The sequence below is a fragment of the Zophobas morio genome, unplaced genomic scaffold (genome assembly GCF_036711695.1).
Source record: "Zophobas morio isolate AGI-343-1 ecotype UQ-CSIRO unplaced genomic scaffold, CSIRO_AGI_Zmor_V1 ptg000021l, whole genome shotgun sequence".
Taxonomy (NCBI): domain Eukaryota; kingdom Metazoa; phylum Arthropoda; class Insecta; order Coleoptera; family Tenebrionidae; genus Zophobas; species Zophobas morio.
In genome coordinates this window covers 1,233,854-1,305,942 of record NW_026972126.1, presented here as the reverse complement: position 1 = coordinate 1,305,942, position 72,089 = coordinate 1,233,854, and the positions used below count along the sequence as shown (strand labels likewise).

Genomic DNA, 72,089 nt, shown 5'->3' with positions numbered 1-72,089 from the left:
TAATTAAACACTATGTTATTGGAACATTTCTGCGGAGGAAAGGGGGCTAAAATGGACAAGATTAGTTGATGTCAAAGGCAGTTATATTGAAGTATCTATAAACATTTACGTTTTATAAAATTTTTGTTAAACACACATTATTTCCACGTACACTACAAAATACATAATTATTAATTACAATTTACTGGTTGTTTTCGTAATCACTTTGAACCCCGTGACTGATGCAGTGTCTTACCATTAACATGAAAAGCAACAATAAAGAATCCTTACGGAGTATAGTTTAAAATTTCTTATTTTGTTCACATCTAAATGAGTTAATATAATTAAATGTAAAAAAATGTAAAATACCTGAAGTACTAGCATTTTTGAAAAATTTTTAAAAGTTCTCATTTTTTTTCTAAAAATCTGGACGTCTAGGGTGAAATATCAAATTTACTATTGTAAATCGTGGAGATGACGGCATCCCATTCGTGGTGGGGATAATTATTTAAATGGTTAGTGTTTTACCATTTACACGATATTCATAAAATATATAGAAAATTTTAATTTGGTGCAGCAGTTTTCGAGATTATCTGTTTAATAAAAATTGGTACAGACCGCAGGACAACAGACAACAGACGACAGACGACAGAAACGGGAAACCTACTTTTTCCTACTCAAGGGGTCATGAAACGTCGAGAAAACCTAAAACTAGCGATTCGTCGGATGTACATTATTACAGTAGTTTCTTAGCTTCCGCTCGAGAAATAAAAATTGGTCTAAAGTCATTTGGACAGAACTTTCCTCACCCCTGAAGTACACACGAACAAATACAAATTTTTCGGAAAATTATAGCAATAAATTTTGCAAATTTTTATTTTACTTATGCTACGTGTATATATCAAGCGAGTTTTTCTATAAAAAATGTTATGACGTCGTCAACATTTTAGCAAAAACACCTGTAATGTAGTACTATCAATAATAATACTCTATACTCAAATTATCGGGAAAATGGGGTAAGCGATTCTTGATTTGACCAATAAAATAAATATTTACATTTATTAATTTTTTTGGATCAGCCAGTAGGTAGTCAGAAATTCTACTCAGTAAAAATTTTTGCTAAATGTGCAATCAATGTTAATGGGTTACCACAGTTTTAAGATATTTCATTCTTTAAATACTCGTTTCCGCGTAGTCCAAATTTTTCAGAAAGAAACTGTTTCTGCCCCAGACCGTTTTATAATCTATTGTTCAAACTGCAGAACCTAATGAAAGCTTACAGACGTTTTAGAGTTATCATAAGCATGGAAAATGTCTAACCAAAATTTATGTGTTTACCCTACCCAAAAAATTGATGACGTCATTTCAAAATTTTTTCGAATAAATCTTATCTAAAATCTGCAAAATATGATGATGAGTCTGCTTGTGATTTATCATTGAGATTCATATTTTTTAGAATTGCTTATACAGGGTGACAAAAAATTAATGAAAGAGTCAATTTTTTCTATTGATTAAATCAGGAACGACTCACTCCATTTTCCCGAAAATTTTAGATTACAATGCAGTTACTATTAGTAGCTGGATTTGTTTTATTGAAGGATGTTCTGCCGGAGTAAACTTGGACCATTTTTTTAAATTAGATAATAATCTGTGTTTAAATAGATAGTGTAAATTGCCTAAAATTTTATAATTTATATTTTTCTAAATAAGTCTGCTAGAATAAGAAATAAATCTTTAATAAAGTACATTTTCCATTCAGATGTTACACACATCCAAGAATTGTATTTTATATTCCATTATGGTTACGCAAACATTATATGATTCTAAGCTGTGCAGTATTTATTTAAGGTTATACACTAATTTATTATTAATCTAAAAGTTAACCGCTTTAATTTCCGCTGTATTAATTACTAGCTTAAATATAAACACGTTTAGTGTGCAGCTTAGCGGGAGAAGAGAGATGTAAATTATTCAATATATGGTTCAGCGGTTTAAATATCCATTATCCAAAAGAAAGTTTAGTACAAGTAAAATAAATATTTTATTTACAAGGAAGTTACTGGTATTCGCAACTTCCACATTTGGGAAATACTAAATACGAAAAAGTAGGATCAGTTTTCAGCTGAATCTCCAAATGAAAATTAATCACCCCGTTTTCTGTCGTAATTATAATATCAAGCGTATTGTGCACAACTCAGGGACAAATTGCTTAAATATATAATCGTAGAATTGGAGCAAGCGGAGCCACTTTGTATAAGGTGGTTGGGACATTAACTGTAAAGCTCTGATTTTATCCTATGTAATGAAGAATGATGGATTCCTTTCTATTTCGCCTTGAAAGTAGCTGCAGTCACAGCAATGAGTCCTGTCAACGACCTTAATCAAGATAGATTGATCGCCAAGCTTCACGCACATCACATTACATCATAATATCTGACTAATGCTTACCTTGACATACGGTGCATATTGGCAAGAAAAAGTACGTCTCCACGAATTGAAATAAGTTAAATAACTTAAGTAAAACTTAGGGGATTGCCTTGGTGGAGCAAAATAATAATATGTACAATCTTATGAATTATGATACATTGATAGGGACTAACACAACACAGGCAAAAAAGTTCAACACTGGAAAGAGTGGAACGATGTCCTGAAACTTTACTGAAGTGTCTGTTGTAAGTCAACAAATCGATAATTTAGTTTTTAGACATAAATGAGTTCAGATGTCGAGATAATACCTATTCCCTAACTAAAACTGTTAACAGCTGACGGTGGCTTGATCTTTATCGTTTCATCTACTCATCGTATTTCCACCAGTTTAAATCGAATGACAACATTTGCTTATTCGATAACAAATTCCCACGTGTAGTGGTCCTATATCGTAGTTATGATTTACAACGCTAACCCTTCCGTCGTGGTCAAAGGAAAAAACAATTAAACAAGAGCGTTATAGAAATTCAAGCTTATACATAAGTATTACACTTAAGGAAATAAGGAACTAGACTTGTGTTAATTGACATTTCCGTATTGTCAGTTGTAATCGATTAAATTTTAGGTCAATTGTATTAGCGATACTTCGCAACAAATATAAAAAATCAAAGCCGACTTGATGACTTTTTGTACAGAACGCCCGATACATTGCTATGCAGACTATACACGAATTTACTTTCCATTCACTATTATCAGAGAGAGAAATGAAAGTCAACAAAATTAATCTAAACCGTCTTATTGTGTTAACAAACTTAATTATTCTAAAAGGGTTATTTTAGAATTTGGCCCACAGAAGTAAAAAAATTCAAATGCTCTTGTATTCAAAATGATTTTAGATGGAGACACTTTTAACAGGGCTACAGAATGTAAGAATTTGGGCATAGTTATAAATAGTGACTTCCGTTTTTCTAGCATAATACAGACTTTCTGTTTATACGTAATCGTTTTAACTAACCTTATATTGAGAACACTATTCTATCCCACAATATTGAACCCAAACTTTGTGAAGAAAATCTATACTTTCGCAAATATTCTACTGTGATTATGTCTCTCGGTTTGTTTCACAAAAAACTGCAAAATGCTTAAAATTAAATTACTACCATTAGATAATGCAGATGCATTTTGTTATGCTTTTACAGTAGAATTAACTGGTAGAAATCTCAGTATTTTTTATGAGAAATATTAATTAAAAATTAACACATTCCTGGATTTGCCATTGTCGGTTTTATGCTGCTTCGGCATGCATGTCGCATATTTGAGCATTCTACTGTCTAAAAACTTTTAAGACAAGTAGTAAGCACTCACATAAACTGAACTTTAATTACTTTAAAACGTCAGTAAATGCAATGGATATAATGGAAAATGATTACTTTTTATCACAAATTACAAGGCAAGTGAAGAGGATAAGAGGGTATCATGGAACAATTTTGCATCTAAATGTTTTTAGGTATTTTCCGTGGTTCAGTAAATATTTCCTTAATTTAGCAAGAAAATCTAAAGTTGCTGTAACTTTAAAATAGGCTCTGGCTTATTTTATTTAAAAAAGACTATATATGTATTTTATGGCATAAAAAATGCACAAGTAAGATGCACCGTATCAGGGGCGGCTGGTCAGGGGCGGCAGGGTCGGCCACGCCGTACCAGTCATTTTAAAATACTTAGTAAGCGTTGAAATTAGAAAATAAAAAAAGAAATAAAGTTTGAATGTACGTTAGGATAGATCATATATATTAAAAATATATTTTATTATATTGTAGGTACAAAATAAAGCATTTGTTGCTAATTTTAAATGCTGATAAACACGCTTTGCCGGCGAGATTTCGGCAAGCCGTACCCAGGAATGCATTATGCTCGATGTTTCGACTTCGTAGCAGCTTACGGTTTCATCGTTCTCTTTGTCTAGTACACTGTAGTAGACAAAGACCTGGCGGAACGTATGTTGTGCCAGGTCCGGCGAAATCCTCCTTCGCCGTACCCAGCAACGCGAATTTAGTTTTTAAAACGCTTAATATTTAAGATAGCTAACCAAATTACAAAACAATAACGGCTTCGATGTTCTTCAGTGCATACTATTTTTTTTTAAATAATAATTGTCGATTTAATACATTTTTCTGTGTATGAATAATAAACGAAAAAAATTACATTAAATTATCTAAAATTTTATTTTTCGTACATAACTTAGCTACAACATAAATGCGCTTTTTCTGTATTTTTAGCATCTAAGCGTTTTCAGATATTTCAGAAACGAATTTAAAGTTTTAAATCATTTTAATTTTTCAATTATTCAATTAATTTATTTGACAATTTGTCATATACATTAAAAATAAATAAATGTAAATGAAGATAGTTAACAGTTGGTACTTTTATTATTACTTTTTTTATATTTTTTAACTGCATGTCATTATTTAATTATTATTATTTAATTGTGGATGTCCGGGGTCGGCAAGCCGTATAGCCGCCGGTCGACGCGGAACTCAGTAAAAATAATGTTTTCGGTGGTTCTCAATTAATGATAAAGCAGAACAAGTAGAATTAAGGATTAATAGTATTTGGAATCAAACTGACATTGTCAATTTCCTATAAAAAATTATTTTAGCAGGTCGAAACATTTGAGATGTTTTGTACATCCTGGCACGTAAAATGTCAGTGGTTAATGAGTAGCAGCCATACATTACGAAAATATATAACACCAAGGTGTAGACTCAAAATATTTGGCCGACCCGAAATTTTGACCCACCAGCCGCCACTGCACCGTATCTTTATTTTTCATTAAGAAATTATCTAAAATTTTTCACATAATATAAATTACTAGTTATTGGTTATTATATTACTTTCATGCTATAAGTGTATTCCCTAACCTCTCTAACTTATATTATCCTGGCAGAAGAACACAAATCACGTTGACTAACAGGTATTCATTAAAACAAAACTTTCTTTATGTTTAAATATATTTTTAAGCTGCTGTGAAATAACTTCAGGTAAAGATTACTACAGTTTGTTATTGGAATTTAATTTAATAACTTTTCAACAAGACAAAACACAGTTATCAAAATAAAACTCCTTTGGAAATGTGACATTTTATTTGTCAGTTATAACATTTGATGCAGAACGTCTAAAAGAATCTTTTTAGAAAAAAATAATAAGTATTAAATAGAATGCAACTTTTGAGACGTTTTTTCGATATAATGTACCAAATTTGTGTGTAGTTCGTTATTCACTTGTTACCAGTTTTTTCGAAAAAATTCTACCAAATATAGAGCAGACGAATTCAACAAAAATTTGTTGAGTACAATAAAATCCACAAACACATTAAATACTAATAACTATTTCTCAGTTTCAAGCTTTGCTGTGGAAACACAGAAGATAAAAGGAATTTTTAATACAGTCACCTTCGAGTTATAAAATGATTTAAGGAATTACAGTTCTTTATTTGCTTACATCTGAATAACACTATTTTGTTTTGTTCAGCTGAACATTTCAAATTCTCTCTGGCTTACTGTAACGTATGCAAAGTGATTCCAATATTCCGGGAAGAAGAGCAAAATGTCCCAGCCTCCTTCTCCCTAAAACCGTGAACCAGAGAAAAGTCATTCGCTTAGCAGGCCATTTTTCCTACGTCATGTAGGATAGCAACCAGTGCAAATATTCTGTTAAAGACACAAACTTCTATTCAGGAAACATAACATAGGCAAATTCTTTTTTCCAGTGTTCGCAGAGAGCGATAAAATTTGTGATTTTAAGCTGAAATGCATCCTTATTTCACGGCAATATGTCTTTAAAAAACTTATTTTGAAAATGTGTCATTTTTACTTATTATTTTGAACAGTCCTGAAATAACATGAATATTCAACTAACGTCATACGTTTTAAAGTACTTACGGATACAATATGAAATTCTGTTGCATAGATTTAAACTTGCAAGTTTCCATGAGCTGTGGGCATTTATATTTTCATTTTATTAATTTTTTTGAATGTTGAACTGAAATGGTGATTAACCATGGTCATGGGCGAGAGAATTATGAACTAAAAATCTGATTACTAGTCATTGTGATAATGCATGTGTTATTTAGTTGTTTTAAACGTAGCAAAAGAACCAATTTTAAAATCATTATAACTCCATGAAAATGTGAGAAGGATTTTTTTTACAATTTTTCCCAGACTCACCAGCTGATTGTTAAGAAAGCAGCGGAAAGGTAATCCGCCAATTTCCTGACACTCGGTGTAGTAAGGATAAAATACGAATTATAATATTTAGAACATTTTGTTCGATTGTGCTTTAATTAATAATAATTTTAGTCATCTGTTTTGAAAAGACAAACTCATTCAAATCAAACTAATTTCTACCTGACATTCACTTCAGCTTCAGATTGCTATTACTTAGTGCTGATCGGCATTTTATCCCGTTAGTTATGTGCTTTGAAGATATTTTACATTGTTCGTAAATTGCAGTCTCTAATTAAGCTTTGCCCCTCAAGCTGAAAACAACGGTGTTTGCAGAATTTTTATATCTCTATCCATTTTCACGATATAAGGCCGCGGAGTTTAAACTTATACGGTGTGATTTTTTAAATTTCAGCTCTAGTTGGCCATGACGCATATGTCAGCAGTGCAATGAAACTATTGAGGTAGCGCATAGCCAACTAGAGCTGAAATATAAAAAAATCACCCGATGTTATTTCCTCCACAGTAGGTGTTGATAGACTTAAATATGATCTATGTAAGTGCCATTGCAAACAATATTCATCCTGCAAGTCTTTTGCGACGATTAAATCAAGCACACTAAAAATATTGTATTCAATTAAATTACTGAGTTATCGAAATCTCTGATTGATAGCCAACGTTACAAAAATAAATTACACGGTTTTTAGTTGTACAACTCTTGCAGCACGGGATTTGTCTCTTGCGATACGCTTTTGCGTATCATTCTAGCCTCAGTACGAGTAGAAACCATAAATTAAACTCAAATAGGGCGTTAATTGCTACCCCTATTTATTTTGATGGAGTTTGGACAAGTATTTTATCTTAGGTATGAGGAAGTAGTTTTGTTGCCTTTTAATCTGAAACACGTTTTTTTTTTATTTTTCAATGAAATGCTTTAATCTTTATTTGGTTTAATAAATAACTATATAAAAAAAGCTATAATATGCTTTTAGCTACTGATTTAATATAATAATACGTTTTAATTAATTACGTGGATTAGGTGGTTTAAGTGGTTCTGGTTTCGATTTATGATATATTTTTCTTCATTCTTGCGAAGTGCCTCAAACTATTTACTAACACACGGTAGGAAAAGATTACAGTTTCTTGTTTAGCCCAATGTAGCTAAGAGGAAAGTATCCTTTCGTGATGAAAATGCTGACGTTCAAAATTCAAAATATGATAAAGAAAACAATGTTGGTTAAAACTTTATACAAAGATTCACATTTTTAGTATTTGGAGTTAAATATCTTTTTAACAAATCCTTATTTTTGCTCGCTTACCTAAGCTATTAAACATTTTAAAAAAATTACATATAACTTATTCGTAATACATAACATGTTAAAATTTTAAATAAACAATGAACATAACAAAACGTTCTATCGACGGTTGTTTTAAAATGAGATTATTGTTACCAGTTCAACAAGCACAAAATTCTCAAAATTATATTGAAATTTAAATTCGAAATATGTAAGTCCATAGAAATGAAATACATTTTTTTTTAAACTCTATATAAATTACCAGCAATTTTAAACAGGATCACTTAACAAATTTGTGTGGTGACGATATCAAAATTCTGGTGGATATATGTTGCTTATCGATCTATTAGGCCGATATTAACCTCAAGACGCGTACTAAATTACAGAAAAATTGGTTTAGTAGTTTCTAAAAGAAATTCTAGTTTTATTGCATACAGTTTTAAATTTTTTACAAAGCACGACATGTAGGGTTAAAATGGGTGTACTCATGAACCATATCAATATTTACTACTACAATAATTAAGGTTCTTTAGATTTCAAAAACAAAACATCTAGTGCCTCAACATTGCCAGAAATAAAAAAAGACACCAGACACCCGAAAATCATTTTAAATTAAAAAAATTCGAGTCCTGTTATTGGATAGACCTTTCCTAGCCTCTCGAGTAGTATCAAAGAAATCCAGTTTTTTAGAAGGATTTGAAGCCGCGACATTCGCATTATTAGCACTGGCTCCAATAAACTGAGCTATGTTTCGCTGAATATTCCTCTTATATTACTATGAAACGTTATTATACAATTTAGATTTTTTGTGGGTAAATCTGGATGCAAAGAGTAAAAAATTCAAGGGGGATTCATAAAGCAGAATTACAGGAGTATGTTATTTTATAAAATTTAAATAGTATTTATTATGGAAAATTTTGAGGTGACGTCAAATTGTTAGTGGAGATAATTAAACAAATTTTGGTTAGCGTGTTACCATCTACATTGTATTCTGAACTAACACACTCTAATAATCCAAACATTCCGCCAAAATTGAGACATACGCACAAAATTTTGAAAACTCCCGAAAAATACGAAAAGTGGCCATGACCTGTGATCGTCAACAGGGTTCTATTTACCCTACGTTGTGTTTTGAGATGGCGGAATGCGTTCTAGTGCAACGTGGTGGACCCCAAGGGTGGAAAAGTGACCTTGAATTAACGACACAAATTTATAAAAGGAATAATTTTATTAAGTTCTTTCAAACGGCTGTTCTTTCTCAACTATAAAGTCTCCTCGCGCTTTTCAAATACATACAATATCACAAACTTAGGTTACATAAACACATCCTCTTAATAAGAATTAAGTTAATTTAATAAATTAACAAAATTCCCGACTTCAACACATCTTCTGTAAAGTGAGTGGATGACAGTATCAAAGTTATTATGGTGGCGTGTACGCAAATTTAGAATACCGACAACTCAACAAACAAAATAAAAATTACTTAAAAGAAATAAATCCATGATGGATTTACGCTCGGGAATTAAAAACCAACAGGAGCTCCCAATATTCTTCCAAATTCTCTCTAAAACTAAACACCAAGGGCCTCCAAGTTTCTTTAAATGTCTCTCAAAAACAAGGCACCAGGAGCCCCAACAAGCTTTTAAATAAAAAAAAATTGGTCTAAAGAGTTTAGATAGTACTTCCCTCACTGTCGGAAACTTGACGACTGCATGCCTATTGTGTTTTTTCTCATTACATTTTTGTAGTGGGAATTTAAAAAAAAATTGTGATGACGTCATCAACATTTTTGCAAGGACACGTATATCAGTTTGGGATAGATGTAGTGTAATACTAAGAATAAAATTATTATATTCTCAAATTTTCGGGAAAATGAATTGGGTCGTTTTGAATATTGATTTGTAATAATCAATAAAATAACGAAACAATTTACTCACGTATACGTATCCCAGGCAGCTGAAAATCGTGTATGTATAAACATTCTTAATTTAAGATGACAGGCGTAACAGTATACTTGAGAGTCAAACAGAGAAACTGTAAACAAAACGACCATCGGTTTTATTGCTTCGACTTCCGCTTATTATATAAAACATTGGGTTTTATTTTTAATTCTTGACGGTGAAATTCACAATTGGTTGATTATAAACATGTCTATTTCACATTCGCGGAACCAGTGAACGCATAAAACAAATGCAGGTCTGTAATGTTAAAGTCGATGTAAATAAGCATGCTACCCTTATGTTTCAACCGAGTTTTTCCTTTAACAAATTTTTTGTCTACCAAATTGGGTTGGTTGGGGTGTAATACTACTAATAAGTGTTGCCTTTAATTTAATCAATAAAATAAATTGACCTCATTAATTTTTTTGAACCACCTCTTAAGAAAATCTAAAAAATATGAATGGAATGATAAATCACAAGTACAAACTCATCATATTTTTTGCATTTTAGATAGGATTTATTCAGCAAAATTTAAGGGTGACGTCATCAATTTTTTTAGGAGGGATGAACAAATACATTTTGAACAAAAGTTTACCATGCTTATAATAACTTTAGAATATTCCCAAGATTTCAAAGCATTCGGTTTTGTAATTCCTGATTAAATCGATAAAATAAATTCACGCCTTCATTAATTTTTTTGAGTCACCCTGCATATGCAAATCCAAAAATATGAATGGAATGATAAATCACAAGTACAGACTCATCATATTTTGTACATTTTAGATACGATTTATTCGGCAAACTTTTGAGCTGACGTCATCAGTTTTTTGTAGAAGATAACCAAATATATTTTGACTAAAAATTTATTATGCTCTTTATAACCTTAAAACATCTGCAAGATTTCAAAGCATTCGGTTTTGTAGTTCCTGATTAAATCAATAAAATAAATTTAGGCATTCATTAATTTTTTTGAGTCACCCTGTATATGAAAATCGAAAAAATTTGAATGGAATGACAAATTACAAGAAGAGACTCACCATATTTTGTACATTTTAGATAGGATTTATTCAGCAAAATTTTGTGGTGACGTCATAAATTTTTTAGGGGGGACGACCAAATACGTTTTGATCAAAAATTTACCATGCTTATGATTATTTTAAAATATCTTCAAGATTTCGAAGCATTCGGTTTTGTAGTTCCTGAGTAAATCAGTAAAATAAATTTACGCTTTCATTTATTTTCTTGAATCACCCCGTATATGCAAATCCAAAATATCTGCACTTACCTGGCAACAATTATTGTAACTTGGTCCAATTTTTAAAATTTGGAGATATATATCCTCAATGACACTCACTCTTCAACAGTTTTTTTCGAATTGGCTTCGCATTTCGCAATCGCAACTGTTTCGTCTCGCCACCCAAACAAGTGATTCCCCCCGCGCCGCTCGTCGTTTCCAACTTCCGCTTTTTGCTATGGCTGGGAGTTTGTTTATATAAACTATGTCTCAACGTGCGATAAAGAAATGACACGGTCAGTGGCGTAACTGAAGCAAATGCATATGTACTTTTTCTCTGCTTCTCTCGATGTATAAACATTAACAGTCGAAGTTAATCATGTATTGACAATATATAAAATGATTAAAAGATATTCTTCCGATCACAAAAAAAATTTCAACATTTGCTATTTATGGTGCTTATTCACGAACACACAGTAACAAATAAATAAATATTATAACATTATTGTTGCGAAAATCGGAAGTGCTGTTCTTGATTTGATGGGCGAAAAAAGTTGGAAGTGCCGGGATCTGTTACCGGAACTTCTAATTGCACTGCACACTCCACCTCCACTAAACCACAGGCCACAGTTGCTTATGTTAAAACTCATCATATTTTGCACATTTTGAGTTAAACTTTTTTGGCAAAAATTGTAGATGACGTCATGAATTTTTTCGGGGGAATAAACAGATATATTTTCATTAACAATTTACCATGCTCACAATCAATTTTAACCATCTGCAAGATTTCAAAATATTCAGTTTAGCAATTCTTGATTTATTCACTAAAATAAAGTGACTGATTCATTTCTTTTTTTGAGTCACCCTGTATAAGCAAGTTAAAAAATTTGAATGCAATGATTAGTTACAAGTGTAGTCAGATCATATACTTTATTCAGTAAAATTGTGAGAAGACGTAATGAATTTTTTTGGGGTTGATAAAGAGATACATTTTGATTAAACAGTTACCATGCTTACAATAACTTCAAAACGTCAAGATTTCTAAGTATTCAGTTTTGCAAAATCAATTCACTCCGTCATTAATTTTTTTCAGACACCCTGTATAAGCAAATATTAAAAATTTTAATGCAGTGATACATCACAAGTATGGACTCATCATACTTTACACATTGAAGATGGCATTTTTTCAGCAAAATTTTGGGGTGACGTCATAAATTTTTTAGGGGGGACGACCAAATACATTTTGATCAAAAATTTACCATGCTTATGATTATTTTAAAATATCTTCAAGATTTCGAAGTATTCGGTTTTGTAGTTCCTGAGTAAATCAGTAAAATAAATTTACGCTTTCATTTATTTTCTTGAATCACCCTGTATATGCAAATCCAAAAAATATGAATGGAGTGATAGATCACAAGTACAGACTGATCATATTTTGTGCATTTTAGATATGATTTATTCTGCAAATTTTCGAGCTGACGTCATCAAGTTTTTGGAGGGGATAAGCAAATATATTTTGACTAAACATTTATTATGCTCTTTATAACCTTAAAACATCTGCAAGATGTCAGAGCATTCCGTTTTGTAGTTCCTGATTAAATCAATAAAATATATTTACGCATTCATTAATTTTTTTGAGTCACTCTGTATATGCAAATCCAAAAAATATGAATGGAGTGATAAATGACAAGTACAGGCTCATCATATTTTGTACATTTTAGATATGATTTATTCGGCAAACTTTCGAGCTGACGTCATCAAGTTTTTGGAGGGGATAAGCAAATATATTTTGACTAAACATTTATTATGCTCTTTATAACCTTAAAACATCTGCAAGATGTCAGAGCATTCCGTTTTGTAGTTCCTGATTAAATCAATAAAATATATTTGCGCATTCATTATTTTTTTTGAGTCACTCTGTATATGCAAATCCAAAAAATATGAATGGAGTGATAAATGACAAGTACAGGCTCATCATATTTTGTACATTTTAGATATGATTTATTCGGCAAACTTTCGAGCTGACGTCATCAAGTTTTTGGAGGGGATAAGCAAATATATTTTGACTAAAGATTTATGATGCTCTTTATAGCCTTAAAACATCTGCAACATTTCAAAGCATTCTGGTTAGCAGATTAAAAATTAAATTTCAAAATGTTGTTTTATAATTTTGATTTTTTTTCCAAAAATCTGGACGTTTCGGGTGAAAAGTCGATTCAGAATTGTAAACTACATGTGTAGGACTATGTTATTTTATACAATTGAAAACCCATTTACTATGTACAATTTTGAAGTGACGTCATCGCTTTAGTGGTGGGGATGATTAGACAAATTTTGGTTAGCGTTTTACCATCTACATGATATTCTTAATATAAGTACAAAATTTCACAACAATCGGTCGAGTACTTTCGGAGATTATCTGTCTAATAAAAATCCGGGACAACAGACGGACAGACGGACGGACAGACGGACAGACGGACAGACAGACGGAAATGGGAGACCTATTTCTTCGTCTTCTAGGGCTCATGAAAGATCGAGAAAACGTAAAAGTAGAGAGTCGGCCGACGGACTCGATTACAATACTTCCTTTGCTTACGCTCGGGAAGTAAAAAAATGAGACTAGGAACCTCAAGATACTTTTAAATTTTTTCAAACTGAAATTAGCAGGGGTCTCTAAGATTATTTTACATTTTTTCAAATAGAAAACATACAAGGCCTGAAGGTTTTTTAAAGTTTTTCAAACACAAAACAACGTGACTGACACGGCAAAAATAATTAAAACTACAGCAAACCTGAAATGGTGAAACAAATGCATTTTAGTACAAGTAGTTTAACAAAAAAATGTTAAAGCATGGTAATATAAACTTTAAACAATAATTATTGCAATCAGTTAAATTATGAAAATAAAGTACAACCTCCACCATAAATTTATGTTTTTGTGGTTTCTACGTGTCGGGGTTATTACTTTTCGAGCGTAAGCTAAGGAAGTATTTGTAATCGAGTTCATCGGCCGAATTGCCACTTTCATATCACCTCTAGAGTGCGAAAAAAGTAGTCTTCTGTTTCCGTCCGTCTGTCTATCTGTCTGCCTGTCTATCTGTCTGTCTGTCTGTATGTATCCATTTTTATTAGACAAGTAATCTCCGAACCTACTGGACCGGTGGTTCTCACATTTTGTATGTATATTAGGAATCTCATGGAGATGCTTAAACGATAACTAAAATTTGGATAATTATCCCCACCACCATTTCCCAAAAGGATGACGTCATCTCCAAAATTTATAATAAAAAGTTTTTTAAAATTTTATAGAATAAGATACTCCTGGATTTGTGGTCTGTGAATCCGTGTCCAATTTTCACCTTAGACATCCAGAATTTTTGGAAAAAATTCAAAACTGAATAACAATATTTTACAATATAACTTTTAAACTGCAAAACCGATTGCTCTGAAATCTTGTAAATATTTTAAGCTTATCGTAATCATGCATGGTAAATCGTTAATCAAAATTTATTCGTTTACTGCCTCCCAAAAAATAAATCCTACCCAAATTGTGCAAAATATGATGAGTCTATACTTGTGATTTATTATTGCATTAAAAGTTTTTAAATTTCTTATACAGGGTGACTCATAAAAATTAATGAATGAGTTAATTTATTTTATTGATTAAATCGAGAACGGTTTACTCCGTTTTTCCGAAAATTTGGAAATACATTACTGTTATCATTAGTATTACATTTCACCTATCCAAAGTGATATACGTGTGTTTGAAAAAAATGTGGATGACGTCACCACAAAATTTTGTTAAGGTAAAGCTCATTTGGAATGTACGCCCAGCATGCTTCTTTACATTTACCTAAACGTTACATACACATCTTTATTTTAACTTGTAAGCTTAGATCATATAATAAATAGATACCACCATGCCGTGTTCTTTCCCTAAGACAGCCTGTGACGACATTCTCCTGTCACACATCTCTCTCGTGCATGGAGGGATTACAATGAAGCTATCCTTGCCTGATCACTATTTGAATTTTGCGCGCCTAAATTTTAGGAAGTATGTCTGAACTAACTTCGGAAGAAAGATGTTGACAGCTTGATTTTATAAATAATTCACAGTAGATAACGAAAGGAATAGTAAATTATTGGGCAGCAATTGTGATCCTTTATGACTACATCACTTAAAATAGGATCTTTGTTCTAAATTCTAAAATTGTTTTTTGTACAACAACTCGAAAGAGAGGTTAGAAGAAATATGTGTCAAAAGCGATTTGTTGCGCTGGTGCGGTACAAGGATGGAAGTGAAATAGACATATACAGATGAAATGCATATAACAAAGATGAAGATGTGGTGATCACACAAGGATAGCATTATACTACTCCCCTTGACGTAGAAAACGACAACAGATAGCTTCATGTCTAGTCACAGCTTTCAGTCTGAGTATTGGTATCTATTTATTATATGATCTAAGCTTGTATGGATTCTCATAAAAGAAAAATAAATTTGAATAATAAAATTTTATAATTTTTCGAACAGTTGGATTTGTTTTATTGTATTTCAGGGGCGAGGGAAGTTCTCTCGAAATAACTTTGGCCCATTTTTTTTATAATGGTGACGCCTGATCTGTTATATCTTAGTTTCTACGAAAATGCACTAAACATACCTACAACGCTTCCGCGTGCCGAAGATGAAAGAGAGAGATATAACCAGCATTTGTACTAAATATTCTACCTGTATATCGAAATACGTATATACATTGCTTTTCTCATAATTCAGAAATTAATGATTAATTTTGTCTCTTCAATGATGCGTTATATACCTATATTTCAACAAGGGTTGTCTAAGTATACCAATAATTCTATATATTTTAGAAATACGTACCTATATTCCTAAAATAATATTCCAATTTTTTGACGTGACAACGTCTTATAATTCGATTGAGCCGGCTGCACGCACGAAAAAACATGACTCATGCGGCGTTACCTCGCTCTGAGGCGTTGCGTTACCTCGCTCTGAGGCGTTCCATGTAAGGCTTGAAGTGCAAGCGAGAACGCGGAACGAGCGACAAAGAGGCACAATCGGCCTTCGCGTTCGGCAGCGTTCGCCATCCGTCTCTCTCCTACTTGAGTGAGCGATGCGTCTGCGTGGACAGCAATTAAAATTTTCTTTTGAAAAATGCTACCATTCCATCAGTATTTTCTTAAGACGTTGTCACGTTCAACTATCGTCAGTAAACCGACTTTACAGACAACCGATTTTTTTTGTACATAATCAACGCAACCATTACTGCTTTGGAGTAGAGCGCAGAAACTATAATAGAAAAAAGTAAACATATACATATACGTAACTTTGTATTTCAACGATATACTGAAACTTTAGAAGTTTCGTTTCAACGTAAGAATATTATCTTTAGACTTTTCCAATATATTTTCCTCTGATGAGACGCTTCCGTATATCTCTATTTGCATTTATTTCGAACATAAATATTGACAGCATATGTAATGTAAGAGTCATAGAACTGAGCATTTTCATCGAGCGCTTCTCCACGAGAATATAGCTTGGATAATGAATGTCAACAAGCTTATAAGTAAACAATCTTCTGTGTTGTGGTAAATAATTCAAAAACAGGTTAGATATTATGTGGAGCAGATTCATCAGTTTCCGTAATAACGTTATAAATAAATGATAGCTTGTCAGGATAACGTGGACACTACTTTGTCATCCATTACAGGATGTATCTGGAAAATGGAACTCTGCTTTGTTGGCTGGGATTTATAATAAAAATATATCAAAATTTAGACGTATAAGAGCAATTTAAAGTGCCTTTTTTGTTTTTGTTGTGCATAGACGGCAACATTTGAAAATGTCATGTTTTAAAGTCGAGTATATATCGAATTTATGTCTTTATAAGGTCACAAGTGCATTGGGAATATTTAACATTTTCGTTTCGACGATGAATAAATTTTCCACGTACATCGATTGACATCATTTATAGCCTTCTGAATGTTTTAAATGTCGCCTACGAAGTCTAGCACCGCGTTATTATTTTAGTGGCAAATATTTTTTTCCTAGAGTAAACTGCATGGCCGGAATTTTTCAAGTACGTAATACATAAAAGTTTCAGAACTTTTTATTGAAAATCGGAGGAGCAGGGCAAACATAAAATTCTTATGATCTGATAGAAATATGAATAATACATTGTTCTCTTTTTATCCAAGCAAGAGATATTACATAAAATTCATTTTTCCCGAGTCAAAACATCACTAAACTTTCAAGAGGAAATAAAATAATTTGTGTTCTTATAATTCATAAAGAAGGCTTTTCAAAGAAACAAGGCTGACTTACTTAAAACCATGATTATTGCAATATTTCGTTATTATAAGTATTTTAACACTTTTGCAAAACAAACGAAAAAATATTAATAAAAAACATTTCACGTGACCTTTTAAAAGTTGAACGCAGGGTAGATAAAATGAAATCGGAAACATGGACATCGATCCATGGATATGATGAAATCTGATGAATCTAAGTTAATTTGTGTGCATTTGTTGAAATTAAAGTATTATGTTGATGTTGAAATATCGATTTTTATTGAGTCTTGGAGAATAACTTGTAAAACAACTACTCCTAATGTTTAGGATACATGTAGCATTTTAAAGGAGTAATTTATCTGATTCTGTGTACTAATGATTGTAATAATTATGTTGACACTTATAAATTAACATTCACCTGTCATGTCTGTTTAGTCCTCTGTTTAATAGTGATCTATGTACATAGTTTGTGCAGTAGCTCTAAGGGACAGTATTATTCCTTTAATGTGTAACTTAAAAACTAATAAAAAAGGGATGATATATATTGTTTAAGTGAAAAAGTCTACGAGGATCAAAACGTTTACGTATGTTAAAAATATAAAAAAAATTATATGTAGGACCTACAGGTGTCCTAAAATTCCGCCTATTTATATCGAAATAACGCATTGAGATATTGAAATACTATAACTGCTATTGCTGTTAGCTTGAAAGGGAAAGCTTAATTTAGTACATTAAAAATATGACGCACATATGGCGTTGGCGTCGCCGCGCAAATTTATTATATATATTTTTTAATTGGAACCTGTTAAAAATTTATAAAGGGTGTTATTCAAAGGTACGTACAACAAAATTGACAGTTCTTCGCGAAGTCTAAGAAGTCTGAAAAACTTAGTTTGTGTTATCAAAATTATAAGGGGAAAATTAACCCTTATCCAACCTTTTTAGACACTACTGAAGGATAAATAAGTAAAATTAATTTATTTTAATAAATCCAAGCAACTGTAACAATAAAACTTTTGTCAAGACTAAATGTTGCTATAGAAACGAAAGATGTTCGTTCTTTTTATCAGAGGCGTACAACGAATTTGGACATAAATTTTAATAATTTTATCTCTAAAAGGAGAACACTTTTACCTGAACTTTTTTTTTACTTTTAGACCCCATACTTCGAGACCAATTGCCGATTTTATTTTGTACGTATCTTTCAATAACACGCTGTATATATAAAGAAAAATGAAGTTATGCCAATTTATTATTACGACGTTAATAAAGTTTGATTTATTGTGTAATGCAAGTTTTTTTATTAATTACATTTTGTTTTATGAAAATGATTGGGGCGCCATCTGTTGCTAAGTGAAGGAATCCTCTACGGATGTCATATTGTAACTGTTTTGGTAAACCAACGAGGCTGCTTCGTCCGTTTAGTCGATACGGCTGCTTTAATAAGCAATCGTCTGAAGAATAATTATCACTATAGCCGTTAAGAGAACTACTTAGTGTTTTAGAGACAGTTTAAAAAGGGAGGTCGTAGTTTAAATCCGAGCGACTGTGGAGACCCAAATTTTTATAGTATAAAATACGGCTTAACTTCATAATTTTTTCTAAATAATAATGTATTAAAAATATTCTTTCCTTAATAGTTAATTATGTATCAAGGAAACAAGATGCCTACGATGCGTTTTTAGTTTGATGGCCGAAGCTACAAGCAAGCCAGATTTAAGATGCTGTTTTTTTGCCGAGGTGAAAATTAAAAGTGCGACAACTCTCTTAATTGTATATAATATTCAAAATTAAAATGTTTTTGTTAATGGCACACGCTGCTAAAATAATCCAAACACATGATTGACATTATTATAATAAATCAAAAATTATTTTTGAAATTCTGTTTTAAACTTTTAACAACTGAGTACACGAAAAAATAGCATGTTCAATGCGTAAGAAAAGTGTGTTTTCCATGCTCGTGTAAAAGTTAATTAACTCTGTTCGCTTGTTAATTAGACCCTCACTGGAAATTACTACTTATTAAACAAGAATTGTGAAACATTTTATAGTATTATTTAATAAAATTGCACAAAATTGCATGATGAAAGGATTACATTTTAAGTGCACAAAATCAAGATAAATTAATTCCCACATTATTAAAACATTTGAGCTCCTAAATTCACTCTGCTAAGGAGGCATGACGAATCGTAAAGTTCAAGCGTATCGAACAATATAGTGGCAGCTTTATTAGCTTAAAAATCTAACATGCAACACAATACAGTTCTTATTAATAATAAAAAACAGGTCTAAGGTTATTTAAACAAAACTTCCCTCGTCTCTGAAGTACACTCCCCTAATCCAGCTTTTTCGAAAAATTAAAAAAAATGATTTTGCGAAATTTGATTTATTTTAGGGTAACCTCTGTTCCTGAGCGTACTGTAATCGAGTCCGTCAGCCGACTCTTTACGTTTACGTTTTTTCGACTATTCATGACCTCTTGAGTACGAAGAAATAGGTCTCCCGATTTCGTGTGTCTGTCCATCTGTCTGTCTGTCTGTCTGTCGTCCCGGATTATTATTAGACAGATAAAAGTATTGGGTCGATTGTTGTCAAATGTTGTATTTATATTAAAAATATCATGTAGATGGGAAAACGATAACCAAAATTTGTCTGATCATCCCCACCAATAATGTGATGACGTCACTTCAAAATTGCGCACAGTAAATGGGTTTTAAATTGTATGACATACCATACTCCTACAGATGTTTCGAAATCTTGCAAATGTTTTAAAGTTATGATAAGTATAATGAATTCTTAATCAAAATCGACATAAATAAACACTTGAGCGTCAGATTGGTATTACTTAGTGTTGAAGGACAAGGGTTGTTAGAGATCAAGGTTAGTTAATAGAGAACAGGTTACCACATAAACGAGTATGTGGGCAAAATCGCTTACGGGGGAGGAGAGGTGTCAGCCCCATGTGACGTCAAAATGAGGTTGGTATTACTTGGGAATTTTTAGTAACTTGTAATTTTGAGTTGGTGTGACCGATCAGCTGATGCCTTTAATCTGTACGATCTGTACCGCTAATTCTGACGTTTGGTGTTAGTACTGCGACTCGTGTAACCCTATTTTGCCTTAAATTAAATTTATTTGTGTTTAAGCTAAAATGAAATGTTTTGATTATTACTAGAAAGGAAAAAGTAAATCAGTAAATGCAGATTTTCAGATTTTTTTGCATAAAAAAAATCAGTTAATAGTGTCGCATTTGTTATTTTCAAGTTCTACTGGCAGCAAAACATTTTTCTTGAGGTTTATTAAATTGTTCTTTACACAGGATTGAAATTTGCGAAGTAGAAGCGGTCACTTGATTAAAAGTTTCCGTTTTTAGTGCGTTACTCGAGTATTTAAAACGGGCAATTTTCGCGCCATTTGAGAGCCCCTTGTGACGTATCAATATGGCATCCCAATGTGGCAACCTTATCTATTAAATGACTTTGGTTAGAGATGGATTATTTTAAGTTCAACATGGTGAGTCATCAGAATCTGACGAACTGTCAGTCAGTAGCGTAACATGCACACTTCAGAAGGGGATGATTTTGAAATTAATTTTTTTAAATCGCAAACAATAACACGGAGAAACAAACTTAAGTGAACTGGTCAATACGCTAGCACGAATGCGGATGAATCTATTAGGCACTAATCTAAACAGGTACAGATAGCCATCACAGCGAGAAAAGTTCACTACGACAGATAAACGATGACGAACACCTCTGAGGGTGTGCCCATTCGAAAATTCTGGATATGTATCATTGTACTTCAGGAGCGAGGGAAGTTCTGTCAAAACAACTTTCGACCAATTTTTTTAGGAAATATGTCAGATAGTGAACTATCTCCTCCCAAGATGCTGTTATGGCAGTTAGCACTTTTACATTCCTCGTAAAAATAATTAAAAAAATTCGGTAATAATGGCCAACTTTCGTTTGTCAGGCATTATATAACCTCAATCTTTATTATAGACCTTGATCAATAATAACTTCACTTCCATTATTATTAACCTTGGTCAAATTTAATTATCATTATTGACTTTGGTAGAGAAAAACTCACAGACAAGTATGATAATAGTGGATTTTTAGAGTACTAGAATCTAGATAATTGCGGCCGAGGGAATGCAATCTAGATGAAACAAAAAAAGAGCGTTCGACTCCGAGTGATGTATACTATTTTTTCTTCAAGCATTTTAAATAAATTTAAAATAGAAAATATTTTCTTTTTATTTATTTTGCCAAGTAATGTTAAAAATACAGAATTGTAATGTGTAGTTTTGAATAATTAATTCACTGCTAGCTGTTCCACTATAGATATACATAATTTTGTTGGTCTGTCCGAAGACAGGATTGCCGAAGGTTCATTCATTATTGAAACAATTAAAAAAACATAACATTGAATTGCGTTCTTAATGAAACCTGTAAATACCCACCTTTCTTGCTAAATAAATTTGATTTTGGGCTTCATTCAAAAAGTCATTAAATTGTTTTTTTGTGAACACTTTAAATTTTTTGGGACGATAACCTTTGTCCGGTTGCTTTAAAAATGCAAGCCATTTATTATATTTTGCGATGTCCACATTGTATTTAACATTTAATTCGGTCTTAATCATTGAGTATTGGGCCCATAGACTGGAACTCTTCAGTTTTGATGCCAGGTGTGTAAAATAGGCTAACATCACGTTTTCTGAGTAGCTAGTAATTGGAAACGTTTTCTTTGTTGCTCCAGCTGAGGAATCTTTCATAGGCAAAATCGTAAATATTGCGTGATGTTGATGGTATCAAAGTATCAACGGTGGAATTGGCAACTTTTGCCAATTCCGGAGGCGTACACTGCATTGGTTCGGATTCGGACATCATTTATAGCTTACTGAAAACGTTTGTTTGCTTGTTTGGAATTTAGTTTAGAACTGTCAAAAATATTATATCGAGACAAAGCAAAGGCATGTAGTTTTTGAAGGTTGGATCGACTCTTTTACGTTGCAAAGAAAAGATAATTTTAACAACAAACCACCTTTTCTGTAAATAGGTATTTTCTAATGTATCATCACCATCAGATATCATCTAGCAGAACTTTATAGATAATAACAAAATAGTATTTTAATAAACAATAGGTGCACAAAGCTTTTGTTTTAAAGAATTTACTGTTCAAAGAACTTAGCCATCCTCCATATAGTCCTGATCTGGCACTATGAATTTTTTTTTTGTTTAGAAATTTGAAAAGAAACTGACGGGGGCAAAAATTTTTGGATTATGATGAACTGGAGAGCAAGAAAAAACAATTTTTTTCTATGGTTTATTTTCATTAATTTCAAAATGTAAAAAATGTATTGAACTGTTAGGAGATTATATTGAAAAATGACCGAAGATTGTTGGTTTATTTCAAATCCTTCATAGTTAGGTACCTTATTTATCAGCTTGTCCTCGTATCTTGAGATTAATACTAAATACAGAGTTCAACAAAAAATCGGTCATTTTTAAGTGTGGCATTCTCCATAGCTCCCTACACTTTAATGTGGATTATATCCTGGATGACGTGGTGTAATGACGTGTAATACGAAATTGTTTTTTTATACTCCTATTTATTTATAATTTGTATAACCCTAATTAATACCAGTCTTGCATTCTGTGTTATTATTATTACTTATTAAAAAATACTATATTGATAACATTTACGTTTCGTACCATGTGCAATATATTATGTGATAATATTAACACATTTGTGGTATTATAGCGGAAAAGCAAATATCTTACTATAAAGTCCATTACGAGAAATTGTGCTGAAATATGCATGTACATGTTAGGTCGCTTCAGATACATCAATATTGAATTAGCGAGAATCTCACGTTAAGGTCTAAGTTTTGCATATTTAATAAAACCTTTTACTGTTAGACATGCGAAATCACGTACAAAATACTCAAACATTAATTTTTTGTAGGTCTGTTATATTCAATTACCTAACTATATCACCCGCGAAATGATATTGTTGTAAAAGTTTACGAGTACAATTCTGCCCATAAACGAAAAAATAAACGGTTAACAAATTATGTCCCTTGAATGTTTACGACCACTCTTTAATTAAGGACATATTTCACCCTATACTTGTGCAGATAAGCGCGGACTCTTCAATGGTTCCCAAAGAAAGTGGCACACCGAGTTGTAATGGCAAATTCGTTCTTTCAGAATGTGGTAAGTAGAAAAGCTGATAGCAGTTTTAGCAGACATATTTTTTGCTTGTTACCGTCTCGTTGTAATGGTTTTGAGGAAATAAATGAAGGAGTACAAAATCTCCTCTGAAGCATTCAGCAAAAACGACTGACAAGAATTTAGAGGGATATTTTCGTATTCGAGAATGACACTTACAACTGAACAATCATTGAATAATGAGCAGCATAAAGCAAATTCCAAAATAACTTTCATAATAATTTTTATCTTATTAAATTGACGAAAAACTTAAATTTAGCATTGAACATCAGAGAAAGCAATTTTAAACATTTAATAATTTTATTTTGCCTTACGACAACCTACGAATCTATCTAGGTAATCGGTGGATAATGAATAAAAATCTAATGATAGGATTAATCGTATCTAGGCGCCTTGTGTCACATGTTATCTAATATAAACACACCTTTGTGTTTATTTCTCGAATTATCGATTTTTGTTGTTGTACACGCTAGATAGTGTATATTATAAAATGCCCTTAGAAATACCCACTATCAAGCTTAACAATGGCGTTCAAATGCCAGTTTTTGGGCTAGGCACGTGGCAGGTAAGTTAGTTTCTAACTTTAGTAATTGTGTTATCGACATCTGCATAATTAACTTGATTTCTCCCTAACAACTGGTCATATTTTGCAATATATTTGACGTATACGTTATATAAGTTATCTATTAATTATTGTAGAATTTCGGGTGCTTTAGTTTAGTTTCTACGCTAGACGTAGTCATTGGAGTGACAAGCTGTGACAATTTTATTAAAAAAATATGAATAAAAATTTATAAATTCGACTAAATTTCTATAAATTGACCACATTAAGTTGTATACTGATCAAGGGATTAATATTATTGTAATGTTATTGTGGATTTTTGACAGTGGAATTCCGAAGAATATTTTGTTGCAATTTATGAGTACGGTTGGCTTAAAAAAAGCGATTCAGATTTTATTAATTTTTCATAGTTTGAAACGGCTTTTTAGAATTTAGTGTAAAAAACTGCACTTGTGCAAGAATTGACATAAATGGACAAATTAAATTTTCAATTCACAATATAGGTTGATTATATTTCATTTCCCGTTTTCTTGAAGCCAACCGTAGGGATGCTATAATTAAAAAGTGTGAGTATTTATTTTAAGAGAACTTCATTTTTTACTAGCATAAAAACTACAGATTTGGTGCAACTTCAAATAATGATACTGTATAAGTATGCTGAAGAATTTTTAGTTGTTTTCTCAAAAACTAACACTATCACGAGAGTTGAGACTTACGATGTACTTACCTAGAGTTTCGCAAGCTGAAAATAGTAGTGAAAACCGCGTTTCGAAATTCCTTAAGTAACTAAGTAGTATAATACTCCTACTATAGGTATATCACTAATCTGCTAACCTGAATACATTGTAACAGTTTGTACAACAGGTGTCAGACTCTTTTATTAAAACAACAGAGACTGTGTATTGTAATAAAGTGGCTTTTTACTTCCCGAACGTAAATTAAGGATATATTGTAATTGAGTTCATTGGGCGACTGGTTGCTTTCATATTTTCTAGACAGGTCATGACCCCTACAGTACGAAAAAAAATGTCTGTCTGTCTGCCATCTGTGTCAATTTTTGTTTGACACATAGTCTCCGTAAATACCGGATCGATTATTGTCAAATTTTAAATACGTATTATGAATATTATGTAGATCGTAAAACACCAACCAACCTTTGTCGTATCAGCTTCACCAATATTATGATGGCGTCACTTCAAAATTGTACGTAGTAAATGGGTTTGAAGATTTATAAAATAAAATAATCCTACAGTTTTTACCCGAAACGTCCAGATTTAAAAAAAAAAATTATATAACAACATTTTACAATTTAATTTTGAATCTGCAAAATCGAATGCTTTGAAATCGTAGATATTTTCAACTTATTATAACCATGGTAGATGTTTAGTTAAAATATATTTGCTTATCTCTCCAAAAAAATGACGGCCTTAGCTCAAAATTTGAAATGAGCAAAATATGATGAGGCTATTCTTGTGAGTAGAGAGCGGATTTTATTAAATTTGCATATCCGTAATTTTTTGCATATAAGTCTTGATATTTAATATGTGAACGAATCATGCTAATTAAAAATGAATACAGCAATAAAAAAATTGCATATTTGCATATATTTGCCTTCTGCTGCATATTTCACGTAATGGGTGCATATTTTGTATTTTTATCAATTTTTGTGCTAATTCGAAAAAAAAAAAATGATTGCCATTCTATCGGCATTTATCTAGAAAGACGACATTTCATGAATCATATTGCAAATATCGTCCTGAGCTTCAAATAACTATGAAAGGTTTGGGTTTTATGGTAGTTTGGAGAAACCACTGAGTGTTAAGCCATCCTTCCAGGTAAATTCGCGCCCTAATTACTTTTGGAAATACGTTCAGTCCCAATATTTTTGTTCTTTGCATCAGTGTATTAATGGTATGTTTTGTGGTGGTCCAAGGGACGTTATCCTATTATTTTTCATCGTGAGTTTGCATTGAAAGCGATACAGATGTGTCAATATGTCGAAGATAACTCAAATTAATTTATGGTGTAAACCTTTTCCTAAACTTATTCTTCAAGAAGGAACTGTGTTTTGTCGCGCCTGCTCTAAACCGGTAAGTATTTTTACATCTGTGGACGAAGCAGCAGTTTTTCTATTTACAAATACATACTTTAGAATCACCGGAAAAATTTTTTGTTAGAATATTTCGAAAAATATTTAAAAATAAATTGTTGCAAAAATAGTAATTAAATTAGTCGATTACTACTTAACTCTTTTTTAATTTGTTCTGTCTATACTTATTTTTTAGTATAAGAATATTATCATTAAAAATGTGATTTATGTGTTAGTGAGATGTAATTAAACACTTTGCAAAGTGATTTATGTATTTTTTGTAATAAAACGTAAGCTCGGCAAACCTGTTTTTGTAATTTGTAAATAAATTTAGTTCGCTTATTAATCTTTTTTTTAACTTTTGGAGCATATGCAACTGCACATCTCTGCATATATTAAGAAAGTTACTGCATATTTGCATAAATTTGCTGCATATCATATGATCATATTTCCCAAAATTTTGCTGCATATTTTCCGCTCTCTACTTGTGAGTTATCATTCTATTCATATTTTTTAGATTTGCTGAATAAAGGGTGAATATTAAACAAAAACGAATGAGTCAATTTATTTTATTGATTGCAAAACCGAATGCTTTGAAATCTTGTACTCGGTTTAAAGTTATTTTACCAATGGTAAATTGTTAATCAAAACATATGTGTTTATTTCCCCAAAAAAGTTGATGAGGTTACCACAAAGTTTTGTAAACTAAAATAACTCATTTGAAACACACGCGTAGCATACTTCTTTACATTTACTTCAACATTACATACATACGTTTATTTCAACTCAGGGGTTCTCATAAAATAAAAAATTAATTTCACAACATCAAATTTTATAGTTTTTCGAAAATGTTTCAGGTGCGAGGGAAGTTCTGTCAAAACAACCTTGGAGCAATTTTTTTGCAAAAATCTCAACATGTAAAAATGATTTTACGATCCAAATTTTTGGTGTTTTTTTTTTAATTTGGTAGGAAATAATTATGCAAGCAACACAAAATGAATATAAACACACCAGTTATTGATTAATGAACAAAATTAATTTTGATAAAATAGACCTGTCTGATTTTATTAAGAACTCGATCGTTTTTACCGTTTTCATAAGTTAATATATCTAATAATAAAAATAGTACGCATAATGACATAAACTAATTGCACTACATGATTATTGGGTGAATCTTCATCCAAAATGTAATCATTTAAGGTATTAAACATATTGTAGTAAACTAATGGTTTGAATTGTAATGATGTTAATAATATTCGCTGAAATATGATATTTCATAGTCTTGAACGTGCTTTCAGCCATTTTGCAAACTTTCTCAACATTAATTGAAGGCTTTCTTCGTAAGCATTTAAGTTCACCGCCGTTTTTCTTTCTTATCTACAATTTTGATTTCGTAGATATTTGATCATATCCCTTTATTTTTTAATAAATTATTGAGAAACGTTCCAATACAATTTTCGCCTTGATTGTACTTTCAAATCGGGTTCTTGAAAATCTCTTACACGTGCTGGTTCTCTTTTCTTTTGCCTGAATTTATTATATTTATGATAACAGTCGTTATTCCTACTAGTCAAATTAAAATAAAAAAAAACATTATCACCGCAAAGTGGAGAGAGTAATGCTCGCATTTTCATCTTGGTTCAGACGTGAACGCTCTGTTAAATTAAATTAAAAATAATAAATGATTTATGAAAATATGTTATATATTTTTTCCTCGTTTTTAACTTTCTCTTAATCAGTTTTCTAGGTTATGTTTCGTTTTTTTGTGTTTTGGAAAATTGAAAAAAAAAAAATTAATTCTTCGTTTTTTAGGATTAACAGAATTTATTAATCACCATAAGTCGTTGTTTTTAAACTGTTTGCCACACACATGCAAGAATATATTACTTTCTTATAAACAAATCTGTCGGAAAGCTGAAATTAAGTAATGATTTTCTGTACAAGTATTCCATATATATTTCACCGATGAAATGAAATATTAAGAGCTTTTGTGATACCGCTCTCCGTGAATATTGCTGTTATTATTATTATTATAAGAAAACTAGCACTTTAGAATTTAACTCGAAGTAGCTGTTTTTTATCTCTAACGTCTCTCCAGTCTGACACCTCTATGGATCGTGTTTAGCAAGTCACTAATTTTGCTGTAACATTTGTATAAATTTCATCATGAAATTTAATGAATCATTACGGATTTTCTTTATGTCCCCGCATGTGAAATATAAATATGTAGCATATAAGTACATATGTATACTACTTATTGAAAGTACACTTAGGTAAACAGTTTATCACTTTTGTTTAATTTATTACGCATTTTTTCAAACAATATAAATTATATTCTTAGAAGCTTATTAGCACGCTTATTAGATTTATCTGCTTTTAGCAAGTCACTAATTCTGTTGAAATTTTAGCACACATTTCGTCATTAAATTTAATGCGCTCATGCGCTAAACTTTCATTCATGCCATACTCTCTTGCATTAGAAACTAATATCATAATATACTATTCTAACTCTGCTAATATTAGAGACCTCGTCATATACTCAAAAGAGACGGAGTATTTATGTCACAAAAAGGGACAGATAAGTCTACAATACTAAACATGATACATACAATAAGTACAGTTTTCAAATGTTATTAAAAAGGGGAGATGCTATCTATTTAATTGCATTAAATGTATCACCATTATTGTATATATAATAGAATAGAAACGAAACAGATGATTACAGAGATTGTGAATTTATGCTAAAAGATATTTAGTTAATTACGGTTTAATTACATATTTGTTCACCTTTGAAATCATCATTTTATCGTACCTACATCTGAAGTACGTAAATTTGATTTTTTTATTTATAAACCTACGCCTAATCTCTCTATCAAATAATTTATTCTTATAATATAAACTATATATAACATATTTTAACAACATTTTTAATAATCGTAAACATGTTTCATTCATTTGATTTCTCGTTGCAATTACAAGTTGTGTTGTAAGGTCGATGTTTAATTAATTTCACATTAAGTAGATTAAAATTAGTTCAAATTTCAAATTAGTTTGACATTCATGTTAGAACTAAAATTGCTAAACACATGTGTTAAAATTTTTTACAATTTTAGGAGCAGAACGTGTGTCAAATAGTGAAAGACGCAATTGATATGGGATACAGGCTTTTTGATTGTGGATATATTTGTAAAATTCAAAGACTTATTGGAACTGCTTTTCAAGAAAAACTTCACCAGGGTGTAGTCACCAGAAAAGACTTATTTATTATTAGCAAACTATGGTGTAACGTTCGCAGACCAGATTTAATCGCACCCGCAATTTTAAAAACGTTAAAAAATTTGGAAACAACATATTTAGATATGGTTTTAATACATTGGCCCATGGCGTTCCAACAAGGTGAAGAACTGCATCCTAAGAATGTAGAAACGGGCGAGTACCTTTACAGCAACGTTGATTACATCGACACGTGGAAACAACTGGAAACCCTTTATAGAAAAAAACTCATTCGGGCAATAGGTGTTTCAAACTTTAACATGGAACAAATTCAGAGAATTTTAAACAATTGTGCAGTGTTTCCCCAAGTTAACCAAGTACATAACAAGTAAGTAATTAATATGTATGTATATTTTTAATTGTATCTTTAGATGGAGTGTCATCCTTATTTTCATCAAAAACAACTGCGCACCTTTTGTGAAAATAATGGTATAATAGTAAGTAGCGATTTACCTTTGGGCCCACAAGAAGATGAATTCGAAAATTTGAATTTTATACGAGATCCTAACATCGAAGAGATTGCTAACAGATATAGAAAATATCCGGAACAAATTTTGCTGAAATATAATATTCAACTTGGAAACGTTGTAATACAAAATACACATAGTAAAAGTAGTATGGCTAAAAATTTAAATATTTTCGATTTTTATTTAGCTCTCGAAGATATGAGTTATCTTAATTCTTTCAACCGAAATGAACGAATGTTGAGATTTGAAGAGTGAGTATTTACTTGTATTAGTAACTGTGAAGCATCTTAATTTTTAGGGCAAAGCAGCATCCGTATTATCCTTTCAATTGTGATGAATTTTGATCTGTGATTTTTAGCATATAATAAAGTTATATAATTTGGTAGTAAAAATTTTATTTTTCTACTTTAAGCTTTTAAGTTAATTCATTTGTAAACTGTTCTAAGATTCTGCCGTGAATAACTTATTTTACAATTTATAGAACTTAATTTTACCTTCCATTAGATTGCAATGTTTTTAGTTCCTCCGCGTAAGCGAAAGAAGTATTGTAATAGAATACGAAAATGTGGTCTTCAATTACTGTTTTTCTGTCTATCGTCTGACGATTTTTATCAAACAGAGTCTCTGAAACTACTCGACTGATTGTTGTCACATTTTACATACTTTTTTTTTACTTATCATAAAAATAAAATTTTGCAAAATCCAATTCTATGATTTTTTGAAAAAATTGTATTTGTTTTATTGTATTTAAGAGGCGAGGGAAGTTCTGTCTTAGACTACAAATGTCTTCAAACAGATAAAACGAAGGCTATGAGTACATTTTAAGAGCGCTGGAAATTGGTTTAAGCAGCAGTTTCACAATAACTTAAAAAATTAAATTTCAAAAGATTTATTCCCTTAGTTCTACTTGCGCGTGAAAATGAATTATTAAAACCGCCTTAAAACTGAAGAAATTGTGCAATTATTACAAAATTAAGGTAAGCGTAGAACTGATCTGTCACTAGGTAACCAATGTTTATTTATTTAGAATAGAATTTTTTGCATTTTTGCATTATTGAAACTATTCAATAATGCAAAAAAGTACTAACTTAATAAGTGAAGCTGCGACCGCTGCTACCTAAGCTCTGTTACCGCCCAAATCGAGAGACCGTTATGAAAAGGCATTCAAAATCTTCGAAGATTGCTGTATTCTACAATTCATGTGCGTTTTCTCGGTGTTGGAAAATGAATATCTTGGCATTTTTGCAAATAACTTGTTAAAATTGACCGTGACATCAGGGGCGGCTTGTCCTATGAGGCAGGTGAGGCAGTGCCTCACCAATGAATTTTACGCCTTATTAGGATTTTTATTATTTTTTACCGATACATTTCGGCCAATAATTTGTGCCTTTTTTCTAAAATTTTAAAAATAAATATAGAAAATTATATTCTTATTTTTATCTCGGTAGGTACTCGTTGCTCCCTTAATTAAACAGCGCGCTTAAACACTCGACACAACATGTATGTATTTTGTGACACGAATGAGGCAGACTCGAAGCTTGCCTCTACAGCAGATATAGAAATCATGTCGTTAATAGGCCAGCAACCTGCAATACACTCATAAGCGGTATGAGTTGAAAAAAGACAAAATTGAGGCTAGCCTCATTTCCGTGCTTGCAAAAGAGATGGACAACAATATTTGCGCCCGGAGAACGTGCGATTACAATGCAGTCTGCATTTGCAGAAGTATTCAAAATTAGGCCGTTGATTGTTTTGCCACAAATCTGTGTGTGTATAAATTGATTCAAAATTTCGGTAAAAGAATTTTGTCTTAAAAGTGCCTACGTTTGCGTGTGTCGCGTAAGTGCTTTGTGCTTGTCATAATTCGATTTCGGTAATCGTTATTTAAGATTACGAGTAAATCGGAATTTTTCTCTACTAACGTTAAATGACAATGGCAGTTCTGTTTTTTTACTTTTACGTATGATGATAAATTGTATGTAGTTAAGGAATTAAAACGGCCGGTTCCTGATTTGAGTAAATCGTTAATTGATCTATAAAAAATTTTTAAAATAAATCCAGAGTATATATATTTTATATTTTTTTCGTTTTGTTTTTTGTTATAAATCAAATTAGATTTATTTTATGTTGTATTTGATTTTTTTCGATATGTTTTCTTTAAAGTTTATTATAATTTTGTTTTTTGTTAGTTATATTAGTTTTTTCTGACAACGCTTCCCTTTCCTTTTGTCCTGTCATGCTCATCCTTTCCTTGCAAGAGTTCCTTACACCTTCACGTTGGTTCTTGGTGGACAGTTAAATGAGTTTACAAATTTGTTTATTTGACTAAGTAGAAAATATTTAAGTAATCTTGATTTATTTATATTTTGGAGCGTTTTGTGCTTTGCCTCATCAACTTTTCAGGTCATGAGCCGCCCCTGCGTGACATAAGAACGCAAACTTGGATTCGTGATATTTTTTCAATTCTACTACGAATCAAGGAACAGATGAGTAATGTATTTTGGGGTGCCTATCGGGACAGGTCAAATTCGCCATTTACGCTGAGTCAGCCTGTATTATAACTTTATAAGTGAGGGAATTGTTATACACTCCCCACAAAAATTATCGCACCACCTTCAGTTCTAGTGAACTGGACATGTGGCTACTCTATACAAATTAGGAATAAAAATATGCTAGACAATGCCAAATAATGACAATATTTAAGGTGATTGCAATCGATATGTTTCCTTTACATATACTCATATTGTAAATATACAAAATTTTGAGGGTGGTGCGATAATTTTTGTGGGGAGTCGGGAGTAGGTATATTATAAGCGAGTGAGAATTTAAAATCACGAGCGCATTAGCGGGAATGATACTGATTCCATGAGCTTATAATAATATGTAATTGCATTTCGCTCACGTACAATATATGACGTTTTATCTTACGGTAGTAGCTTTTACTTACAAATAAGGAAAAAAATTATCCAAATTAAATGCTGATTTAACCTAAAATCGCATTGTCATTAGATATGTAAGTAGTATCCATGCTTATATTGCATTATATCACTTGTGAGGATTTTATCTTACTTGTTAATAACGTTGAATTTTTGTCTCGTAAAACAGTTATATAAAGTACCTAAAACCCGCTACTGTAAGATAGTAGTATATAGTTCTACAAGTAAAGAAAATTGGTAGTTCTGTAGTGAGTGAAAATATATTAATCTACCAGTGTAGCCAATATACCTAACAAAGTTTTACGAGCCAGAGAACGTATTTTTCTTATCGATGGAACAAACATTTTTTTGTATATTTGATGGAAAAGCTTAAATTGTAAATTAAAAAAAAATATGAAAACCATTATGATGCAAAATGTGGAAACGATTGAAACAACTGCCAAACTTTCACGGTGACAGGTATAAAAAAAGTAATCTTTTGTACTATCATATCTGAAAATGACAATAATTAGTATATGACACTAGCGCGCTTCAATTTTTCTTCCAAGATTTAGAGCCGCAAAGTACAAACTGCAATTATAAAATACATCAACGTTTCAAAATTTATTATTGATATAAAAAAAATATTTTCCTAATGTTTTAGCTAGGCAATTTCAGTTTAAAATGGTAAAAAATGCACTTTTGTACCAGTTTTGATTTCAATATTTAGGGTATATAGGAAACTTCCCGGTTGTCCGGTTAAGTTGCATTCGAAGACGTATGGACCAATTACGTAATCTGCAATAATACTAGCCCACACATTTATGGAATAAACATTTTGAAAATTAGCTGTTCTGATCCAGTGTGGATTATTTTGGGAGTAATAGTGACAGTTGTGCCAACAAGAACAAAACTTTGAATAAAAAATTATTGTCCAACTTTAGTTGATGTTGCATAAAATTGAAAAATTGTATTCTTCTGGGAAAGTCTTCTTCTTTTAGATCTTGTACTAATGTCACATGGTAAGGGTGGAACTTATTCGTTCTCACAATTTTTGAACCGGAAGACTGAGATATTCCTACCTGTCGTGCTCTAAATCTTTGGCTCACATGAGGGTCATTGTCTACAGCTTCAACTAGACGAATTTCATTTTAGGTAAACCCTCTATTTCTTGTTTCTTTCCGCCAATTTTGTCGTCAGGTTTTTTCTAAACATCTAAAGATTTGTCGGATAGATGTCGCCTATCGGGATATCTTCTTTCGTAGAGATTTATTGCTGCAACGGCATTTTTTTCGTATTCTCCAAAAATCAAGATCATATTAACCTTTTTCTCGTTCGTGTATTTAACTCTCATCTTAAATTCAAGGAGATTCTGCTAAAGCCATTTCGAATTTGCTTCAAGAGAAGAATATTTAAAAAGTCATGAACAACTTAATCAGTAGAGAAGAAACGTGAAGAACATTAGTGAGAATGTCTTGTTGGCATTTTTTTTAAAAAAGGTAGGAATGTACATTTTTAAAATAGATTTTGTCAAAAAAAATGTTCAGTGACTTGACTTAAAATAAGTAAGTTACCAAACATCAGTATGTTGTTCGGCATTCCCTACAGTTTTCATCAAGTATGAGCGTCAACACTTCGGAGAATCGTTATCTCTCTACGGTTGCTCCACATGGATTGACTTTTTATGATTTAACAAAATGTACAATTAATTTTTAGCAAAATAAATCGATTGAATAATTATATGAAATGTCTGTCTTTTGAGAATCTTAATGCTAACGAGTAAAATGACACATTTCTTTATTCATGTCAGCATAGTAGAAATAACGTTTTCCAACAGGAATAAAAAAATCTTTTAACTGCACCACAGATGTTGTCACTATTAACAGAACCTTGGTTTAAGATTTGCATTAAACATTGCTTGAACGATATATGGAACTCCATGTAGTAATTTTAAAAGTCGAAGAAAGAATTGCTTTATCTTATACTTGTGTTATACAATGTGTTAAAAAATAGATCACCAACTTAGGAAAGGCGATCATACATGTAAATTTACTGTATATTCAAAGTGAGCTCACCATTTTAATTAAAAAACAAAAAAAAAACATTTCGCACTTGCTTTGATTATAGCGCGAAAATTCACAAATAATTACTGAGTACAGTGTAAGCGTAAAAATGGAAATTTACTAAAAACAACTGTTTTTACAGATTTGTAATTTACCTGGTTTAAACATAATTAATGTTATTGTTATTCTTACCACTAATTAGTACACAATTGGCACTGCTTTCGTTGGCTAATACGCTTCTATTAATTTTTCTTTCATGTTTTTTTATTTTGTCTGCTATGTGATTTTTCTTTTAATCATGAAATAAAAACTGTGACCTTTACTAATTAAGATTTATATAACCATGTGCATTAGATAAGTAGATGGAGTCGTATTCCTGGCGAATCTATTTAAAATTGTAAGAATGGGTCATGGATGTCGTTCTTTTTAAAAAATACTTTGTTAAATCCGGACAACCAGCGATTCAGATTTTAATAGTAGTGGTTATTGTTTTTCAAAGTGGCAAATTTTGATCAGGACACTTTTGACAATTTTTCGTAGTCCAGTTGACCTACAAACATTTATAAACACACTGTATATTTAATGTAAGATGCATGGACGTTATGCGTGAAAGTACTTGACAGTTTTGGTTAAATATTCAACATATTCACACGGACTAGGAAAGCTGTGTGGATGTTTCATACCATTTTTTTAACAACATGAATATAAGTCAATTAAGATTACTCACTGAAATGACAAATTTCGAAAGAAGTACGGCCTAAGGTGTGAGACATACATATAATAGTTTATATTTTCAACAAATTTTTACAAACGAAACAATTACCTCAGAGTAATTCAAACACATAATTCTGCTATACTTTAGCTATCTGTATGCTTAACATTGTTATGCCGCGACTGCTAGCAGGATATTTTATTTTATCACAAAGTAACCCACATTAATGAATTTAAAACAAAACATAAATATGTAGATACTGCTTCATACAGCATGCACTTTTAACAAAGATGGTACAGGTAAAGTTCCACATTCGTGCTGCGTCATTGTTATTACACAATTTCTAAAACATTTGCACGATAAACGTTTTAACGTGTTGAGATTATCAGTGGCGCAAAACTCATCGAACAAATCAATTTATTTGCAAAGATATAAATTACTAAACAAACAATGTAATACATCAGTTAACGTTTCGTTGTCGTGTTTACCTATCTGTACAGCTCAACCATGGCAAACATACCTTTAATTAAACTGAATAATGGTCTTTCTATGCCCGCTTTGGGTCTGGGCACCTGGCAGGTAGGTATTAATATTTTTTCCGACAAAAGCGAATTTAAAATTCTGTTTACATTATTAACAGGGCCCTCCGGGCAGAGAGGCTGAAGTAGGTCAAGCTGTTAAAGACGCGATTGATGTGGGCTACCGACATTTTGATTGCGCTCACGTTTACGAGAATGAAAAAATAATTGGGGAAGCTATACAAGCTAAGATTAAGGAAGGAGTCGTGAAAAGAGAAGATCTGTTCATTGTCAGCAAATTATGGAACACTTTTCACAGACCAGATTTGGTGGAACCCATGATAAAAGAAACATTAAGGAACCTTCGGTTAGATTATCTCGACTTGTACTTAGTTCATTGGCCTTATGGACTTAAGGTAAGCAACTAAGAATAGTACTTCGGTATATATAATGTAGAAATACGTGTTTACCCACACATGTCATATTTGTGAGTTTTCCTCAATTTATCTATGAACTTCTAATTCTGTACTGAACATTTAGGATTCATAACGTTTACTGAGAGAAATAGCTTTAAATTTTGTTCTTTAATTTTGATGTATAAATTTTTTACTGAACATTTTCCAATAGAAAACCCTTTGCTGAAATAACTGAAAAACTGTTATTCATGTTATTATTATCATTTACACGTTATGAAACAAATTATATATCAAAAATCACGAATAAAATAACAAAAAGCTTTCAACACATTAAAAGTGTTTATTGGATTAAAGATATGGTGTATTATTTTCAATTCTTATGTTTTCTGCTTGGAAGACTTTTTATGATTTGTCAGACATCAATTCAGTTTTAATTTCCCATGACTATTGTACATATTAATTGTTTGTTGTTGGTGCATTTTGAATAGAAATTTGGATTTAAAAATGGGATTTTTAGAAATAGCTAGTTTTGAGAACTATAGTTAGAGAATACACATAAAAACTTTTATTACGAAACAATGCCACCACAAATTTGACAACCAAACTAAAACAATTTAACAATTTCAAACTTTTTAGTGAGTTCTGCGTTTGTAGAAAGTGTATATTCCTATTTACAATAATGTTTTGTAGTATTTTTAGCTATACTTGAAAAAAAAATACGTTCATGGTAAATTATTTTAAGAACAATTACCGGAATAGCCCATTAAAGTTTATGGATGTTTTTAAAACACCCTAAAATTTTCAGTAATAAAGAAGATTAATTGAAATATATTTATTCCGTCACATTACAAAAATCTTGCGGCTAACAGTCTCTCTTATGCGCTTCCTTGGCTAAATATTGTTTATTGTATACCGTACAGGATGAAGTTATTTACATCGAACTTGTTGCTTCTACGGCATAATCAATAACTCTAGTTTTTAAGTTTGTAATGGTTTTCATTTCTTATATAAAATTATATCTGTATTTTTATAATGAACATTATTATAATGTATAATTTTATACGTACCTATAAGATTCACGGATGTTTTGTGAAAGTCCTTTTGTATTTTCGTATCAAATGTATGTTTATTTTTTGAAGGAAAATATCATACTGGCTACTGTAGATTCATTTTCAAATTTCTAAATTTTAGGAAGGGCCGGAATTATATCCCACTGATCCGAAAACAGGTTTATTCATTTCCAGTGACACTGACTACGTTGACACTTGGAAAGCAATGGAAGAAGTAAATAAAAAAGGTCTAACCAAATCGATTGGCATCTCAAACTTCAACAGCAAGCAAATCGAAAGGCTGTTAAAATCAGCCAAAGTCGTGCCGGTTACAAATCAGGTGAGCGAAAATTCGCCATGAATTTTCTTTTAACTCACCTCGTCTACTTCACAGATTGAATGTCACCCCTATTTGAACCAAACCAAGTTGCGTAAATTTTGTTCGGATAGAGGTATTACGGTAACTTCGTATAGTCCGTTAGGGTCTCCAGCGAGGCCGTGGCAAAAACCTGGTGATCCCGATGTCATTAACGACCCTAAAATCAAGGAAATCGGAAATAAGTACGGAAAATCTCCTGCGCAAATTTTACTCCGATATAACATTCAGCTGGGCACTAGTGTAATTCCGAAGAGCTCGAATAAGCTGAGGTTGAAGGAAAATATGGATATTTTCGATTTTGAATTGACTGCGGAAGATATGAAATATATCGATACTTTTGACTGCAATGGGAGGATTTGTCCACACGCTGAGTAAGTCGTGGATTCGTTCAACTAATTCAAACTCACTAATTGGTTTCGATTTTCAGGGCTAGAGAGCACCCTCTTTATCCCTTCAGACCCGATGTGGAATTTTAATGTCAAGGGAAAACATTGTTGCAATATTTTATTCAGATTAGTACTTTTGTTTTAAACGCTGTTTGGATCTACATCGTTTGTAATGAAGTGCAAAATAAATCATTTTAGAATGTAGATAAGTGTCATTTTTCAGATAACCTACTTGGTTTTAGGGCGTGATTATTGGAGATATCTAAAGAAATACTTCCGTGACGTGACTGACAAAATTATTAGATTAATACCACAGTCTTATGAGACCAGCAGATTGCCTCGAATTGTCATTTATTATTTTTATAGGAGAACAAACATTAAAAAGATTTGCACCAGTAGAAAATCACTAGTAATCATTTAATAAATCTATTCGGCGGTCTCGTTTAATATGCTTCTAATAATCCGGTAAGACTCATTTTAAATCAGAAACACAGACTATTAAACGAACTTTATATTTAAGTACCTATATTATACTTTTTTAATTTACCTCCTACGAAATTTGAAAAATTGCTGTAGGTATGCCGTATACTAATATGAGTAGGTTTTTTTACTACAACCTTATATTCATTATTACTACTGCTCAAACTTATGATCAATTCGTCATCTTAATTCTAACACACGTTGATGCCTTACAAGTCTCCCGCGATATGTATGGATGATTTGCAATGCACCACTGTCAATTTCAGGAAACGGCCTCAACTTGTGATTAGGGATGGGTGATATGGTGTTTTACATTTACATTTACAAATCTCGATAAATGACAATACATCGGGAAGTATCAAAATTTGAAGTATAGTTAAGTATAACTGCTAAGTATAGTTAAAATAAAAAAAATATCTACAAAATCGATATTGCAGTGTAATGAATAATAATTATTATTATCTAGTTTTGTTTAATTTAAATCACTATATTCTAAAATAAATCATCCAACTAAAATATTAAATTTTCATCTTTTGTGTATCATTCCAAAATTGCTCAGTAGACAATCAGATCTACACTGGCGTTCTTAACTTTGTTTTCGACACTTTGACCACTTTAATAAATAAATCTACTTGCACTACTAGAATCAGTTATATTTACTTGATCAGTCATCATTCATAAAAAAATTGTTCGCCTGCATGTCCGGTTAAAGAAGTCCATAAATCGATTATGAGTTACTGCAATTTATAATTTTTGCCATATATTCAAATGTAGAAATGGTTGTGAATGATATTTCCACGACTGAAACCAATCTACGAGTATATCGATATCGATGTAGTGTAAAATATTGTATCGACATATCCAAAGACGATCAAAGATGTGGATTTTTGAGGTTTTGTTTTTTATCGTTACATTTTCATCTCAAACTTGCACGTTTGCAGTTGTCTGACAAGAGGAAAATTCTACTAAAGACAATTCTTCAAAAATTGATGGCTGTTAGTAGTCGTGCTTTTTATTGCTTTTTCGGTATTATCGATCAGGTTATCGATTCAGGGATTCACAATTATATTAGTTATCGAAATTTCGATTGTAGGTATATTGGTGACTTAGAGATCGTTACTTGGTTGACTGTGCTTAGATCTGAGTTTCAGTATGAAAGACAGGTTTTATCCGTAGTCAGGTAGGAGACCGTGGATTCAGAACACAAGTATTTATAATACGTATATACGCAAACATCAAATATTTTTTATTTTTATTTATTGTCTTGACTTCAACTTCACTCATTGCTCCCGGCAGTGGTTCCCATTTAAACAGCCACGCGGTCCTTCTTGAAAAGTCGCCGTCCCCACTTCTAGGCTTGTTCTAGATAGGTACGACTTGAATCATCTGCTTTAGTCGGTGGTACCGAATCTATGTGTCGTAGAAAGCTCGTACCGCAGTTCCTGCTTCTTGATAGTAAACTGGCACAGCTTCTGGTCAGAGGAAGTATTGGTCTACCATAATAAGTAGACAGCGGATTTCTGTCGGGCTACGTCACGATTATAGGTGGGGACGCGCTGGATCGCCGGGACTCAGTAGCGGGTGATAGATAATCACTGAATTTAATCATAACTTATTCCACAAATATAATTATTATTTTATTTATTAATCAAACGGCTAAGTAAATGAGAACGGGAATTAACAGCAGAGTGCAGCGAAACAGCGTTATTCTAATCTCAAATAAACAAAGTGCAGCGCGTAACTTCAATGAATTCCCATCCTGTACGAGCCGTACCGAGTTTGGCCTTCCCTAGCCCGACAGAAATCCGCTTTCTAATAATAAGACAGTAACGAAAATCCTCGGACGCTGGCATTATTACGCTGTTCAAATGCACATGATGGGCGAAGAGACGTAACGTGCAATCTTCGAAAGCTGACACTATACGCATTTGCGGGCGAGGATCTCTACGAGCTTGAGTTGGCGACCTGATTTTCCTGCCAGATATTTTTTTTATTCCCTTGTCTTTTTTTTATTTTATCTATTTATGGGATTTTCCCTTTACAGAAAAATATAACTCAAAACTATATTGTTAATGAAATAACAAAATAACAGTAATTACGATAGATTTAGTTCACTAAGTTTTTTTTTAATGTACATAATTCCTTGATGTTCCAGAAAGCTCCATTTCCCCGCATATATGTTTGCCATCGTAAACTTAAGTCTTGAAAAGGACATTGTAAAACACTTTTTTTTTATTCACAGTCAACAAATTTTCACGATACCATCCAATGACATTTCTAATATCTTCTTGGAGAAGATGACAATCATCAACTGATTTTATATCTTTATAAACTTTCACGTCATCGGCAAGTAGTAATATATTGGAGTATTTAATTACTTGATGAACGTCATTCATGAATAGTAAAAATAGCATGGGACCATAGTGTGACCCTTGAGGAGCACCTGATAACACTACGACCGTTTCATATAATATTGCAACACTTAACAAACTGAATACGGTCTCTGAAAAAACTGTCAATCCAGTTAATTAGTATATTATTATCGAAATTCATTTTCCTTAACTTAGATATTAATAAATCGTGACTTACTCAATGAAATGCTTTAGATGAGTCACCATAAAAAGAATCTATGACCTGACCTGACCTGACCTTTCATAAATCCGTGTTGATTTGTAGATGTGGGTTGATTATATTACAAATGCATTTTAACTGTATCGAAACTAAGAAATCCAATAATTTGGGTAAGACGGACTGTATACAATATACATATACCTCAATAATCTGACACCTTTGATCGATCCCCCGATTTGAATATAGGAGTAAAGAAAGGAATGGAAACACACCTGAGGATAAAGATAAATTAAAAATATGATGTGTGGGTTTACATAATGTGTGTATACAATTTTCTAAAAAGTATGCTGGGGCACCATCAGTTTACCGAATTGTTTAGACCCATAGTACTGCTGTTGTTGTGTTGCTGTCAATGCTTAGGAGTTTGTTGAGGTTTTCAAAGATGCAGTGTGGGAACGAGCATCTGCTATAACATTTTCGTTCCATGTAATACGGCAAATGTCGATCGGGATTTGACCATGAAATCAAGATGTCGCATTTGGCGAGGTGAGCACTTTTTTTTTGGAAGATCTAAGCGATCGGCTTGTGAAATATATAGATGGTGAAAAGTCGCGGTTCCTGCATGTGCCTAAAATGCTTAACTACAAAATAATTCTCGTTTATAAGCCCTCCCGTAGTTTGATTTGGTGAGACTTACGTTTTTTGGAGAAAAATTTAACAGTTGCTAGTGACTATTGACCCAGTCTTGGAGGAGTGCTCCGACGGCGTGTCCGAAATTTCTTTGGTAGCCTCGAACGCTGTAACCGTTGCTGGTGTACAATTGACAGGATGTCGTTGAAAGGTGTTTGCATCTCGGCGGCCTTGGGTAGAAATCTCCTAAAAAAGATCAAAATACCCAGAAATTGACGTAATTTTTTTAACGTGTTCGGCTACGAAGTGGGCGGGTACCTGCACCGGAAACGAGGTATTCCAGGAACTTAACTCTGGCTGGCCGACGACACATTTTAAGGCCGACGACCCTGTATTTCTTAAAACGTTGAAACAATTTCCAGATGCCGGAAGTGTTTTCAAGTGATGCAGATAAGATGAAGATGTTGTCGATACAATTATGCCTAATAAAAAGCGACACCCTGCACCACCTCCTCGATGAATCTCTGAAAAGTCTGCTTTAAGTTTCATAACCGAAACGTCGTGAATTCGAATTCATATAAGCCGAACGGCGTTGTAGGTGCGGTCTTCTGGACGTCTTCTTCAGCAAGAGGGATCAGGTTGAATGCACGGACTAGATCGATCGATCGTTGAGAATATTAGTTTGTCATGTAAAGAATAGGCAAAATCTTCAATGTGCCTCACTGGATACCTGTCATAACAGGTCCTCACGTTGAGAGCACGGTAACCGCTACATGGTCTCTACTCATCATCCTATTTCGCCACCATGTGGAGTGGTGATGACCACGAATGTTGCGAGGGACGAGCAAAACGGCGTCGAACTCTTTCTTTGTTATTTGGAGTCTGTCAAGCGGAAGTCTTCGGGATCGTTGAGTTGTGGGAGATTCCGGCGTGGTGGGGAAAGTGTTTTACCACCTTGGATGTTCCAGACCCAGACCTAGACGCATAACTTCGGGAAACCGCTGTAAAAGTTCGTAAGAACGATGAAGATTCACCTATGATTTTAACGGACAGGATCGTACTCTCAGTCATCTCTCCGATGTAAGTAAGTTGAAAAGAAGAAGAAATCCGTAAACCCAAATTTATCGCCAACGGTTCTCATAGCTGGCAATGCGAAAACACGCACAGATCAGCACCCGTGTCTAGGAGAACATTGATCCCTTTGCCCCGTTTGTTATAAATAAATGCTGGCATGTTATTGTATGACAAGTGTCGTCCGCCGCCATTTACGACTGCCTCCGGCTTTTCCCGCTGGTTCAACACTGTATTTGCATGGTTTATTGTTTTTCGACTGGTTAACAAAACGCCATCTATACCACTGACGCCTTTAATTCGCTTTTGGAAATGCGAACGCAAAGACGGACACTGTGATGCATCTTGTCACGGATTTGATCGCACCCGCGCCCGCGGCCTGACTGATAAAACTGGACACGAATTTGAGCCCGGACCGTTTTGGGACGGGGGTACTCAATTCTCCTCTATTTCGACAAGCTTTTGTAAGACGGTTGTACACATTCTTTGCAAATCGTTGATCCTTTTTTTGTAATCCGTGGTCGTCGATGGAGTCGCGGATGGTTTGGTAGTCATGTTGTGCGGCGCGAAACTTTTTTTTTGACAACACTTTAACATTTGCCCAATATGTTTTGTCGCTACTGTCTAATGTTCACGATTTTGATTCCCAAGGACCACAAGTTTGTGGTGGTATGCAATGTAGATTGCCACGGACCATTACGTGGGGATCACTAATTCGTGAGTATTTTGCTCATTTAAAGATCGTTAGTTAATTGTCTTTTATTAGATCTGTACAGTTCAAGAACTGGTCGAGGAGAGAGAGTTTCAGAAATTTGAAGTGAAAAGAAAGTGCGCTTGAAGAGCAGTGAAAACCGGTTAAGAAGTTATATATATCTCGCACCTCTACTTGCGATAGCTATGACATTATTATTTTCTGTAATACCCACCTACTTTAAAAAGTCATTTACCAGTTTCAGTCTGTTTTTCATCATCAATTCAAAAATTACTCGAAAATGGATTCGATTAGTATACTTCTTTAGCTTATGCTCAGGAAGTAAAAATTAACATCTTTGGAGATGTGTATCAGACAAATGTGTATCATTTCCTTTTCTTGTGACACATAAGTATCACAAGAGATACGTACGAACGTGTTAAAACAAGAAATGTTTTGTGTTGTACAGCCTGTTGTGGACTTGAATGCAAAACATTTAACTGGTAGTAGAATTCATCAATATCTGAAACTTTGCTATATAGCTTTTTTTTGGAAAACCCATTTTTTTTGGCATTCCCTCCTTCATTTTGACGAGCTCGTCAGGGTATCAAAGTAAATTCACTTTCGTTGACTCAGAGAGATTTTTTGGGTAAACACTTGGCGCAAGTTTTTGCCAGAAAAATGACTGAGTGCGTTATGATTTGATTACAAACAAGCAGTTAGTTGGCAGTGAATTCTCACAGTGTTCGGGTAGTTATTCGGATACAAAAGATGGTACAATGGTTTATGCCAACGTAGAATACACGGATATGTTACTTGCGTAGGAATGCTCAGGAGGCGAGACTATACAGTGTCCGTTTCCCAAACCGACGCCTTTCAGCCGGACATATATTTACTGCAGCATTTTAACAACTACGTGATTTTGGGAAATTTCAGACCCCCAATCACAGTCGTGGTCAGCAGCACCGCACAGATCGGGTACTGGAGCTGGAATCCGAAATTTTGGATGCTGTTGGCGAAGAACCCAATATAAAGATTTGTCGGCTGGCATTTTGTATGATTATTTCTAATCTTTATAGTACGGCGGACCCTTCATGGACAAGAATTGCACCCATACCAGCTTCAACGTGTGCAAGTGTTAGAAGCTTATGTTACCCAGTGGTTAAATGTACATTTTGAAAACAAGTGCAGTGGTAGAAATGTACCAGTGCTGTGGCCTCCTTGTTCTCCAGTTTTAATTCCCTGTGATTCTTTTTGTTGAGGAGTTAATGTGTGTGGAAGAAATAGCTGTAGGTGTGAATACTGTGGGTGAAGTCATTCGTTCAAATCCGGCTGTGAGTGAGAGGATACAGATTTCAATGGCCCGGCGAATTCAAACATGCATCAACAGAGAAAGGCGTCATTTTGAGCAATTTTTATAAATAAGCGAAATGCAGTACCTACTGCAGGCATCTACTTACATATTTGTTGATTTATTGTTATGGTTGAAGTGAAATCTTTGCCGAGTGTTAAGTTTGCGAAAGCTCTCTGAATTTCCGTCGGATATTTTATGTTTTTATTGTGCCAACGTACGGTAGTACTGCTGATCAACATTGTTAATAAATCAGCCCTGTGGGGAATAAATTGGGTTTTATTTTATTTATTACTGTTTTTTTTATGAACACATGTGAGCGACGAACTTATTACCTGATATAAACGTGCGTTTTTGTGAAGCGCGGATGGTTTTTGCTGCATCGAAGAAGGTAGGTACTAATTACCAACGCGCGGAATTGTGTTTCATACGCTAGATCCAGTGCTGTCGCGGCGATAGTTTGATTACAAATATATTTTTTTTTCGGACTATATCAACATAATATAACATTTCAAGATCACAAATCTGTGGTCCTGTGTTTGAAAAACTAAAAAGGGCATCGGGTATTTTTATTTCAAGTAATATAGTAATATAGAAGTAGTTTTTTAACAAGCTGTAAACACTCCATGGCGACGCACTGGCTACGACCTTGTGGACCAGATCAAAGCGTCCCCGCTACTCGCCGTAAAACACACCTTGCTTCAACTGGGGAATTGCATCCGTAAGATACTTTTCCGCCCAGTGCTAATTACTACTAGGCGGGTACCGATTTGCATAGCCCACCTATTTTCAATTTTCACTCTTGAACGGTAGAGTCTTGAACAAAATGTTATATAGAAAAGTTTACGCTAATAATGAGTTCTATTGCCGGTTAAATTTTTTGTATTAAATTCCATAACATAAGCTGATTTTGAGATCCGTAGTCAACGTGTTAATAACTTTTTACGTAATGCGTGAACTCAAGTTAGTACAATGCATACAAGTTATCAAATCTCTTTCATAAAAGAAATCATGGAAATATATACATTTAACGTAGTTTGTTATTTACATTCATTTCGATTTCCATGTGGTAATTCTAAAAACACATCCGAAAAAATCCAAAAAGGGAAAATGACACTACTGAAAATGTCAACCGAAAACCTCAGTTCAATTACATTCTTGTAATGAGAATAATGGCTTTACCAGAAAATTATAAAAAATATGTAGTAAGTTGAGAAAATGAAGCTGACAGCGAATGATATGATGTATACTGTGTTGCAGGAGTCTTTAGGTTAGTAAGTAGTTATATAATTTTAGAGACATATGAATGCAAATATCTAAATAAATTACAACAGAACAACAAATATTTTTGCGGGTTTTGTTTTCAACGATAATAAAAAGTGTTATCCTTCTATTCGCATAATTAAAAAATGTGTGTCTTTATAATTACATTTGTATTAGCTATAAGTAGTTACGTACTTTGAATTTCTGAGATTTGATAAGAAGTGTACCTATTTAATTTTTTATACGCCCAATTTTTAGTACGCATAACATTCAAATGACGTAACATTATCTAAAAATGTTTAATTTAGAAACAGTTGTCAGTATTAATTAATATGCTTTGATCTCTGGTTAAATAACAACTGATAATCAAATAATTTGTTTCTTTGGGACTCGTTCATTGGATAATATTTATGTAACTCATGTAAAGGTTCACTTAATCTCAATAAAAACTAACGTTATAAAATGCTTGATAAAATAATACTGAGTCGGAATCACAGCGTCGCAAACATCATGGTAAACGTCCCTTTAATTAAGCTAAACAATGGCATAACAATTCCGGCTTTAGGACTGGGAACTTTCCAGGTTTAAACCAATTACCACAAATATTGATTTTGCTTTATTCTAATTAGTTAATTAGGGTCCCCCAGGTCACGAAGATGAAGCCGGCCAAGCAGTTAAAGACGCCATTGACGCTGGCTATCGACATTTCGACTGTGCTCATTTATATCAAAATGAAAAAATAATTGGCGAAGCAATACAATATAAAATAAAGGAGGGCGTAATAAAACGTGAAGATCTCTTCATCGTCAGCAAACTTTGGAACACTCTACACCGTCCAGCATTAGTCGAACCGGCTCTAAAAGAAACACTTAAAAAACTCCAATTAGATTATATCGATCTTTATTTGATGCATTGGCCTCAAGGGTTTAAAGTAATAATATTTGGAGAAATTAGGTTGGTATTGATTGAGATGTTACAGGAAGGACCTGAATTTGTTCCGACCGACCCAACAACCGGCTTGTGTATTCCCAGCGACATTGATTACGTCGACACCTGGATGGCTATGGAAGAGTTGCAAAAGAAAGGGCTGACAAAGTCGTTGGGGGTGTCGAATTTCAATAGTAAGCAAATTGAAAGGCTTTTAAAGTCTGCCACAATCGTCCCTGTCACAAACCAGGTAAAACTCAATCTTAGATTTTTTTTTAGGTTGGTGAGTAGGTTAGTAGCCAAAAATTATTTAAAATATAATATAATAAAAATTCGTTTTTCGTGTACTCATTAGGAAAGCATACTTTTATTTTATCAAAAACAATAAAGAAAAGTGGCAATTTTCCAGTTAACAACCACATTATCATTTATTTCAGAACTTTATTTTTCATAAACAAAATTGAAAGTACAATGAGTGACATTAGAAAACGTAATTCTGGCAACTGTAAATCTCTGTAAAGAAGCATTATTTACGTCTGAAATTAATTAATCATTTTGTGAACTTGTTTACTCTGTTATTATCAACAAATTTGTTGTTATGGTAATACGCTAGCATGATTATTATTTATAAAAATCAAAATAATTTTAAAGTTTTATGTTTAAAAACTAAAAAAAAACGACTACACGAAAAAATTGTATATACTACGCGTAAGAAAAGTGGTTTTCCATACTCGTGTATAAGTTCATCCGCTGGCTGCGCTCGTGAATTAAACCTTTTACTTTTCTTTACTTTTATAACAATCTACTTTTCCCGTATCCAGGAACTTGTGCTTTATCTTGTAATGCTTAATTATTTCAATAAATATGTTCACATTAGAAAACTATATTTTTTAACAAAAGCAACACTTCGGACCGGTTTTAGTCAAAGCGCCTTCTGTTAATAATACATGGCTTTCTAATGAGACCTTCTACTGAAATCTATTGAAGATAGCCGGAAATTTCAACGTTGTAATATTTACTTTAAATAACACATATGTTAGGATAGTAGAAAAATAAGTATTGACGTTCGCTTTGAGTTATCTCGAATTTATCATAGAAACGTTTTTATACATATACAGAATGATATGCATATCTTACTCACGACTTTTTATAGGTTGAATGTCATCCATATTTCAACCAGACAAAACTTCGCAAATTTTGCCTGGATAGAGGTATAATTTTAACGTCATATTGTCCATTGGGTTCACCAGAAAGACCATGGCAACTACCAGGGGACATTAATATTATGACTGATCCTAAATTTAAAGAAATTGGCAAGAAATATGGAAAATCGGCAGCACAAATTATGATTAAGTTCAATTTGCAATTAGGTAATATTGTTATTCCAAAATCGTCCAGTAAACACAGGATAATTGAAAATATTAATATTTTTGATTTTGAATTGAACGAAGATGATATGTCATATATGAAGACTTTCGATTGCAATGGTAGAATTTGTCCATATCGCGAGTAGGTATACATGATGGGTTTTTGAATTTTTGTTATTTTAAAGTTTTTTCAGATGTGTGGAACATCCCTTCTATCCTTTTAAACCAGAAGTAGAGTTTTAACTATGCAAACTATTTATGTAAAAACTATGACATTTTATGGTTGGTAAACAATTAATTATTGTTATTATTCTGTTAGTTAAGATCAAAAATGGTCAGTACTAATTTAACGTAGACTGAATGGTGCTTCACTAACATAGTTAAAATGTTTAAGATCCTTAGAAACAATATGATAATTTCTTAATAAATTTGTTTCATGAATGTTGACAATTATCGATTGGTTTCAAAATGTAACGGGTGGCTTAAAATTATTCCGTATAATAACTCCATTTGAGATAAATTAAAACAAATTCTAGAAAACTTTTATGAAAAGTATACGGAAGCTTAATTGTGTTGCGTTTTATCGTTAGTAGTTCATTATTTGGATAAGATATGACATTTTGTAAATGGAACCGTCAGTTTTGCATGGACAAAAATACTAATAAAGACAAAAGAAATTTCTTCCTACGTTATTTCTCGGTAAGGTGAATGAGTTCGAGTGGTGTTTATGCTGCGTGAATGTTTTTTTTGCTGCTATGTTTAAATTTGGTAGTTCATAGGTATTACTCAAAGAATTGTCACGGAAATTTCAATTACCATTATTGGGGAAGATTGCTGTTATGAATGAAATCACTGAGGACACTGATGATAACGATGTTCGAGATTCTAGAAGTACATTGTACACTCTGGTCTGTTATTGTTGCTCAATCTTGTCTTGGTTCCACGAACATAGCGTGACGACCGATTAGCAACTACGCCAGTGGCTGGACATATGGGACGTGAGTAGGCGCCTGGGGACGAGAGAGGGCATTAGGACTAGGAGCACTACTATACTCTCCCGTTCAAAACCTTGCCTATGAGTCCTGGACCTTCCTGGAACGACCTTTTCGTCGTAGGTTGAACCGTTCGTAGGCAATGTACACCCCCAACGCTATATCGAGCTGCTTCTGTACACTGCTCTCGTAACTTATGGTCCTTGCTGTTAGAGTATCACATAAGGTCCGTCCTGCTTCCGGGCGAACTTTTACGTAAAGCCTTGGGACGTCTTACTTAATAGATGAGTTTACACTAGTATCAAATCTCCTGGGCGTAAGTGGGACTTAGCATGCTACGATTGTCTTGGTGAGTCTTTCGTCGGTCTTGCTCGGATTTTCGGAAAATGCCAACAAACAGATCCCTATATTTCGTTTAATCACATGTCGCTATTTCCTGTTCCCTCTCCATGTGGCACCAAACCCCTAGGTTAAGTTTTATGGTACCACATGTCCATTCTTTTCGAAGAAGTCGTAAATTGCGACTCAAGCATCCCTAGCTCTTTTTTTTTTGGATTTCATGTAAACACCACACTTGTATAACGACCATTATCGGTGGGCACAAAGGTAGAGAAGCAAGCGTTTTGTACAAGAAATTCCGTTATCAAAATGGAGTAATGCTATTTCCTCCCTTTGTAGATATATACCCGGGTGGGTTAGGTAGCTTCGTACTTGCCTGCTACACCTTGGGTCGTGGGTTCGATTCTCGCCCGGTTCTGGGTGTTGTGTATGTCCCCCGTTCTCCTGTAATTGGGCCACCGGCCTGTAGGGCAACGTAATGAAATAAAAAAAATAAAAAATAAAAAAAAATAAATATAATGTAATGAAAAACAAGTTGAAAATTAGGATGGATGACAGTCATAGATCTAACCTACTACAGGTGGAATGAAGTTTATGATTCCACCTAGGGGAAGAAACTGATTCACAGGTAACAGAAGTTACCTGTGTGTGTTATATTATAGAAATTTTTGTTTATATATTTATTCTAACTGTACGTGATGGAATTTTTACCTATTTTTCCCACAATTAACATCCGAAAGGGAACTGAAAAAAGTAGTCAACCTCGAAACTCTATTAAGTTGTTATTACGGTCATTTCTTTTCTATCCTTAAGTATGGTATCATGTTCTGGGGAAATTCTGATAACAATCAAGTGTTTGTTATGCAAAAAAGAGCGATGAGAATAATAGCAGGTTTAAAAATGACGGATTCGTGTAGGGGTGTATTCAAAAAATACAATATATTAACGAAAACCGGGTTATATATTTACGAATGTCTATGTTTTCATCAACAACATAAAAACTATTTTCAAAAAGCTTTAATCAGCGAAAGTTGCACAAGAAAATCGGAGATCTACCGTTATCCACGTCATAGAACAACACTGTTTGAAAACAGCTGTTACTACCAATCCCTCAAATTATATAATTCGTTACCTCAGAACTATAGAGCAATGCAGTTAAGTGTTTCCAAAAAGCAAGTAAAACATAAATTGGTAAAAGCTGAATTATATACATTAAAAGAATTCTCACGAATCATATTCATTTGATTATATTAGTTTATATGTGTATGTGTATCATGTAGTTACTGTGTTCTATAATTTTTGTGTTTGTGACTAGATTATATAAATTTTATCAAATTTTATTGTACATGTCTCCACTTTTCAATGACGAATATCAAACACGTTGGTATGTCCCTGATATTAATAAATATTATTATTATTATTATTATTATTGAAATCTATCAGATTCACCTGTTTATTTTAAAACTGGTTTTATATCGCAGGCCTGTGTTATTAGTAGGTATATACCAGAGCTGGGCCTGGAAATTAGGAATTTTCCAGAAGCGCCAGTAGTTGTATTACACTAGAGCGCTGGCGCTCGAATTTCATAAAGTTTTAAATGAAGTGATAAACGGCCCATTTCGACCTTTTAGAAGCACCAGTCTAAATTTTTCCCGTGCTACTTAAGCGCGTGGGTTGTTCGGGCAGAGAAATAAACCCTGTTATACCCGAGGCCTAAATAGAGTTTTACATACTAGTATAAACCGTAGTTCTTGTTACATTGTTTCTGTTCCGTGTTTTTACCTCGTGTACTGTAAATCGGATCTGGATTTAAAACACAGAATAGTGTTAGTATAGGAACGATATCTGCCTGTAGCGAATTCCACAAGCGAACATCTCTAGTTCGATGTCCGTCATGTAGAGGAAAGACATGTCGTCACCTTAGAACTGGTTTGCCGCATATCCAAATCGCGTCCGAGGGATTTTCGCCTCTACTGTTTGGGTCAGATTTGCCGCATGTCGCACTTGGGCGAAGCGAAACATAGTTTAGACTGAGTACTGTTTTGCCGCATGTCCAAGCCGAAAATCGATACTGTACCGTTATCCGTTTTTACGTACTTCCTTGCTGTTTTGCTTTTCAGCGTTAGGTTTGGGGTTTGGAAAGAAATAGTATTCAACTTCACGCGCAGAACAATATGAGAATGACTCATAATGTGAAATAAATAAACAAGAAATTTAAGAGTTGTGATGAATCTGAAATTAAAAAAAAAACAACTGTAATTTGTGCAACTCTTTTTCTTTTGTTATAGATGTTAGAAATACTTTCGATTTTTTTTTTAAGAAAGATTGAGTTTCAAATTATTAGATTCGAAATTTTACAAATTTAAATTTCAAATAGATTTGTTGTTCAATAAACAAAAAATTTAATTTTTAACTAAACAGTAACATTTTTCTTTAATTTTTTCTCGGGAATGATTGAACTTATTTTCTTTAAAGTTTTAGTGAACAAGATTTATAATGCTGCATACCAGTAAAAGAGTTCACAATTTTTTGTAGAATTCTTATTTATAGAAACGATATTTCTACATCAATAATCACAAATAATAGATACATTTTTAATTTTTTAAATTAAAATGTAAAAGTAATATGAAAATTAAAATTTCGAAGCAAAATCCACCTAAACATTCATAATTTATTACTAGAACGTTTACAAAAATCAACTTTTGACATAAAATGCTTGCAAATTTGAAACAGAATTGGAATGTTTCTTGACAATCATGCCTAATACATTTTTGACTTATATCTTTTAAAAAAAATTATTTCCGATTTTATAGCTATTTACAATTTACGACTTAGTTCAAGAATAAATTCCGTATTGTAATTTTACTTAAATATAACTAAATAGATGTATGTTGTTAACTTACATAAGGTACCTTACATCGAATCGAGTAATTTGTTTTTTTTTAATATGACATTGCCTTTCTTTATCATTCTATTTGTCTAACAATTATTGTTGTGCAATTATACGCGTGTAAATAAAAATAAATTTACAATAACTTATTCAACTCATTTGCCTTAACGGTCTAGTTTGTAAGACAATAACGCTATTGCTAACTCGGACGTATGGAAATTAGCCTTACTAGAGACTGAGATTAGGATATTACATATTTGGAAAAAATATTTACTCAGATATGCATGTATGCCTTTAAATCAAAAATAATGTAGTATTTATTGTGTTTCCTAGGCGAAGAAAGTTCAGCTCAACTATCTTTTTTTCTTTAATAAATTCTACATTCTATTTTTAACAAAAATGTGTGATTTTAGCCAAAGCTTCTTATTTCAGACATCAGTATGATTAGCTCACGGTGAGTTGTGATGCAACAAAATAATTTTGTAGTGAAAATAATTTGTTAGAGATGTTAAAGAAAGTAACATTTTTAAATTAAAAACCTTTATTTACAATAATGTGTTTCCTAAAAAAACATCGAATCTACAAAGCACAAATACAAAAAAAGTTTGTACTAATAGCAGTTTATTTACAATTTAATATATAGATCTTAATCGATACAATCAGCTATTCTAACTTAATTTATTAATCTTTTTTAAAATATTTTGAGAAAATTGCCTGATAAAACAATTTATCTACCTCTGGCATTACTGTTAACATAGATTGAATGTGGACAGCCTTATCTTTGAGCACAGTCTCAGATGGTCTTTCTCTAATAATTTTTATTTCACCTAACACTGAATGGTCTTTTTGGTACTTTTTTGTGTTTACACGCCGAGATGAAGTCTCCTGCAGCAAATTAACGAGTGTATCTATGTCTGAAAACTTTTGCCTATACCTAATAATTTCACAATTTTTTGTATAATGCAATAACACGACTTTACTGTAGGGAATGCTTCGGAAATTTAGCTTATATGCAACAGAACCAAAATCGAAAAAATCATTTTCACTCATTTGTAAAATTTGCAAGCGTACACTTCTTTTGGGAATTTTTTTCATCTGCTGGAGTAATGACACAGGACTATATATGTCTACGTATTTAACATATTTTTCGATTTTACTATGAACTGCATCTACTTCCTGAATATTGCCATGCCCCGGTTCCGAAAATTTTTGAGTGATGCAGTGAATCTGTTCATTTTGTTTTAAAAAATGAATAAGAGCTAGGCTCATCATTTTGTTTTTATTTTGTGCCACGCAAGCGTCAGACCATAAAATAATTTCTCTAATGTCGGGATTAGCTTTCGCGATAGCTTTTAAAATTTTAAAAACAGCACTTGCTATGTGATTGCCCGATCTTCCCGAGAGTGCTTCATGCCAAATTGCACAATATGCAGTTTTATCGTAGTTACAATGTGCTGTCATGTTGTATGCCTGCAACTTTTTTTTATAAAAAAATTTTTTGTAAGTTGTTTTTGGTAAACAAAACACATTTTGCAAATCGAAACAAATTACTGCAATTTTTTTTTCAGCAAAATTGATTTGGCGATCAGCGTCCCGTTCTGCTTTCGCGGCAGTCTTTTTATTTAAATGACCTGCAAATTTTTCATCTTGCAAATTATTACATTCGCAGACGTCGCATCGATCTTTTCGCGGTTTAAAAAAATGTAAGTTAAACTCTTTATTAAAAATTTCTCTATATTTATGTTCCTTCACAGGTTTGTCATCATAAACAAACTCACTTTCTTTGTAAAGATGGTACATGGAGGTTATATTTAACTCTGACGGTAAATAATTTTTGTTAGAATTTGCTCTACAATAATGCGACGCTACTGTAGGAAAAGATAGAATATGTTGTTTTACTCCTTCGATATGCTTATATGGAATAAATGTTTTTATGTTTTTTCCTTTTGCCGGAGTTCTCGCAATACCTGTGCTTTTATCTATATTATTTTTAAAAAAGTAATATATTCTTTTCTGGTCTATATCCAACGTGGTAAGAAAAAAATGTCTACATACTTGTACAGTTGTCTCTCCTGCACTCAAAAAATACTTAAAACAATTATGTTTCTGCAACACATCTTTCTGAGTCCGTTTTCGTTTGGATACTATTTTTGTTACAAAATGAGCATAAAAATGATTTTTTTTTTCATCTGATAATTTCCAAAAACGAGAAAATATGTGTTCTCTGTCCTCCACAGATAATTTACTTTCACATTGAAAGTAACATTTCTCGTTTGTGCATCTTCCATCTGATTTTCTGGCTCTACGTTCTTCCTGTTTGTGGTTAACGTAGGCTTTTCCAGTCTCACGATTTCTTTTGATCATGTTTTGTTTCCACGACTCCGGATTACGCACACGTTTTCTAACACTCTTTTTCATGCGCGTGCTGATTTCTTCTTCATCATCTATAAATCAAAATTTTATAATCTACAGGTAAGAAACGTTTCATAGTGCTTATTATACCATTAGAAGGATCTGCACTATTTTTAATGAGACCTCCGTCTTCGTTTTCGGATGCACTAATTATGTCTCCTACAAACAGATAATATATTTTAACGTGGGACATACGTTTTAAATAAAAATGTCGTAAAAGTAATTTCAAAGTATACTGCATGCATCTTTTAAAAGAATGTAATTAGATAAACAATTTTACCATATCCTTTGAATAGTATCATCAATATTGCACATTGTTTTAACAAACTGATCTGTTACATCGTGAGCCGTCAATACCAGCAGTTTTAAAGATTTTTAAACCTATTATGCTAAACAATATTACACCAAAACCTCAGTCTTAACATCCAACTTTGTTGGCTTTTGATAAAAAAATCATAACCGTGACACGAATAATTTTAAATATACACAGGAGGAGCTTGTTTGCTTCTCGACATTTCATGAATTATTGAAAATAAAAAAAGTCGCAGATTACAGTTATATTGTTCTCTGAATAGAGGTACTTGAATGCTTTAAAACCATAGTTTAAGTTTGCTCGGTTGAGGTACACTAAAATTATTCTCAACTATGCAGAGTTTTCTGTTTTTGAGGCATATTCACATTACTCCTAATTTTGTTTTTTTTTTTTTTTAGTAGAACATCCACTATTTGTACAAAGTATCCTCAGTCTCTTCCTAGGCCTTAAAAGAATAGGTTATTTTTGAAATTTTAATGAGACTATTCTTGAATTGTTTTTAACAACAATATAAGGGGTTTAGGGTTTTTAAAATCTCTGTTACAGTATTTTCTGCCTATATTAACAAAAGATCTAAAATATTGCAATTTTTAAATATCTATATTTTAGTTTTTGCACACGAAACAACTTCTATTTTATTGTTGCATCTTACCCCCTCTTTTTTTGTTAATTATTTTTTATTTTTAAAGTTGCTAGATTTTGCGGTTGCTTATTTTTTAAGAAAAACACCGATATCTCGAAAGAAATAAAGCAAAATATAAATGAAAAATCTGAAAAATCGATATCTGAAAATTATAATATTTTAGATTTTTTTTATAAATAGTACTCTATTCATTAAAATCCACATCACAACAAATCGGATGTATATATCCCTCCACAAAATATTTTAACACAGATTTTTTTCCAAACCCTTGCATTGCTAATTTCTGTGTTAGGTGGTTATGAGTGTTATGACACAACGCTGTGTATAGTTGGAAATCATTTTAGTGAATGCTGCTCACAAGGAATCAGAACTTCGGTCTTTAACTTTTGTCTTATATTTAATAATGGTTAATAATTAATGATTCTATTAATTTTTACATGAAACTAGTTTCGGTGTTATCTAGATGTTGACATCAGTTTTATTAATTTACCTTAAAACATTATAAAAAAATATATATAGTACGATTTGTTATTTTTAACAACGAGATTCCCTGGTACTGGATGACTTTCAATATCGCATTTAGAAACACAATGTCTATGTCTAAATTGTTTATATTTGATTTCAACTGCTAGCTTTATGTTAGGTATATTTAAAACTAAACTGTTATTTAGAAAAAGAGTGAAATTACACATTACCATCGGAGTCGTATAGATCCCCTGAAGGAGTTCCCAATTCAGGCATTGGTAAAAGTTCTGCAGAACAAAACAAAAGTAGGTTACAAATTAATGTCTCTGAGTAATTCATGTGGCATACTAACCTTCAGAATGGGGTGATTTTAAAGGTGTTTCTGGAATAACCAAATCTAACTCGAATTCTAAAATTATTAAATTTTCATAAATATAATGTACGTGAAATAAATATGATTTTACCTGGAATTGCACAAGTACCTATTTTCTCAATACTTTCGTCAGTACTGGTGCTATCTGAACGGAATACTAAAGATTAAAAATATGAATAAAATCTTACATTTTTAAAATTAATGGATATTACCTTCAGTAACAACACTTTTCTGACTACTTTCATCAATAGATTCATATCTTTTAGGTGGAGTGTAAATATCCACCGAATAAATAATTGCCTCGGTGCGAGGTGATAATTGAGGCAACGGAGATGAATCGTCCTCCAACATGTTATTACTCGAGACAGGTGTTGAAAACAGATTTCGGCATACACTGTGGGACATCTTCGCTAAAAATTATCAATAATTGCAAAAAAAAGCAAACAAAAATAGTAATTTTGCATAAAGTTGCAACGGAGAAAAATATTTTACAACTTTTGACGGATTTTTTTTTTCTTCAATAATAATCAGCTTATAATAATGATTGTCATTTGTTTAAGTAAATTTCATCCATGTACAATAAATAATTTTAAAATTCCATACATATACAGAGTGAATGTAATTATACATACCTTTTTTAAGATTGAATTTAGATTACAACACTATAAAATCCACTGCACAATACACAAGCCGGAACCAACACAATTTGTTTGCTATTTCACAGGAGATTTTTTTTTCAAGTTGCATCGACAAAAGACTGTCTGCTACTAGCAAGTATTTCAAATAAATACAAAGAAATGCAGTTGTAAATGCAAATTCACAAACAGATGAGGCGTTATTCTAAGCAATAATATTTTCGGTTTGAGATATTTATTATATTCAAATTACTTACTTTTTATTGCATCCTGGAATTACAAGACGGTAATAAAGTTTTACAGGCTAGAGACGTGTTTGCGAGCGTATAATTTGCAAAGCAAAGAAAGTGATGCCATTGATACATTCGCACATCATAGTGAACGAATTGGATATAATTTTATATAAAATCTACATTCGATAAAACTTGTTGCTGTTATTCACTTTACCTGAAATTAACACAGAATTTGTGACCGAATCCAAATAATCAATTGTTAACTGGTGAATTGTGAACGAAATACGAATTACCAATTTTAAACGTGCTTTACAGAAAAGAATTATATTCGCAAAAGATAATAAAATTATATCCGTATTCTTTGTATTGGCCGAGCAAAGGCGGCTCGTTTGACACTCTGCAGTCCTGTTAATATTGCAGGCGAATATGTACTGTTATTAACATTACCTAAAATATGCAAGTTAATAAAACACCACTTAGATACAAACATATTACATTATGTGGATACTGACTACACTATTACTATTAATTACTATTGACGGGCAACCAGAGAAAATTGGCAATGATAATGTTTAAATTTATAAATGCTGTATATTTGAAAACAAATTATTCGTTTTCATTTCTTGCGTGTCGGCGACAATTATGTTGATGACTGCCACCCAAATCTATTTGTTTATATATAACGAGTAACCGTAGTTTGTATTGGTAATTGTAAACGTTTGTATAAATATTTCCGTTAGATTCCTTTACAAACTTTTGGTCAATTTTTGATACTATTTCCCGCGTAAACCATCGAGCAACCAGATTTCTGGAATCTGACAACAATATAATGTTTGCCTGGCCTCGATATTTATCACGTATTTTTATTGCTAGCTACTACTAAACTACAACAAATAAATAAACGGCTAAATTGTATTCTCATATTATAACTATGAAACTTGTAATGTGAAACATTGATGACGTGAACTTTATTAAGTATAAATTAAACATCATACATATTTTGCTACTTACGATAATTCATTGGCATTATAATAAGTTTACTATTTTGGTAAGGGATTAAATTAAATTATTATTAACTAAAACTTTAGAGAAAATGAGTTCAATTGTTTTTGAGAAAAAATTAAATCAAATGTTATTGTTAAGCAAAAAATGTAATTATTTATTACGCAACAATTTTTTTGCAATTTAAAATTGTAAGATGGCGAATCTAATAATAATTTGAAATAAAAAAAATATCTTTAAAAAAATAATGACTGGAAGTAAAAAATTTGTAACAATAAAAAAATTATACAAATGGCAGTTGTTTTTCTTAAATTTCAGGTAACCTAAATTTTAAAGTGTGATATTTAATTATTTGTTTATTCATTTATTCATTCATTCATCCATTTATTTATTTATGTATTTATTTATTTATTCCACACATTGAGTAATTGCCATATTATATTACTACTACTGCGAGTAAAATTTATTAAGATTTCTTTCCACACCTAACGCCGAAAATGAAAACAGAAAGCAAGTACGTAAAAGCGGGTAACGGTACAGTATCGATTTTCGGCTTGGACATGCGGCAAAACAGTACTCAGTCTAAACTATGTTTCGCTTCGCCCAAGTGCGACATGCGGCAAATCTGACCCAAACAGTAGAGGCGAAAATCCCTCGGACGCGATTTGGATATGCGGCAAACCAGTTCTAAGGTGACGATGTTTTATCGTTAGTTAGAGCTTGATACACAATAAAAGCGTCACGTCTTTTTTGCCTAGGAGATAACGAATAAATAAGTCTTTTTGCATATCAGGACGCTTAATACCGGAAAGTATTCTGGAAACCCAACGTTAGACAGCTTTTAATTTGTTTGATGTTACTCTTTAATAGACGAGACCAGACATCCAAGCACAACAACCGCAAACTATAAAATTGGTTTAACACACACCTTAGACAGAATTGTATATATTATATTACAATACGATACTTGTGGTATCATCTGATTTAGGAAAATGTTGTAGACAAAACGAAAATGTATTCTAAAGGAATGCCAACTATTATTAAAGGGAAAGTCGAAAGCAAATCAATGCGTGGGTTACAATCTATAAATACTAAAACTGAAGTATTGTTATACTGTTTGGCACGAATATTTTTTATAAAAATGAAAAATTGTTGATTAAGTATTATATCTGTGGATTCTCAAAGATAAATGTAAGTACATATTTTATACCATACTGAGATCCCGTTACTTTTATAAGATATTTTTTACAAAAATGATTTGTTAAATGCACAATAAATTATCAAATTATAAATGTTCTTATTGACACATATGGAAAGAAATTCATATATTAATTTTATATGTTTTAAACTTTTCAAAAGATATTTACCATAAATTACAGCAGTAGATTAAATTTCAGTGTTGGTGTGTAGAAAGGTATGCGGTTTTGTATTTCCGTTTTCACAATTTCTCCGTTAATCTAATTCACTTACTCTCCAAACACGTTGTGTTAAAAACGTTTTCCATTTAGCTACAATATGTATATTATGATCTTTTTTCGTCATTTATGGATAAAAGTCCCAGAGTTTTACAACGATGAATGCCGAAATCGCTCATTATTTTTTTACTTCAACAATGCTGAAAGCAATCTAAATGTTTTGTTGTGGTACAACGCGTCAGTGAATATCTTTAAGGATTCAAGCTGCTTTTGCTAAATCCTAATAATGGAAATAAGAGGAAAACCATAAAGTTGGAATGGGGGTATAAATATCCACATGATAAAGTTATGCCAATCTAAATGAAAGCGCTTTCATTTTGTTACAGTTGCATTCAAAAAGAAAAAATAATGATTAAATATAAAAACATTGTTTTAGGAACATTGTTCTAAGTTGTGTCTAATTGTCAGTAGTCGTCTTTTAGACAGTCCAAGCATTTGCTCTCCGCAAAATAAAACTTACTACGATTAAATGTTGTGGGTACATATGTATATAGAAGGGTGATAACGTAATTAATTTTAGCTGCGTAAATAATAAGAATAATTAATAATAATAATGGTAATTATTCAATAGACAGACAATGTCCAAAAAGATACATATAAATGATTTGTTACAAATAATAATTGCTGATGTTTAAAATACAGAAATATAAAACTTGTAAACTGGTACTAATCTAGGGAATGAAACAAAATAACTTGCTTACAACTACTAACGAAATATCTGATATACTAGACACATATTATTCAAAGGTGAGTAGTGAATAGTGATATTAGTTTGTTCTGCAACAGTCTATAGTGAACTTTTCAGGACAATAACCAGAGAAAACATAGTAATTTTAAAGAAATTAGAAGCATCATTTTCATTAATTGTGGTGTGTATATCCCTTGTTTGCGGAAATTTGATTGTGCTCAAACATTTGTTTAACGTTTAAAGAAATACTTACTTTGTAAGAGTTCACCAAAGTAAATTTACCTTTCACAAATTATGTTAGTAATTTACCAAGAGGGTAATTCATGAAGGACGTTCCGGTAAACATTTGCAATTTGTGCCTGGAAGCTGACTAAACTTGTTAGTTGCTTCGTTTTTAGTATTCTATATATTTATTTCTATTTGTCTATTCCATTTTTCTTATTGTATTTTTTATTTTTATTGTGTTGCATTTAACTAAGATTATTTTTCTCTTGTTAGAATTTGTTAAGCTTATGATGAAAGTTTTCCTTCTCTGATGTTAAACAGCAAATTTCATTTATTTCTCTATACGTCCTTGTGCCTAGATTTAATTTGCATAAACAATTTCCAAACATCTAAAGTTTGAAGAATTAACAATAAGCTTTAACTTGAAATAAAAATGCAAAACGTGCATCCAGAAATCATCAGAAAAATATTGATTAATGTCTTAGTATCTACACGATATTCTTTAAATATATTATTGTTATAAATAAAATAGATCATTATTATCATCTATCCATTAGAGAAGACTAATTTTTCATATTCTAGGAAGTAGAAAACGTAGAGAAATCATGGAATTAGCTATTTGGCGAATGGACCCTAGTACATTACTTCTTTACATTAGATTATGCTTAAAATTGGGTCCAGACACATATTACTTAATTTACGCGGTTTTAAAATTAGTCCTTAAATTTTTGCTTACCGAGCGTAAGTTAAGAAAGTGTTGTAATCGAGACCATTGGGCGACTGGTTGCTTTAATGTCTTCTCGATGTGTAATGACCCCTAGAGAACGAAAAAATTGGTCGAAGGTTATTTCGACAGAAATTCCTTCGTCCCTAAAGTACAATAAAACATATCCAGCTTTCCCGAAAATTGATAAAATTTGATTGTGTGAATTTTACGTTTTTTATGAGAACCCTTGTAAGTTAAAATATAGATATGTATTATTATGTAAGTATCAATCAAATCTCGCACAACACTTGGGCGTTGAATCATGTAGAAAATTGACATGTACGTCTGTTCCACTGGAAGGACAGTGAAATAACAACTTTTCTAACGGTTAGATTCCTGGTTGTATCCGAAAGATGAAATATCTGAGTAAAGAAAGGCGGACTGATAGATCACATAATTCACCCCATAGTGAAAAACATCTGAGGAGTGCTTAAAAATTGTGCAAAAAATAAAGATTTAATAGAATATTGGAACGAATAAAAATTAAAGTGTTGCGCCCAAAATCGTTATGTGGATATATACCTATACAATATTACAGAACTTTCGCAAAAGACAGCTTAAAGTTCTGCAATTCTCATTTTTCCATCTTTATCTGTCAGAATTAAAGTCGAGACACTTTTTTGTGTTACTTATAGTTAGGAAATATACGTGTTTCATGAAAAGTGCGATTTGTTGCAAGCAAGTTATAATAAAACAATGTAAAATTTGACGTTGCTAATAATAATATTCAAGATGACAAAAAATTCGATCTCTAATTTATGGGTCCCTAATCACAATGTAATTGTCATTAAATCTTATTGATATTTGTAAAATATTGTAACACATTTTTTTTTTTTAATAAAAGAAGATTGTAATAATGAAAACATGCATTTATAGGTTATTCGCTTTATGCAAACTTCATACATGCTAGCAGTATGCATGTAAAAAAGAAAGTACTATCCTATTTTAATAAATACGCATAGTTTTAATAATAACTAATTTTAGAATTGATTTTGTATTTTATAAGTACCATATGTTTTGTACAGTAATATTGATTTAGAATTGTTTTTATCGTTATAAATACAAAGAAATTAATCATTGGAAAAATTATTCTAAAGTTGATGTTGAAATCGGAAAATCAAGGGGAACACACATTGTGTATATAAATTGTTTTTTCAGGGCGAAAAACTGAAATATTCTCAACAATAACTCCTGCCCCGCCTGTGTTGATCTATCTTTTATAATATTTATTTTGTATTATCTCTCCCCTCGTCGTGTACGGAGCGAATTGAGAGAAGATACACCCCAGCAGTATAATAATAGACCGTCATCGACAGGTAAATCAAGAACAATATTATTTTGTAAATAGTGTCTAGATTTGTTTTTGAACGCAATACGTATCTGTAGTCACAGCAAAATGTGTTGCTATATTTGACATTCATTATGGGTCGAATATATATAATTTTCCAGGTTGAAAAACAAATTTAAAAAGCATACTTTTGTCTTTTAAAGTGTGTATATTTTCAATACTTGTATTAAAAATGCGTTTTCCTGCTCCAGCGTAAGTGAAGGAAGTATTGTAATCGAGTCCGTCGACCAACTCTCTACTTTTACGTTTCCTCGACCTTTTTACCTAGAGTACGAAGAAATAGGGCTCTCGCTTCCGTCTGTCTGTCTGTCCGTCTGTCTGTCTGTCTGTCTGTCTGTCTGTCTGTCCGCCTGTCTGTCTGTCCGTCTGTCCGTCTGTCCATCTGTCTGCCGTCCCGAATTTTTATTATTACAGATAGTCTCCGAATGTACTGGGCCGCTTATTGTCAAAAAAGACCACATTTTGCAATTTAATTTTGCAATAAAATCTGCAAAACCGAATGCTTTGAAACCTTGCAGATGTTTTAAAGTTATGATAAGCATAATTAATTTTTAATCAAAATATATTTACTTATCCTCTCCAAAAAATTGATGACGTCAGCTCAAAATTTTGCCGAATAAATCCTATCTAAAATGTCCAAAATATGATGAGTCTATACATGTGATTTATCATTCCATTCATATTTGTTAGAATTGCTTAAGCAGGTGGCTCAAAAAAATTAATGAATGAGTCGATTTATTTTATCGACTAAATCAGAAGCTGCTTACTCCATTTTCCCAGAAAATTTTGTGAATACAATACTGTTATTTTTAGTATTACACTGTACCAATCGAAGTTGATATACGTGTCCTTGCAAAAATGTTGATGACGTCATCACAAAATTATGTGAAGGAAAAACTATGTTTCATTGTACTTTAGGTGCGAGGAAAGTTTTCTAGAAACAAGTTTCGACCAATTTTTTTCATTAGCACCCCCTGACGAGCCGCCACTGTGGACGACCAACATTGTGTACCAATGAAGTCATAGAAGATGTTGCAGAACGCATGGAAAATAATGTATCAATTTCATTGAGGCGTCTATCGCACAAGGTTGGACTTTCCGTGGATACATGCCATAAAATTGTAAACCACCTTTTCCCGTACAAACTTCATGCCTATCACAAATTTTCGCCGGCTGATTTTAGTAGACGTGTTGCCTATTGCAGATGGTTTCTTGAACATCTCAATCATGATAACTTGCTGGGTTTAACATTCTTTTCTGATGAAGCTTGGTGTCATCTCTTTGGTACTGAGTTTGTGTTAATTTGAATCATAATTATGAGATTTTGTTTTGTAGCGTATGTTAACTCTCAAACTATAAGATGCTGGTGTGTTGAAAATCCACATGTACTTCGTGAAACACCACTCTATTTTGTTAAAATTGGTGTATGGTGTGCAGTGTCTCGCAGACGTATCATTGGACCCAAATTCTTTGAGGAAACTGTAACAGCACAAATATATCGAAACAATACCCTAACTGTTTTTGTTCAAGAGTTTCAGGATGATGAACTCCAAGAGGGATTTGTTCAACATGATGGTGCCACAGTACATTTCAACAGTAGACAATTTTAATTTTTTACGTGAATTCGTTAATGATAGAGTGATAAGTTTACAATTTTTCACTATTTTTAAAACTCTCAATCACACCATAGAAGAACTGAAAGACAGAATTACCGAAGAGTGTGCTCACTAGAGAGCGGATTTTATGAAATTTGCATATCCGTTATTTTTTGCATATAAGTCTTGATATTTAATATGTGAACGAATCATGCTAATTAAAAATGAATACAGCTATAAAAAAATTGCATATTTGCATATATTTGCCTTCTGCTGCATATTTCACGGAACGGGTGCATATTTTGCATTTTTATCAATTTTTGTGCTAATTTGAAAAAAAAATTATTGTCATTCTATCGGCATTTATCTAGAAAGACGAAATTTTATGAATCATATTGCAAATGTTGTCCTGAGCTTCATATAACTAGAAAAGGTTTGGGTTTTATGGTAGTTTGGAGACACCACTGGGTGTTAAGCCATCCTTCCAGGTAAATTCGCGACCTAATTACTTTTGGAAATACCCTTCATTCCCATTATTTTTGTTCGTTAGTTAAGTGTATTAATGGTACGTTTATTAATGGTGATCGAAGGGACTGTTATTATTTTTCATCGTGAGTTTATATTGAAAGCATTTAAAGGGATACAAGTGTATCAATTTGTCGAAGATAACTCAAATTAATTTATGGATTAAACCTTTTCCTGAACTTACTCTTCAAGAACGAACTGTACTTTATCGCGCCTGCCCTAAACCGGTAAGTATTTTTACATCTGTGGACGTAGTACGCAGTTTTTCTATTTACAAATACATTTACTTTAGAATCACCGGAAAAACTTTTTGTTAGAATATTTCGAAAAATATCTAAAAATAAATTGTTACCAAAATAGTAATTAAATAGTGGATTACTATTATTTTTAATTTGATCTGTTTATATTTATTTTTTAGTATAAGAATATTATCTTTAAAAACGTGATTTATGTGTTAGTGAGATGTAATTAAACACTTTGCAATGTGATTTATGTATTTTTTGTAATAAAATGTAAGCTCGGAAAACCTGTTTTTGAATTTTATAAATAAATTTAGTTCGCTTATTAAGCTTTTTTTTAATTTTTGGAGCATATGCAACTGCATATCTCTGCATATATTAAGAAAGTTACTGCATATTTGCATAAATTTGGTGCATATCATATGATCATATTTCTCAAAATTTTGCTGCATATTTTCCGCTCTCTAGTGCTCACATTACTCCTGCTACACTACAAAACGTGTTTGATAACATGAGAAGACGTTTCAATTTATGTATACAGGAGAGATTTCCCGCAGAAAATGTTACACAGTTAGCAGATTAATTTTTAAACGATTATGCTGAGACGAGAGGAGGTGCTTTGTCACCAAAAATGAAAATGAAATTTTTTTTGAGTTGTGTAGCCAATCCCGATTTTCAGTCAGAAATAGCAAAGCTATAATTAGGTGTTCATGAATCGACAATATCAAAAGTAGTTACATTTGTCACAACTAGGGTCGCAGGAAAAGTTTCATCATGGATCAAATTTCCTCACACTGAACAAGATATTTTGCAGGGTTTAGAAGACTGGCAAAATGTCTATCACTTTGCGGGGTTTATTGGGGTCATTGATTGTACCCATACTAGAGTTGAAAAACTAAGTCCGGTCAGGTCAGGTCCGATCTATCTATTTTCTACTGTATTTTCAGTATACCAGGAATATATATATTTTTTAAACAACTTTGTATTCACTTATAATTATTATAATCTCTCGAGTGCAAGATTTTTTTCCGGACATTTTTTCGAATTTATTCCAGTAATGTATTAATTAGCCTGAGTGGAACACGAGGACCTGATTACATTATGGGAATGCAAGAAAAAAAAGTCAGAGAATCAATCATCGCAGGAGGGCAGATTCGGTAAGAAAATAATATCCGACACAGAATACAGTTACAGTTTAGACAATTTCATTCAAATTAATGTTCACATCAATATTCAAGATGTAATAAAGATATTCTTACAAATTATTAGTTATGATAATTGTGTATTTCATTTTAATAAACAATAACGTATCTGTACTTAGGTTAAGTAAATACATAATAAAAAAATGCAGCTTTTGATTTTGAAAGGCTGAAAAAAAATCCATTTATTTTAATCTCGCTTGGTTAGAAGGGGAACAAAAATTCCAGGAAAATTTTGTATTACATGCTACCCGTTCTGAATTCTGCCCTCTTATTGGTTTGTAATTGGTGTTGTATAGTCATAGTGAATAAGTGAATATTTCTTAGTGAAAAAAAAGTCTGAATCCTTATTTTGGAGAAAACGAATCTGATATTCTATTAAATAACGATACGTTGACTACGCAGGTAGTTAAAATATATAATTCAAGCATAAATTGTTTAATGATATGTACTGAAACAAAAATAGATCGTTTTAGTGGTAAATTATTTTTTATTTTTTGCTAGTCTAGGTATGCTACAAATATTATAAAAACGCAATCAAGGTTTGCAATTTTTTATTAAAGCAACCTACACAGCGAAACAATTATCTTAATTAAAACCACTTACACTGCAATTAGGCAGATTCTTGGAGCGGAACATTTCAAAAGTGCTTGACAATTACAACTTAGCAAAGGCTTGGGAATCTACCTCGCCGCCAAGAATAATAATTCATTTTCATCTCTGCAATCCTGAGAACATTTTATGTAGGCGTAAACTAAACAAGGGAAAAATAATAACAACTGAGTTCTACTTTGAAACGTCTGCGTTAATTCATTCGCGCGTTTCTCTTGATGTGGTCTAATGTTCGAAGTGCGAATTCAGGAATGGCACATGAATTTTTTAATCTGAGTTTGCTAAAAGGATTTCCATTAGCCACATTTCGCATACGTCCATCCAATTTGGGTTATTTCTGTGCCTGCTAACCCCAATAAACAATGTAGGTATATTAATTAAAACAGATAAACGCAATGACCGAAGTGGTTTATCTCGGGAAAAGGGTGGAAATTCGTGCCACCATTGCTGGTGATTTACATTGGAATAGCGAAAACGGAGGCCGCTGATGCCATTTCTTCGATCGTAGTGTTTGCCGTTAGTTGGAAGGAGCGCTGACACCACCTTCAGTCAGTTCCACCAAAATTTCAGCGTTTGTCGAATCGCTCTCGAATCTTCCGTCCCACTCCATGTTTTTCTTCACGATAGACACAAGTGGATGAACAGGGAGACGTAGATGTCTGGTCGAAATTGCCGCTCGCTGGGGCTGATGCTCTCGATTGGAGTGTTGTCTCAGGGGAAGTAAATAACAATCCGTTGCACAAGCATTACAGCCGCTGATGGGGACGAGTTATGACACATTTATGCTACGACACAACCTCTAATGTTGGTACCATGGCAGCTTTTATTGCTACATCTTTCTCAGCTTTTTAGACTTTTATATTTTCATGATATTTTATGAGAAAATAAATGATTTTAAAAACGTCAGCTATGCATCAGCTGGAACCTACGATGTTCTCAAACTCTATAATCTAAAATTTCTTGTTCGCACACTCATTTCGGTCGAGATCAGTTCATTGTTACCTACGTTCGAAATATTTGTATTTTAGTTTTATTAAAAACAAACTTAGGTACACACACTTCTTACACAAAATTAACATATAAATTTTTATTAGCATTGAAAATTTGGTGTACGTAACTTTCGTCCCGTAATTATTTAATCATTATTAGATAGCAGTACCTCATTTATTTTCACTTATTTTTATATATACCGGATGTCTGGAAAATGGCGGATTAACTCTCCGCTACACTCTCAGCAATCAACTGCCGAGTCTGGGAATAATTGTAAAAAAAATCCTTCTCACATTTTGGTGGAGTTAGAATGATTTTAAAATCGGTTCTTTTGCTACGTTTAATAACTAAACAACTCATTCATTATCACAATAACTAGTAATAAAACTTTTGGTTGATATTTTTCTCACCCATGACCATGTTTCATTACCATTTCAGTTAGAATGGACAAAGATATGATTGTGTTGTTTTTGTAATCTATATTAATAAAAATGAATCGCCGAAATGTATGTACGCTCATAACTTCATAACGACTGCACCGAATTGGACGATTCTTTTTTTTACGTGTTCCTCATTGTCAGGACAAGGTTTATATGTAAGAAAATTTATAAAAAATAAGACGGCTAAAAGATGAAAAAAAATTAAAAATTTTGCATGAGAATCGCCACTTCGAATGAATTTGAATAGTTGGCGTTCCTGACGGACCTGTCGTTTGACTGACGTGTCATACAAAACTATTTCTTCCGTGCGATTGTGAAAAGTATTATTGCATTTCAAGTCGTTGTTTGTTTTTTCGTAACAAAAAACGTCGTTTACTTTAAGAAAAGTGTTCGTTAAAGTGAATTTAGTTACGCATTGCGAAAGTTTCTTATTAATTTTGAACTGCCATTCTATTTACGTATGTTCACTTTCTTGGTTTCGACAAAACCTCAACCTTTACCGTTATTCGAGGATTTAGTTTGAAGTTTTCAATATTTTAAAATTCCCAAGACAAAATTTACAGATTTGATTGACTGTGAAAATAATTCTGTCGTTTTATTAAGTCCATTACAATGCCGAGAAGACAACAAACTGACATAGGTCCACGAAGTCAATCAAATGTGCGACGAACTACCTTAGGTGCAAATCGCAATGATTTATTTCATGGGTAATTCGGATACGGAAGTTGATCAGCGTTGTGCTCATAATCAATATAATCAAACTTTGAAGCGAGACATTGAGTGGTATGAATAAAACTGAGTAGATACTCATATTCGAAGTACAAAGTACCTACTTCATTATTACTCTTATATACCTGAGCATCCACCCGATGTACTGTGTATCTACTTGCAAACATTGTATCTCCCCGGACACAAATTGAACATTTACGCGTTTTGTGAGCATTTAATCTAAAAATGGCAAATTACTATTTGTCCTTATAAATGATAAATTAAATGTAATTTTTTTTTTCCCTTAAGAATATAGAGTTAACAAAGTTAGTTGAATTACAAAAGTCTCTTTTGCTCCACGTTGGCCACCAACGAGCGATTTTCATGATTTTTGTGAAACTTTGCTGGTTTTGAATTTGAATTTTCTGTCCTCGATAGTTGATGCTCAGCAAGAACCACGCGAAGGTCTGGAGCAGATCTCGCTAGGAAAGGAGAGGGATTCTGGATTCTGGATTCTGGATTCTTAATTTATGGGGGCTGACCGTAGCCAGCCGGCACTTAGGCCTCGCCTTTGGGCCCATTGTACCTTCCCCAAGTCCATATCAGGGTGTTTTCCCGCTCCTCTACTCGTCAAGCCACCCAACTGCTTGAATGTACTTGAGTAATGCAGAGGGTGGAAACTCCCTGATATTTGCCATACTAGGCCAGATGTCCCCTAGTATGGATTCCCTGTAGGAGGCTAGGGCTGGACACTCACGAAGAATGTGCTCAGCTGTTTCCTCTTCTTCATTGCATCCACGACAGATTGTGTCTGTTACCACCCCTATCGTATATAGATGTTTGTTAAACTGGTAATGTCCCGTAAGGAATCCTACCAGTTTACGCAGTTTGTCCCTTGAAAGTGAGAGATAAAATTTCGTCAACTTACGGTCTGGTGTCGCCATACAAGCTCTACTATGCCGCCAGCTGCTCAACTTCACCCATATCTGCTCATGGCGTCTCTGGGTATATTGCTTTACGAGTTCGTTCGAGAGGGCGACCGAAGGCGTGATTGCCGGTTCGGGTCCCCAGAAGGGCATGCGCGCGGCTCGCTTCGCCATCTCATCTGCCCTCTCGTTTCCTTCGTTGCCACTGTGTCCTTTGATCCAACAAAGTTCCACACTATTCCTCTGCGTTACATACTTTAGCGTTTGTCTGCACTCCCAAACCAGCCCGGATCGAACCATACAGCTGTCCAGGGCTAGTAGTGCAGACTTGCTGTCAGTAAGTATGCGTATTGATTTGTTGCCGATTTCACGTTCAGCAATGATTCTAGCTCCCAGTATTATTCCCATCAGTTCTGTTTGTAAGACAGACGTGTGGGTGCCGAGAGGTACACTGATTTGTGCGTTCAGTTGTTCGGAGTAGATGCCGGCTCCTGAACCACTATCTGTTTTGGCACCATCGACATAGATATCTATGTCGGCTCGTCCTTCTGAATTATCATTCATTGATATTCTATATGTCTTCTCATATATTAATTTTGTGCCCATTCGGTCACAACCCATCCTTAACAAGGGTATTCTGTTGAACGCCTCCGTTAAGATCCGAGTGTGCTTCGTTGTGCGGCCTTGTTTGTTCCATACTCCCAGAGAGTGAGTCTTAGAGACGTCGTCATTGCCGCTTCCTCTATGTAAAGGTTAAGAGGTGCTAAGCAAAGAAGAGTCTCCAGAGCCGCTGTGGGAGTGGTCCTCATTGCTCCTGTAACACTGAGACACGCCATTCTCTGAACGTGTTCAAGTTGCAGGGCTGTTGTTTTTTGTCTGGTTCTGGGCCACCAAACTAAAGCTCCATAGCACAGCATCGGTCTGACTATTGCCGTGTAGATCCAGAGGGCGATCTTTGGATTTAAACCCCACGACCTTCCCACCACCCTACGACACTGCCAAAGAGCCGAGCGTGCCTTTTCTACTTTATCATCTACATGCTTCTTCCAATTCAGTCGCCAGTCCAATACAACTCCCAGGTATTTGACTTCGTCCGAAAGTTGAAGCGTTGTGTTAAATATTTTTGGCATCTGTAGTGTGCCAATTTTCCTTTTCCTGGTGAACAGGATTAGTTTCGTCTTTTCTCCATTAACGGAGAGGGTATGTCTGCTGCACCATTCCTCGACTATTTTTACTGCA

At 32.7% G+C, this 72,089-nt stretch overlaps 3 protein-coding genes across 5 annotated transcripts; all 3 read left to right on the top strand.

Moving 5' to 3' along the window:
* The first annotated feature begins 24,091 nt into the window (after positions 1–24,091).
* LOC135132823 (1,5-anhydro-D-fructose reductase-like) lies at positions 24,092–30,489 on the top strand. Of its 3 annotated transcripts, none has more exons than XM_064061024.1 (4): positions 24,092–24,202; positions 29,402–29,878; positions 29,933–30,279; positions 30,327–30,489. In XM_064061024.1, the coding sequence occupies exons 1-4, from the start codon at positions 24,128–24,130 to the stop codon at positions 30,370–30,372; spliced, it is 945 nt and encodes a 314-aa protein (XP_063917094.1). In that variant the 5' UTR covers positions 24,092–24,127; the 3' UTR covers positions 30,373–30,489. The 3 variants fall into 3 exon arrangements, with proteins under 3 accessions (XP_063917094.1, XP_063917096.1, XP_063917095.1); XM_064061025.1 differs by lacking the exon at positions 24,092–24,202 and adding an exon at positions 24,685–24,765; XM_064061026.1 differs by lacking the exon at positions 30,327–30,489 and having other exon boundaries at positions 29,402–29,889; positions 29,933–30,079.
* A 5,639-nt stretch (positions 30,490–36,128) lies between these two features.
* LOC135131990 (aldo-keto reductase family 1 member B1-like) lies at positions 36,129–38,675 on the top strand. The gene is made up of 5 exons (XM_064059887.1): positions 36,129–36,297; positions 36,359–36,652; positions 37,844–38,041; positions 38,096–38,451; positions 38,508–38,675. The coding sequence occupies exons 1-5, from the start codon at positions 36,226–36,228 to the stop codon at positions 38,554–38,556; spliced, it is 969 nt and encodes a 322-aa protein (XP_063915957.1). The 5' UTR covers positions 36,129–36,225; the 3' UTR covers positions 38,557–38,675.
* Positions 38,676–46,956: 8,281 nt separating this feature from the next.
* On the top strand, positions 46,957–49,498 carry LOC135132202 (aldo-keto reductase family 1 member B1-like). Its single transcript, XM_064060204.1, has 5 exons — positions 46,957–47,105; positions 47,161–47,454; positions 47,503–47,700; positions 48,604–48,959; positions 49,012–49,498. Exons 1-5 carry the CDS (start codon positions 46,986–46,988, stop codon positions 49,058–49,060), a joined length of 1,017 nt encoding a protein of 338 aa, XP_063916274.1. The 5' UTR covers positions 46,957–46,985; the 3' UTR covers positions 49,061–49,498.
* The last annotated feature ends 22,591 nt before the right edge of the window (positions 49,499–72,089 follow it).

What these genes read in the sequence shown, in the direction of transcription:
- LOC135132202 (XM_064060204.1), top strand. Translation starts at nt 46,986, where the DNA reads ATGCTTGATAAAATAATACTGAGTCGGAATCACAGCGTCGCAAACATC. An exon ending in TAGGACTGGGAACTTTCCAG is followed by an intron (nt 47,106 to 47,160) that starts GTTTAAACCAAT and finishes TTAGTTAATTAG; the next exon opens with GGTCCCCCAGGTCACGAAGA. An exon ending in TCGTCCCTGTCACAAACCAG is followed by an intron (nt 47,701 to 48,603) that starts GTAAAACTCAAT and finishes GACTTTTTATAG; the next exon opens with GTTGAATGTCATCCATATTT.
- LOC135131990 (XM_064059887.1), top strand. Translation starts at nt 36,226, where the DNA reads ATGGCAAACATACCTTTAATTAAACTGAATAATGGTCTTTCTATGCCC. An exon ending in TCGTGCCGGTTACAAATCAG is followed by an intron (nt 38,042 to 38,095) that starts GTGAGCGAAAAT and finishes TCTACTTCACAG; the next exon opens with ATTGAATGTCACCCCTATTT. An exon ending in AGGATTTGTCCACACGCTGA is followed by an intron (nt 38,452 to 38,507) that starts GTAAGTCGTGGA and finishes TTCGATTTTCAG; the next exon opens with GGCTAGAGAGCACCCTCTTT.
- LOC135132823 (XM_064061024.1), top strand. Translation starts at nt 24,128, where the DNA reads ATGCCCTTAGAAATACCCACTATCAAGCTTAACAATGGCGTTCAAATG. An exon ending in TTGGGCTAGGCACGTGGCAG is followed by an intron (nt 24,203 to 29,401) that starts GTAAGTTAGTTT and finishes TTACAATTTTAG; the next exon opens with GAGCAGAACGTGTGTCAAAT. An exon ending in TGTTTCCCCAAGTTAACCAA is followed by an intron (nt 29,879 to 29,932) that starts GTACATAACAAG and finishes TTGTATCTTTAG; the next exon opens with ATGGAGTGTCATCCTTATTT.